The 72089-nt window shown below is 33.7% G+C and overlaps 1 long non-coding RNA gene across 3 annotated transcripts; it reads right to left on the bottom strand.

The window, feature by feature from the left end:
- Window positions 1–41302: 41302 nt before the first annotated feature.
- LOC138692844 (uncharacterized) lies at window positions 41303–70059 on the bottom strand. 3 transcript variants are annotated; one of them, XR_011330145.1, is made up of 9 exons: window positions 69939–70059; window positions 65495–65602; window positions 59158–59297; window positions 58831–58960; window positions 58525–58634; window positions 58189–58298; window positions 57855–57963; window positions 57548–57643; window positions 41303–49549 (listed from the first exon to the last, which is right to left on the bottom strand). It is a non-coding gene; the product is annotated as an uncharacterized lncRNA (long non-coding RNA). The 3 variants fall into 3 exon arrangements; XR_011330146.1 differs by lacking the exon at window positions 57855–57963; XR_011330147.1 differs by lacking the exon at window positions 58189–58298.
- Window positions 70060–72089: the final 2030 nt, after the last annotated feature.

Below are 72089 nucleotides of genomic sequence, written 5' to 3'. Positions count from 1 at the left end.
TTAAGAATTGGAAACTTAGAATTGTAGCAATGCCATGTTTTTTGGGGTGTTGTGACTTTGAATAATTACAGTTGACTACTTGACATTGAGAGTTGGGAGTGTAGTTATGCATAGTGATGTTGCAAATTGATTCTAGAACTTATGGATTTGTGAGAGTGACTTATTCAGTCCTTGAATGTGCTAATTGCAGGAGCGTGATGATGACTGAAGTTTTGAATAAATATTTTCCAAATTGATAGGGAGAATTGTTAGTATTGAAAAGAATAAGACCACAAGAAACTTGTGAATCTAATTGAGGACTCGATTGAGAAAGGTGGACAGCTGGAATTGGAATTAGGATCTTGAATGATTGCTAATGTGATGTTAGGATTTGTACAACTGTACAGTAACATACCTGTTTTATTTTTTTTTTAATTAATTTATTTATTTATATATATATATATTTTTTTTTTTGTGAAAGAATGTACATTATAATTTGCTATACAGTGATGGTTATATGGCAGTAATTACGTCTGAATTGTTGGATAAATTTTTCCAAAATTCGTAGCAAGAAGTATTACATTTTAGGAATATGTATGATAAGACATTCTTGCGTTAAATTTTAACGTACCTTGTTTACATGTTTCCACCTATTTATGGGTCATCTTCAGAACTGGTCATTGTTGGTCTAGGCGCCAAGAACAACAACGACCAGTTCTGAAGATGACCCATAAATAGGTCGAAACATGTAAACAAGATACGTTAAAATTTAATACAAGAAAGTCTTATCATATATATTCCGAAGTGATACAGTGTTAAAAGTTGTGTAATCAAGATGTATATTACATTTTAATACTTGCCTATCAGTTGTAGTTTTGAATAATGTTTGAGCAATTAATATTGATAATTGGGTGCATGGAATAGGGACTGTGCTGTTGCAGAATTATTGGTAAACGTATTATGTGTCTTTCACGTGTTAAATTTTATGTCATCTTTTTAACATGTGTCGGCCTGCTATTGGCCATGTTCAGAACTAGTTGTTGCTGGTCTTGGCGCCTTTTGTTTTGTTTCCTGTGGCGGTGTCTTTGTGTAGTGTAATATGGAGTCAAAGAGTGTATGTGTTCTGAAATTGAGTTGTGTGTTGAGATTTTCTTTTGGATGTTTTCCTGTGTGTCTCTATATTTCGTATAGTTGTAGTGCGTTTAGTTTCTGGCTTTTGGGTTGGATGTATATAATTTCCATGTCTGTGTTGATGTCTCTGTAGATGTGGTTAGCATTTGTGATGTGTTCTGCATAATATGAAATTTTACACGTGAAAGACTTAATACGTTTTCCGAAATGTTATAGTGTTAAAAGTTGCGTAATCAGGATGTATAATTAATTATTGGTATTTCCTGGAAGTCTTAGATTACTTTTGTCGTGCGCTTTACATGGAAGTTGGCAAGAAAAATTAAAATACGTAGAGCTTAATTACCGACCGATGTGTAAGAGAAATATTGACAAATAGGAAGAATTAGAATTATAGTACTGGTATTGCGATGGTTTTTGGGGTTTTGTTGTTTTGAGTAAATTGTTAAGATTTGATAGAGAGGCTTGGGCAGCTGCGACAAGGGCCCTAGGCTTGCAGAATGATTTTCTACATTAATGTCAGGGTTATACGTATAATGTTACAGTGGTTTTCATAATGGTTTTACATAATAACTTTAATTTTGTAATTAGAGGGCAGTAACTATTGGATAAATATTTTCCAAATTCATAGGGAAAATTGTTAGATTCTCATGGTTCTTGAGTTGTTGATTTTAATACTAACTGATGACTTGATTGTGAGAGCTGGACGGCTGAAATAGGGGGACTGGTATTGTATAATTATTGCTAAAGTGATGCTGGGGGCTTGTACAACTGTGACAGTGAATTTATTTTTAAACAATTTACATTATAATTTAGTTTACCTTGATGGTTTATGGGCAGTAATAACGTCTCAATTCTTGGATAAATGTTTCCAATATTCATAGCAAGGTTTATTACGTTGCCATGCTTATTTATAAGTTGTAATTTTGAATAATATTTGAATACTTTATACTGACAATTGGACAGCTGGAATAGAGTGTGTTCTGTTGATATAATGGCAGGAGTTATTGCAGTGTCAGAGTACGTTTTTCTTGTTGCTTACATGAAAATGAAAGAAAATTTATAAAATGTGGAATTCCATTATCCACAGAACTGTAAGGGAAAAGTTTATAATTTGGGGAAATTAGAATTGTAGCAATGCAGTGTGTTGTGGGCTGTTGATATTTTGAATTGTTATTGACGACTTGTTATAGATAGTTGGACAGGTGCAGTAGGGATTGTATTGTTGAATAATTATTGCGAAATTAATGGCAGAAGTTATGCAAGGCTTAGAGGACCTTTGTATTGTGATTTTACATATTAATTGCCTGAAAATAGTAGACAGAGAGCTGCATTATCGACTGAGCTTTTCATAAATATTTAGAAATTGGGAAATTTAGAATTATGGCACTGTCATATTACTTGGTGTTTTTTTTGTTAGAATAATTTTTGAGTACATGATCCTGCACTTAGACAACTGGAATAGATAGTCTACTGTTGAATGATTATGGCCAAATGCATGGCAGGAGTTGTGCAAGTCTCTGAGTAATTTAGTCTTTTGCTTTTACATCATAATTGAATGTAGGTTGCGCAGAATGTGCTTGCGTTACTGACTGAATTCTTGCACAAATGTTTAAAATTTGGGGGAATTGGAATTATAGAATTCCCATTTTACCTTGAGTGCTGTTTTGAATATTTGACAAATTAATTCCGATACTATATTAGGGATTCTAGTCTTGTGAAATGATTTTAATTTCGTGTTGGAATTTATAGAATTCTGGCAGTACTGTTGTTGATTGGTTTAAATCATAAATGACTTTAGATTTAGATACATTAATATGGGAGTATGGACGTGTGAATTGTTTGAAAAATATTTCTCAAAATCATAGGAAAATTTATTACAGTCACATGCTTCTCGTGGTAGTGGTGGTGTAGTCGTTTTGAATGGTATTTGTCGACTTGATTGGGAAAGTTGGACAACAGCAATAGGAACTCTGGTGTTGTTTGACAATAGCTAAATTGGTGCCAGGGTTTGTAGAAGTGTGGCAGGAGTTTTGTTTTGTGGTTTGTAACAATAATAGAGCTTACAGCTGTTATAATGATATAGGAATTACGGGGACTTGATTGCAGGATAATTATTTTCCAACTTTATAACAAGGTTTATTACATTCACATGCTTGTTTATGTGTTGCAGTGTTGAATAGTGTTTGAGAATGTTACACTGACACCTGAGTAGCTTCAATAGAGAATGTAGTGTTCTATAATACAGTAATACATTATGTAGACGGTAATACATTATGCAGACTATTTTGTGGTTTTACAAGTATAGTGAGTAAGCAGAGAAACATAGTGAATCTCCAGTGACTTATATAGGGTGTGCAGTGTGTTGTAGTGAAAGCGCAGTGAGCTTACGAGTAAATTCTGTGAGTTATAGTGGCAGAAAAAAAAAAAATAGATTTATAGTGAACGTGTGTGAGTTGTAATGATCGTCCTAGCGATTTGAGGTTAATATAGTTAGTATAATTCTACGGAATAATAAGGATGTATTTGATGTTCTCTTATTTGAAATGTTGTATCAGTGAAGAAGTATGTTGTGTCTGTGATATGAGTTGCGGCAGTGAAGTGTGTTGTGTCAGTGAAGTTCTATAGTTTACAGTAGCAGTGCAAAGTATTTGAACAGAGAAAAATTTTTTTGACATGTTAGTGAAATCAGGATAGTGTCAATAAAATGTATCTTAGTTCCAGTGCACTGAGTGAATTGATAGCGAAATGAGTGTAGTGCTGAAATATACTTATGCAAGTTTGAACATATATCATATACATACCAATGGTTTTAAGTTCTAACTTAGGGTTAAGATATAAATTAAATTTACTTTAATTAATTATGTTATATTAAGTGTTCATTTAATTTGGGATGCTCCTTGTTAATATTATTATATATTGCTATTATTATTATTTTATTAGTATTAATATCATGACTGTATTTTATTATGATTGTAATTATTGAGTGTAATTAGTTACCACTGCCACCGGATATTTACCCATTTGCAATGTGAATAAATACGTACAAACATAGTGATTGGATAATTCATGGCAGGTGTTATGGAAGTGTAAGAGTACTTTTGTTTTTGGTTTCACAATATAATAATTGACTTAATATTCTGGTCATGGAGCTGCAATAGCGAATGGGCTCTGCCATTGGTCAGAAATTGGAAAAAGATAACTTACTGGAATTGTGGCTCACGTGTGATTTTTGTGGTGTTGTTTTGAATAAGTGTTGAAAGCTGTATTGTAATATTGGGACAAGTGCAATAGGGATTGTAGTCTGGAATTAAGATTGCTTGAATAGTGGTAGGACTTGTATAGTTGTGACAGAGTCAATGTTGGTTTTTGGCCTTATATAATAAATAACTTTAGCCTTAGACTTATATGGCAGTAATGACAGGTGAACAGTTTGATAAATATTTTCCATATTCATAACAACATTATTTTCCTAAGGTTACTAAAATGTCTATTTGTTTGTCTGTCTGTCTGTCTGTCTGTCTGTCTGTCTTTCTATCTATGTGGCTATTTTACAGATCAATAGACTTGACACTAATAACTGAATGCAGTAATAGGAACATAACTCTTGGATTTGTATTTTGCAAATTCATACCAAAATTTATGAGATTTCCATTCTTCTTGTGGTGTTGTTGTTCTGAATAATAATTGACGATTTCTTTGTGATGCTTTGGTAGCTGTAATGGGGACTCTGGTCTTACATAATGACTGCTAAATGATTCTGGGAGTTATAGATGTCTGAGAGTACTTTTTTTTAAATGATTTGCAATATAAATGGCTTTCAGCTGAGGGTTATAGGGGAGTGATGATGTCTGAACTGTTGGATAAATATTTTGGAAATCGTTAGGAAGATTAATGACATTACAGTGCTTGTTGTAGTTACAGTAGGTAAATGGATTGATTGATTGATTGGTTGGTTGATTGATTGATTCATTGATTGATGGATGGATGGATGGATGGATGGATGGATGGATGGATGGATATATAATGTTTGACTACTTCATACTGGCACTTTGCCAGCTGGAGTAGAGACTCTATTGTTTCATAATTTCTGCCAAATTGATGGCAGGACTAATGCAAGGCTTAGAAAAGGACATTTTTGTTGTGATTTACATAATAATTGGCTGAAAGAAGTAGACATTGAGCTGTATTACCGACTAAGTTGTTTTATAAATGTTAAATAATTTGAAAAATTGGTATTGTAGCACTGCCTAGATTTTGTGGCGGTATTGTTTAGATTAATAGTTGACCACTTCATACAGAACTTGGACAGCTGCAATTGGGACCCTGGTGTTGCATTATGATTTTGTAAATACATGCCAGGTTTTATACTACTGTAAGAATGGTTTTTTTTTTTTACACAATAAATTAATTGATTCTGTCACATTTAGAGCAGTAATGGCGACTGATTTGTTGTAAAAATATTTTGGAAATTCGTAGCAATATTTGTTATATATCCATGTTAGTTGTGGTCTTGTGGTATTGAATGAAATTGTCAACTTCATTCTGATGCTTGGACTGCTACAATAGGGTCTGGTGTTCCATATTGATTGCTAAATTCTTTGTGGAACTTATTGTGTTCTCATGGTAGTTTTCTATAGCGGTTTTAAATTTTAAAAGTATTAAAGTGATGTTTATAGTGGCGTAATGACGACTGAATTGTTGGAATAGTAATTTCCAAATACATTTCAAGATTTATTACATTTCTATGCATTCCTTAAGTGTTGTAGTGAGTGAGAGCTGGACAGCTTGAATAATGTCTCCAATGTCGAGTAATCATTGCCAATTTCATGCAGGGCCTTATGCAAGTCTCGGAGTATGTTAGTCTTGTACTTTTCAATAATGATTAATTGACAAAAATTACAAGACAGAGCTGCATTACCGACTGAGCTGTGCAGAAATATTTGCACTTTGAAAATTTGGAATTGTAGGATTTTCGTGGTTTTTGGGATGTTGTTGTTTTGAATAATATTTGGCCAAATGATACAGATACTGTACAGATACTGTACTTGGACAGTTGGCATACGGACTCTAGTCTTGCTTAGTGATTTTCTGAATTCATGCCTAGACCTATACCAGTGTAAGGGTGCTTTTACATAATAAATGACTTTGATCTGTTACTTATAGGGCTGAAATGCTGGATAAATATTTTCCAATTTATTGCATTGCCATGCTTGTTGTGTTGTTGTTGTTGCTGCTGCTGCTGCTTTGAATAGCAATTTTCTACTTGATACTGGTAATTGAAGTGCTGCAATAGTACTCTGATCTTGCATAATGATTGCTAAATTTTTGGTCGCACTTACACAACTCTGATGGCATTTTTGTTTCACGGTTTTACTTTCAAAATGTCTTTATAGTGATGGTTATATGGCAGATATGTCAACTAAGCTCTAGGATAAAAAGTTTCGAAAATTCTAAAAAGATTGATTACATTCCCTGCATTCAAATGTTGTAGCGTTCAATAATGATTAACTACTTCATATTCATACCTGGACATTTGCAATAGAATATATACTTTGGAGAAAGTATTATATATATTTCACATGTTAAATTTTATGTTACCTTGTTAATATGTTTTGGCGTGCTATTGGCCATCATCAGAAGTGGTCGTTGCTGGTCTTGGTGCCTTTTTTTTTTTTGTTTCCTGTGGGGGTGTGTTTGTGTAATGTGATGTATAGTCAAAGTGTCTGTGTTATGAAAATGAGTTGTGTGTTGAGAATTTCATTTGGATGTGTTTTTGTGTGTTTGTATATTTCGTGTTGTTCTAGTGTGTTTAGTTTCTGTGTTTTTGGCTGGATGTGTAGAATTTCCATGTCTGTGTTGATGTCTCTGTATGTGTGGTTAGCATTTGTGATGTGTTCTGCATATGTGGAAGTGTTTTGTAATTTTACTATGGCTGTGATGTGTTCTTTGTAACGTGGTTGAAATGATCTGCCTATCTGTCCTATGTGGAAGTTGTTGCAGGTGTTACATTTGAGTTTGTATAAGTCTGTGTAATTGTATTTGTTTGTTTGTTTGTTTGTTTGTTTGTGTTGTATGTGTGTTGAGATGTTTAGAGTGCCGGTATTAGGAAACAAAACAAAAGGCGCCAAGACCAGCAACGACCAGTTCTGATGATGGCCGATAGCAGGCCGAAACATATTAACAAGGCAACATAAAATTTAACATGTGAAAGATATATAAAACGTTTTTATAAGTGATATAGTGTTAAAAGTTATGTAATCAAGATGTATAACGAATATCTACTGTTGAAAAATCATTGTCAATTTGATGTCAGACCTATGGCTGATGCTTTCACATAATAATAGACTTAAATTGCATGCATACTGCTGCATTACAGACTGATCTATTGTAGAAATTTTTACACATTAGAGAAAGTATAATTGTAACCCTCCCCTGCTTTATGGCTTGTTGTTATTTTGAATAATAGTTAGAAACTTGATACAGGTACTTGGGCTGCAGAAATAGGGATGGTGGTGTTGCATAATGATTTTCTAAATGCATGCCAGGACTTGCACAACTTTGTGATTGGTCTTTCTTTTTGTTAGTGCTTTGACATTGGTAGTGAATAACTTTACTCCATTATAGAATGGTAAATGTGACTGAAGTGTTGGGTGAATATCTTCCAAATTCGTAGCAAGATTTACTGCATTCCAATGCCTTTTGTTGTCTCGCTGTTTTCGAGTTGATGTTGATTCTTGGACAGCTGCAATAGCGTTCAGGTCTTGCATAATTATTGCTAGATTCAAGTTGGGACTTGTACATCTCTGACAATATTTTTGTTTGAAGAATTTACCATTATAATTTCATTTACACTGGTGGTTATGTGGCAGTAATGATGTGTCAAAATATGTTGGACAAATGTTTTGAAAATTAATAGCAAGAATTATGATATTCCTGTGCTTGCTTATGAGTTGTAGTGTTGAACAATATTTGATTAATTAATACCGATACTTGGACAGTTGGAATAGGGACTGCACTGTGGAATAATTATTGCTACTTCATGCCAGGATTTATGAAATTCTGTGAATAAGTTTGTGTTGCGCTTTACATGAAAATTGACAAGAATTAAAAGACGTAGAGCTTAATTACCTACTGAGATGTAAGAGAAATGTTGACAAATTGGAAAAATTAGAATTGTAGTACTGAGATGATTTGTGGGGTTTTGTTGTTTTGAATAAACTGCGAAGACTTGATAGAGAGGTTTGAACAGCTTCAATAGGGGGACTAGCCTTGCATTATGATTTTCAGAATTGATGTGAAGTTTTAAACTTGTACATGCTGCATGACTTTATCTTGACAATTAGAGGGCAGTAATACAGGATAACTGAGATAGCAAAATGTTTCTATTTATTTTCCCATGATTCTTTGTCGTGTTACATAATGATTGGTAAATTGGTGCTGGGACTTGTAGAACCGTGGCAGTTTTTTTTTTTTTTTTTTTTTTTTTTTTTTTTTTTTTTTTTTTTTTTTTTTTTTTTTTTTTTAAGAATTTGGTTTACACTGATGGTTATAGGGCAGTTAAATGATGTCTCAGCTATTGGATAATTTTTTAGTGAATTCATTGCAAGATTTATTGCAATTTTCGTGCTTGATAATGGATTGTAGTATCGAATAATGTTTGACTACTTGATACGGACTTTTGGACAGCTGGAATAGGCACTGTACTTTGGACAGCTGGAATAGGCACTGTACTGTAGAATGATAATTGTCATTTCATGACAGGACTTATTGCAGTTTCAGAGTATCTTTGTGTTGCACTTTACATGAGAATGGAAAAAAAATGAAAAGACGTATATGTGAATTACCGACAGAGCTGCAGCAGAAATGTTTACAAATTGGAAAATTTTGAATTGTAGGACGTCCATGCTGGTTGAGGTGGTGGTGGTGTTTTGAATAATGCTTGAAAACTTGATACCGATATTTGGACAGATGTAATAGAGATTGCAGTATTGCATAATAATTTGCTAAAATGATGCTATGTCTTATACAAGTTTGACAATGATTTGTTTAGTTGTTTTACATAAGAAGTGACTTTATTCTGATAGTTATAGGACAGTAAGGAGGACTGAAAATGTTACATAAATAATTTGCAGATTCATAACAACATTAATGATATTACCAACGCGTTGAGGTCTTTTTTTTTAACAGTAATTTATGATTTTACTCAAACACTTGAACAGCAGCAATAGAGATTCTAGTATTGGAAATAATTTTTTTAACTCATGTCAGGTCTTATACCTTGTTTTTTACATAATTAAAGACTTTACGCTGTTATCGGTACTTACATATCAGTAATGACGAGTGAACTGTGTGCATAAATATTTTCCATAATCGTAGCAACATTTACTGTATCTCCAAGCTTCTTGTGGGCTTATTTTGAATAAAGTTGTCAACTTGATTATGGATAATTGCAATGGGATTGCGATATTCCATAATGTTGGTACATTATTCTTGGGCTTTATTGTTATGTGACAGAAGTTTTATTTAATGATTTTAAGTTTTAAAAAGGTTTACAGAGATGGTTATAGTGCAGTAATGACGACTGAACTGGTGGAAAATTATTTTGCAAATGTATAACAAGACATATTACATTACCATACATTTCTTAAGTACTGTAGTGTTGAATAATGATGGATTACTTCATACTGACAGCTTCAATAGAGCCTCTACTGTTGAATAAACATTGCCGAATTAATGCCGTGCATTATGTAAGTCTTTGAGTATGTTTGTTTTGTACTTTAACATAATAATTGAAGAGTCCACTGCAAGAATGACAGATGTCATTTGGAATACATTTTGCAGGAGAAGCAATAGAAAGTTTGAAATGCTTAGTGCTCAAAGCTTAACTGTGATTTTCGATCATTATTGGACAATGACTATCAGTGTTAATGCCATACAACTCTGAATGTACATTCTATGTCTTAAGCTATGCATTGACAGTATTGGTTCATTTTCGACAAGAAAGTGACATCCATCATTCTTGCAGTGGGCTCTTCAAGTGATATAAATTAGAAGAAATAGAGCTGCATTACCGACTGAGCTTTTGCAGAAAAGTTTAGAATTGTAGCACTTTCATGCGTTTTTGTGGCGTTGTTGTTTTGAATAATATTTGGTGAAATTATACAGATACTTGGTCAGTTGCAATAGGGATTTTAGTTTTGCTTAGTGATTTTTTTAATTTGTGCCAAGACATATGATTTTGTAAAAGTGCTTTTGATAAGCGGTTTTACATAATAAATTAGTTTAGTCTGTCTCTTATAGGGCAGTAATGAGGACTGAACTGCGAGATAAATATTTTGAAATTCGTAGCTAGATTTTCTGCATTCCCGTGCTCGTTGTGGTGTTGTTGTTGTTGTTGTTGTTGTTTTTGTTTTGAAAAGTAATTGTTGACTTCATTCTGATATGTGGAGAGCTGCAATCGGGCTGTTGTCTGGCATAATGATTAATAAATTCTTGGTGGACTTGTACAACTGACAGTATATTTGTTAAGTGGTTTACTCTTTATAATGATAATTATAGGGCAGAAATGTCGACTGAGATTTTGGATAAAAATTTTTGATATTTATAAGAAGATTTGTTACACTTGCATGCATTTTTTCACTGCTGTAGTGTTCAACAATCATTGATTACTTCGTAGTGAGCACTAGGCACTGCAATAGGTATCCACTGTTGAATAATGATTGATAAAATTTGACGGTAGACCTACAGAAGTTTAGTAGTATGTTTATCGTGTAGTTTTAAATAATAATTGACTTAAATGACAAGCAAAAAGCTGTATTACCGACTGAGGTATTACAGAAATATTTAGACTTTGGAAAATTTATAATTGTAGCATTACCATGCTTTTTGGGGGTGTTGTTGTTGTTTTGAATATTTTTTTTCCTTTTTTTTTTTTTTTTTTTTTTTGGTGTTTACCCATAGTGAATGGCTTTACTGTGTTACTTATACTGCAGTAAATGTGACTAAACTGTTAGATGAATATTATGAAAGTTGGTAGGAAGCTTTACTACATTCTCTATGGTCATTGGTGTGTTGTTGTTTTGAATAGTAATTATCGAGTTGGTCCTGATTCTTGGGCAGCAGCAATAGCGTTCTGGTCTTGCATAATTTTTGGTACATTCAAGTTGGAACTTGTTCATCTCTGACAGTACTTTTGTTTAAAGAATGTTGTGTTAATTTAGTCTACATGAATGGATATAGGCAGTAATAACGTCTAAACTGTTGGATAAATATTTCCTTAATACCTGGCAATTTTTATTATATTCACTGCTTGATTGTGAGTTGTAGTATTGAATAATGTTTGAGTACATGTTAGTGGCAATAGTACAGCTGGAATAGGGTCTGTACTGTTGAATAATTATTTATATTTAATCCCAGGAGTTATGGCAGTGTCAGAGTATGTTTTTCTTGTGCTTTAGTTGAAAATAAAGAAAAATCATAAGACGTGGAACTGCATTACTCACTGAGCTATAAAAGAAAAGTTTAGGAATTGGAACCTTAGAATTGTAGAAATGCCATGTTTTTTTGTGGTGTTGTGACTTAATAATTACAGTTGACTACTTGAGATTGAGAGCTGGGAGTGTAGTTATGCATAATGATGTTGTAAATTGATTCCAGAAATGATAGAATTGTGACAGTGACTAATTATCTAGTCCTTGAATGTGCTAATTGCAGGGTCGTGATGACGACTGAAGTTTCGAATAAATATTTTTCAAATTCATAGGGAGAATTGTTAGTATTGAAAACAATAATACCACAAGAAACATGAGAATCTAATTGAGGACTTGATTGTGATAGGTGGACATCTGCAATAGGAATTGTGGTCTTGAATGATTGCTAATTTTATGTTAGAATTTGTACAAATGTGGCAGTATCATACTTGTTTTGTTTGTGAAAGAATGTACTTAATAATTTGCTTTACAGTGATGATTATATGGCAGTAATTACGTCTGAATTGTTGGATAAATGTTTCCAAAATTCGTAGCAAGAAGTATTACATTTGAATGCTTGCCTATGAGTTCTAGTTTTAAATAATGTTTGAGCAATTAATATTGATACTTGGGTACATAGTATAGGGACAGTACTGTTGAAGAATTATTGGTAAACGTATTATGTGTATTTCACGTGTTAAAATTTATATTAAATTTGTAGCATGTTTCGACCATCTTCAGTACTGGTTGTTGCTTGTCTTGGTGCCTTTTGTTTTGTTTCCTGTGGTGGTGTGTTTGTGTAATGTGGAGTCAAAGAGTATGTATGTACTGAAATTGAGTTGTGTGTTGAGAATTTCTTTTGGATGTGTTTCTGTGTGTCTGTATATTTCGTATTGTTGTAGTGTGTTTAGTTTCTGGCTGTTTGGTTGGATGTGTAGAATTTCCATGTTTGTGTTGATGTCTCTATATGTGTGGTTAGTATTTGTGATGTGTTCTGCATAATATAAAATTTAACACGTGAAAGACACATAATACGTTTTCCGAAGTGATATAATGTTGAAAGTTATGTAATGAGGATGTATAATTATTGGTATTTCCTGGTAGTCTTGGAGTACCTTTTTCTTGCGCTTTACATGGAAGTTGGCAACAAAAATTGAAATACGTTGAGCTTAATTACCAACTGATCTGTAAGAGAAATGTTGAGAATTAGGAAAAATTAGAATTGTAGTACTGTGATGATTTTTAGGGTTTTGTTGTTTTGAATAAATTGTTAAGATTTGATAGAGAGGCTTGGGCAGCTGCGATAGGGACTCTAGGCTTGCAGAATGATTTTGTAAATTAATGTCAGGATTATACCTGTAATGTTACATAGTATTTTTACATAATAACTTTAATTTTGTAGTTAGAGGGCAGTAACTATTGGATAAATATTTTCCAAATTCATAGGGAAAATTGTTAGATTCTCATGGTTCTTGAGTTGTTGATTTTAATACTAACTGATGACTTGATTGTGAGAGCTGGAGGGCTGCAATAGGGGGACTGGTGTTGTATAATCATTGCTAAAGTGATGCTGGGGTTTGTGCAACTGTGACAGTGCATTTTTTTTAAATAATTTACATTCTAATTTAGTTTACCCTGATGGATATAGGGCATTAATGATGTCTCAACTATTGGGTAAATGTTTCATAGCAAGGATTATTACATTGCTATGCTTATTTATGAGTTGCAATGTTGAATAATATTTGAGTACTTTGTACTGACAATTGGACAGCTGGAATAGAGTGTGTTCTGTTGATATAATACAAGGAGTTATTGCAGTGTCATAATACGTGTTTCTTGTGGCTTACATGAAAACGAAGGAGAGTTATAAAGCGTTGAATTCCATTACTCACAGAACTGTAAGAGAACAATTTACATTTTGGAGTAATTATAATTGTAGCAATTGAATGCTTTGTGGGGTGTTGTTATTTTGAATTATTGTTGACGACTTGTTATAGAAAGTTAGAGAGCTGCAGTAGGGATTGTATTGTTGAATAATTATTGCGAAATTAATGGCAGAACTTATGCAAGGATTAGAGGACCTTTGTGTTGTGATTTTACATAAGAATTGACTGAAAATTGTAGATAGCTGCATTACCGACTGAGCTCGAATAATTTTTTTATAAATTGAGAAGTTTAGAATCATAGCACTGTCATATTATTTGGAGTGTTGTTGTTTGATTAATTTTTGAATAAATGATACAGCATTTAGACAACTGGAATATTTACTGTACTGTTGAATAATTATGGCCAAATGCATGGCAGGAGTTGTGCAAGTCTCTGAGTAATTTAGTCTTTTGCTTTTACATCATAATTGACTTAAAGTAGCACAGAAGGAGCTGCATTAGTGACTGAGAATGAACAAAAATGAAAAGACGTATATGTGAATTACCGACAGAGGTGTACAGAAATGTTTACAAATTGGAAAATTTGAAATTCTAGGACACCCATGCTTTTTGAGGTGGTGGTGGTGTTGTTATGAATAATGCTTGAAAACTTGATACAGATATTTGGACAGATGTAATAGGGATTGCTGTCTTGCATAATGATTTGCTGAAGTAATGGTATGTCTTACACAAGTGTGACAATGATTTGTTTAGTTGTTTTACATAAGAAGTGACTTTAGTGTGATTAGTTATAAGGAATTAATGAGGACTGAAAATTTTACATAAATAATTTTCAGATTGATAACAACATTAATTATATAACCATACGCGTTGAGGTCTTTTTGTTTTTAGCAGTAATTGATGATTTTACTCAAACACTTGGACTGCTGCAATACTGGTATGGACTCTGGTGTTGCATAATGGTTGCTAAATTGATGCTGAGATCAGTACAAGTCTGACAGTAACTATTGTTTCAATTATTTTACATTCCTACCTACCTACCTACCTACCTACCTACATACATACCTACCTAACTACCTACCTAATAATTGGATTTAATGTGGCTGTCAAAGTGCAATAATGATGTGTGAAGTCTTGCTAAATATTCTAAAAATTCATAGCAAGTTTAATGAAATTGGAATGCTTGTTGCAGTGTTGAATAGATAGGATAATGTACTCGTAAGATATAAAATAATATAAGATAAAATACTCGTACAGTAAGATAAGATACTTATAAGATAAGATTTTCTTTTTATTTTATTGGGTTATTTTACGACTCTGTATCAACATCTTAGGTTATTTAGCGTCTGAATGAAATGAAGGTGATAATGCCGGTGAAATGAACTGGGGGTCCAGCACCGAAAGTTACCCAGCATTTGCTCGTATTGGGTTGAGGGAAAATCCCGGAAAAAAACTTCAACCAGGTAACTTGCCCCGACCGGGAATCGAACCCAGGCGACCTGGTTTCGTGGCCAGATGCAATGACTGTTACTCCACAGGCGTGGACAAAGATAAGATAAGATAAGATGCTGACCCATACTTTATATTGACATCTGGACAGTTGCAGTCGGGACTGTACTGTTGAAGAATTACTGCCAAATTCATGGCAGGACTTTTGTACTTTGATTTTACATAATGATTGACTTAAAGAAATATGCATAGATGTGCATTACCGACTGTGTTCTTGCATAAAAATATTAGCAAATTGAAAAATTGGAATTGTGGCACTGCCATAGTTCTTGGCGTGATATTGTTTAGAATAATAATTAAGGAGTTGTTACAGATTCGTGTTGGACTTTATTGATCTCTGATGGAACTTTTATTTAATGATTTTAAATTTTACAAGGCTTTACAATGATGGTTATAGAAACACAGGTAAAATATTGCTGGTTGTGATTTGATGGCGTGATTTTATTGTGTATATATCTTTTTGTGTCCGTGTGTGCTACTTAGCAAACATCAATCGCTGTTTGTTCTCTCTCTCTCTCTCTCTCTCTCTCTCTCTCTCAGAAAGAAGGTTGACTGGCTTTTGTCTCTTGTGAGGGAAAAAGCGAGTGTTGTGTGCCACGCTGACAGTGGGAATTCCCCAAGCTTGGGTGTGACGTGAACCGAAACCTCCGAGAGGTTATATATAAAAGGACGAATTTTCGACACAGAGTGAGTCAGTGCGTTCGATAAGGAGATGCGGCCGTGCTCTCCTTGTCCAGTGCTCACCTTCTTGCTAAGATGCAGAAAAGTAATTTTGCTCGGGGCTGTCTACACATGGCGACCACTCTGGGAACAGGGAGCCCAGCTGTGCCCCTGTGTCCTCTATTGCTTTTTACAGCCACTGAATCTTCCTCACTTCTTACGTATCCTAAACTTATTTTATTCTCGTGTTGCTACAGGCCTCATCACCACCTCCAACCCACCCACTTCTCTGCCCTGATTACTCTTATCTTGATAAAACACAACTATATCCTCATGTACACATGCACATGTACATGTAACACTCAATTTCACCTCATTTGTAACAGGACACGGTGAAATAAGATCCTATTTTCACCTCATATGTAATCACGAACGTGTTCCTGCAACCTAAATGAACAGACAATAGAAGATGTAATATATGACTGCCCTAAACTGAACTCGCAATGAGCAATATTGAGGAACAAAATTTCAAGAAAGAAAGGGTAATGGCCAGTTAATAAAATGGACATAACAAAATTGTACTGTAAAGAATTGATGCAATTTGTAAATTCAGTACATTTTGAATCATTGTAAAAATTGTAAGAAATATGTACAGTATGTTGTAATTAGAAGGTAGACTATATAAGTAATATAAATATAACTACAACTAGAACAATATTAAGAATAGAACTGGCATAGTGTAAGAAGTAATGTAGAATAGGATAAGTTATCATATTTATTATAATATATGAAATGTCTTATGGATATAGAGGAAGCTATGTTATATAAAATAATTGTAGGCATACATTTTTGTACTAATGAACCAGTCATGTAATTGTAATGGAACATGATGTAAAAAAAAAAAAAATTATTATAATATATGAAATCTCTTATGGATATAGAGGAAGCTATGATGTATGTGTGTGTGTGTGTGTGTGTGTGTGTGTGTGTGTGTCTGTATGTATGAATGTATTTATTTATTTATTTATTTATTTATTTATTTATTTATTTACACTGCAAGTGGGCAAATAATTGTACACATAAATTTTTGTACTAATGAACCAGTCATGTAGTATTACTTTAATTGTAATGGAACATAATGTAAATGAATGCTTAAAAAAAAAAAATAATAAAAATAAAAAATAAAAAAAAATTCCTCAGCCTCCCCCTCTACAATCGATATTTCGCGAGTTCGCTCTGTTTGATCTGTCGATGATAGAGGTGATCATATTCCCTGCTCCTTCCTCACTTCTTACATATCCAAAATTATTTTATTCTCATCTTGCTACAGGCCTCATCACAACTTACAACCCACCCACCCACCCACCCACCCACCCACCCACCCACCCACTTCTCTCCCTTGATCATCCTTATTTCTCACTTTCATGATTTGGACTCCCTGCTGTTATTCTGTGTTGTTTGATAAATCTCAACCTTCTCCTCAGCGTCCACGCCCTCTAGAGTTGGTAGATCGGGAGTTTCCTCTGTTTGATATGTCATGCTAGATGTGATCATTTTCCCCGCTCCTTCCTCATTTCTTACATATCCAAAATTATTTTATTCTCGTGTTGCTACAGGCCTCATCACGACCTCCAAACCACCCATTTCTCTCCCCTGATGACCCTTATCTGTCACCTTCATGACTTGGACTCTCTGCACTCATCCCGGCATGTTTGATAAAACACAACCATCTCCTCATGTACACATGTACATGTACATGTAACACCCAATTTCACCTCATTTGTAACAGGACACGGTGAACTAAGATCCTATTTTCACCGCTTCAAAAATATGTAATCACCAATGTGTTCTTGCAACCTAAATGGACAGACAATAGAACATATAATATATGACTGCGCTAAACTGAAGTCGCAATGGGTAATATTCAGGAACAAAATTTAAATAAAGAAAGGGTAATGGCCAGTTAATAAAATAGACATAATAAAATTGTACTGTAAAGAATTGATGCAATTTGTAAATTCAGTAGATTTTGAATCATTGTAAAAATTGTAAGAAATCTGTATGTTGTAATTAGAAGGTAGACTATATAAGTAATATAAATATAACTACAACTAGAACAATATTAAGAATAGAACTGGCATAGTATAAGAAGTAATGTAGAATAGGATAAGTTATCATATTTATTATAATATATGAAATGTCTTATGGATATAGAGGAAGCTATGTTATATAAAATAATTGTACGCATAAATTTGTGTACTAATGAACCAGTCACGTGGTATTGCTTTAATTGTAATGGAACATGATGTAAATGAATGCTTTTAATAAATAAAAAAAAAATATATTTATTATAATATATGAAATGTCTTATGGATATAGAGGAAGCTATGTTATATAAAATAATTGTATGCTTAAATTTTTGTACTAATGAACCAGTCATGTAGTATTACTTTAATTGTAATGGAACATGATGTAAAAAAAAAATTGTTATAATATATCAAATCTCTTATGGATATAGAGGAAGGTATGTATGTATGTATGTATGTAATGTAATGTAATGTAATGTATGTAATGTAATGTTATGTATGTATGTATGTATGTATGTATGTATGTATTTACACTGCAAGTGGGCAAATAACTGTACGCATAAATTTTTGTACTAATGAACGAGTCATGTAGTATTACTTTAATTGTATTGGAACATGATGTAAATAAATGCTTTAAAAAAAGAAAAAAAAAAACCATCTCCTTAGCCCCCCCCCCCTCTACAGTCGATATTTCGCGAGTTTGCTCTCTTTGATCTGTCGATGATAGAGGTGATAATTTTCCCCGCTCCTTCCTCACTTCTTACATAACCAAAAAATGTTATTCTCGTCTTGCTACAGGCCTCATCACGACCCCCAAACCACCCATTTTTCTCCCCGATGACCCTTATCTCTTACCTTCATGACTTGGACTCTCTGCACTTATCCCGGCATGTTTGATAAAACACAACCATCTCCTCATGTACACGTGTAACACCCAATTTCACCTCATTTGTAACAGGACACGGTGAACTAAGATACTATTTTCACCGCTTCAAAAATGTGTAATCAGCAATGTGTTCCTGCAATCTAAATGAACAGACAATAGAACATGTAATATATGACTGCCCTAAACTGAACTCGCAATGAGCAATATTCAGGAACAAAATTTTAAGAAAGAAAGGGTAATGGCCAGTAAATAAAATGGACATAATAAAATTGTACTGTAAAGAATTCATGCAATTTGTAAATTTAATAGATTTTCAATGAATGAATCAATCAATCAATCAATCAATCATTCTTGTTAATGTGTCCACCTGTTTGCTGACAACATAAAGTCTGCTATAGTCCACTGTAGTCTATTCAGTTGTTGTTTTTCACGAGAAATGAGGGGTATTTTGATCGGTGTTCATTATAGGAAGTAAATTTTGAATCATTGTAAAAATTGTAAGAAGTATGTATGTATGTATGTATGTATGTATGTATGTATGTATGTATGTATTTATTCACTCTGCAATGGGTATATACCCGGTGGCAGTGGTAACTAATTACACTCAATAACACTTCATTATTAGAAGGTAGCCTATATAAGTAATATAAATATAACTACAACTAGAACAATATTAAGAATAGAACTGGTATAAAGTAAGAAGTAATGTAGAATAGGAAAAGTTATCATATTTATTATAATTTATCAAATGGCTTATGGATATAGTGGAAGGTATGTTATATAAAATAATTGCAGCCATAAATTTTTGTACTAATCAACCAGTCATGTAGTATTACTTAAATTGTAATGGAACATGATGTAAATGAATGCTTTTAATAAAAAAAATATATATAGATATTTATTATAATATATGAAATCTCTTATGGATATAGAGGAAGCTGTGTTATATAAAATAATTGTACATATAAATTTTTGTAGTAATGAACCAGTCATGTAGTATTACTTTAATTGTAATGGAACATATGTAAAAAAGAAAAAAAAAAAGAAAAGAAAAGGAAAGGAAAAAAAGAAACACCATCTGCTCATCCCGCTCCCCCCCCCCCTCCCTCTACAATCGATATTTCGCGAGTTCGCTCTGTTTGATCCGCTAATGACAGAGGTCATCATTTTCCCTGCTCTTGAAGTCGGTAAATCGCATAGTACGCTGTGTTGATTCGCCGTTGCCAGGAGCTTGTTATCGAAGTCAGTAAGTCACACAGTGTACTGTGTTGATCCTTCGAAGTAGAGAACTAACCTTCTACCTGATTCAGGAGAGGAACGACCAAGGAGACTGGTGTTTGAAAATTCCATTGAGTTTTCTATGTTTCAGAAGCTCTTGAAGCAGGAAAAGTTTCAAAAGCTGTTGAAGCAAGAAAATACTGGTAAAAAATTGCTTGTTGTGATGCCAGTGAATTTGTAAGATCTAACACGACTTGGAAACCGTGATTGTTTTCTGCTGTTGACTTTTCTTTTCCTGTATTAAGCTGCATATTTACAGCGAATGATTTTGCAATGTTATGTAGGATCGAAATGTTTGGCTACACTATTACTCGGACATGTGTAATAGTGTGTTTGATGTTGAATAATGATTATGAAATTGATGGCAGGACTTTGAGAATATTTTGGAGGTTTCTTAGTGAGATTTAGTACATTGCCATGGTGTTGTAATATTGAATAATAGTTGACTGTGCTACAGTGACACTTGGGAAACTGCAATAGGGTCATACTGCTGCTGAAAAGTTGCTAGATTCGTTGTAGGAGTTGTAAAAATGTCAGAGTGGGTTTGTTTCGTGGGTTTTGGATAGTAAGTGAGTTTACGTAATATTCAGAGAGCTGCATTACCGACTGAGCTTAGAAATTTGGAGTGAAGTTTGAAGATACGTTTATTTTGGTGGAGAAATTTTTCTGGATGCAATGTTGGACCTCAGGTGTGAGGATTGTACTTAATGAAGTTGATAGTTGGTTGGAGTAAGCAGGTTGTAATTATTTGATCCGTTGCAGGTATCTGGTGTGTATTGTTTGATTTTTATTGTCATTGTACACGTGTTTGCTTGCTATGCTAGTATTAGCCTCTTGTACATGTGATGTGCAATTGTGAAAACGGTTTTCTGTTGTTCTGGAACTATTATTTCTATGATTGTTTTCCAATGGTTGAAAGTACATACTCTCTATATCTGTAATTGAAGTAATTTATTGGTTGAAGTGGTACTGTACATTTAGTGTATTGTTATTCTTTGGTAGTTGTCTTTTATGTCAGTCTTGATTATTTCGTTATTGTTGTTTATTGTCTTGTATTGATTTGAGTTGTTTGGTGGCATAGGTATGAATTTGAAATTGCCTCGTTAAACTTAGTCTGTTCTGCAGTTTATTGGTGTTTGTACTCCTGTTTTTGTAGTTTTGACTGAGCATTGCTTGTGTAGAGGTTCATTTCAGGCTATAATTGCTATATTGCAACCATTTTATCTTGAACCAGTTTAGGGTTCCATCATCCTCATACTTGTTGTTATTAGTTATCAGTGGAACGTAAAAGCTCTGAAAAATGAAAGAAATAAGTGAAATCCATTAGAACTCTCTTATAGAAATGGTTTTGTGTTTTGGCTGTACCATATATGTGGGGTAAAAATATCAATCTTGTCTACCTTCAGTGGCAGAATAGACACTATCACATTCATTTTTAGAATGATCAGAATCTATAAATCTTTAGTTAATCACGTTGATAGGTAACATCGTTATACAATTACGGTTTTGTCCGAATAGATAGTTGCTTTTTGTACTGCTGGATGAAGATTTGTTAAAGTTTCCGAAAGAGATGCTGCTATTTCTGAGGACCTTTTGATCCAATACATCCATTCGACATAGAATTTACAATCTCAGAGTTGCCCAAATTATATGTAGAGAAATGAAAAGTTTTCTGTATGTAATATAGTTTTCCAATATTCAATGTTGGTGTGTCAAGAATTTTTTACATATACATTGTGAAATAGGAAAATGAATTTTGAGATTTAGCTCTTCTGTTATTAGCTTCTTTATACTGAATTGCTTTGTGTTTTGTAGCCATAAGCAGATCCCTGTTACCCTGTATCATGTTTGTTTTCAAAAAAGGGTATAGAAATAACATTAATCCTTTCTCGACCTGTGAAAACTATAATTAAAATCAGTGCTGAATTTTTTTTATAGTAACTGGCCTTCTCAGAAATTATGCCAAGTTCTGCACACTATTCTTTATAGTCACAAAGTTATAATTCGTACAGATTTACTTTGAAAATGAAGATAGATTAAACACATAAAAAAAGGCATTCTGCCAAAGTAGTGGTCTGTGATTATGAGTATTGATTACTTGATAGATGACTTTTAGTTCCATGATTGCTGTTAGGAGTACAGGTTGCACAATAGACTTTATTGTGTTTTATTGATTTGTATTGTTTGGTGGCATAGGATCGTTTATTGAAGTAATATTTATCATTTAGTTGTCGTAAATGGTATAAATTTGGAATTGTGTTGTCGATGTTGCTCTTTTATGTAGTTAATTGTTGTATGTAGGTCTATTTTCACTTAGTATTGTTGGAAGAGGTTAATTTGAGATAGTACATTATAATAGGTGATTATCGAGTCTGTAGGTTTGCTCTTTGGTGTGAACACCAAGTGGTTTCGTTTATTTGAGTCTTCTGTTGACAGCAATAAGTTTTATTCATTTGGTGTTGCTGGTTTTGACCACATATCTGCATTTATTGGTATTGTTGCTGTCGTCCTGCGGTATTTGTTTGTTCATAAGGATTCCTTAGATGGCAATTGATAGTTGAAATAGATTGGTGATGCATATTCATTGTTGTATCATGGAACAGGAATAGGGCGCCATTGCATGCGGTATGTGATGTGACAGTTGTAGGTTGTGTATGTGTGGCATAGAAAAGCAGTAACGAAGTTTTGCAGTTTGCCAAAGACGTTGACCAGGTTCCTTATAGGATTTTTTTTATATTATTGGACTTGGACATTTTGACTTTTTCGACATGTAGTGACTTTACATTTGCATGATGTATCTACTAACATAGTTTGATTGTAGTTGTTGCTTGTGCAATATTTTGTATGACAGGAGATTTTGAGGCCTGGAATGTTGTGTTGTAGTTGTTCCATCATGTTTATTGCTCTTTCCTATGTTACCTGCCTTGTCCCAAGTCTAAGTCCTGCTGGTGTAGGTGGCACCGGAGAGCTTTGGTGGATTGTATGTGGACTAAGCAGAAGTCCATGTGGAAGTCATCAAAGTTGTGTGCTGTTTATAAATTTGTCAGTTATGTGATTTATCATTTGTTGCACATAAATATTTGCTAATACATGTTACAAAAGAAAATATATCAATGTTATCAATGTTATAATGAAGTCCAATATAGTTGACTGTGATAAGCATAACAATAAATTGCAATAATTAAAATGAGGAGTTATATGTAATGAGAATGTCATATTGTTGTAAGAAATGTGTTCAGTTAGACTGATTTGTATATGATTTTTGCTGACTATGTAATATGTAAAAAATAGAAGAGAGATATGAAATGCATAGAACTGATGTTACATATTTTGTGTTTGTTGCATGGCAATATAAATGCATAAAATTGATGAAATATAAAAAGTTTGTGCTTCTGTATATGTGAATTTTATGCAAATGTTGTTGATTTTGTAATTAATAGTTACAATGTTATAATAATGTATGTTTTTGTATGTAATAGCATTTTTTTTTTTTTGTTGGAATGTTGTGTGTGTGAGATTGTTTATCAGATGATTGTTGACTTGTATTATGTACGTGTGAGAAGAGTGTAGTGTGTGTGTGTTATTGTTTATCAGATGATTCTTGACTTGTATTATGTACGTGTGAGAAGAGTGCAGTGTGTGTGTGTGTGTGTGTGTGTGTGTGTGTGTGTGTGTGTTATTGTTTATCGGATGATTCTTGACGTATATTATGTACGTGTGAGAAGAGTGTAGTGTGTGTGTTATTGTTTATCGGATGATTCTTGACTTGTATTATGTACGTGTGAGAAGAGTGCAGTGAGTGTGTGTGTGTGTGTGGTCGTTTTGGATTTGTAATCGGTGTGTACATCTGTGAATGGCTCTTTGGCCCGTTCTCGTGACATGGCCTCCAGGATTCTTAGGTTTTAGATATTGTTATAACATTAGAATATCTGATGGTGCTGTATAGGCGAAAAGATGAGTAAGATGTAATAGGAAATATTAATGTGCAACAAATGGTAAATCATTTATCAGTGGGACTTTGATTCTATTCCTTGTGTTCTGCCGATGTAGGCTGCAGTGGAGAGCTGTGGTGGGTTGTATGCGAACTATCCGGAAGTTCGTATAGAATCCATCACAGTTCTCTGCTGTTGTCTACATCTTTCCTTGTGTTCTGCTGGTGTAGGGGGATGCATGGACTATCCGGAACCCATGCAACCTCCACCAGGGTTTTCCCTCCTGTCGTGTATGTTGGTGGATGTATATACAGAGTGTTTGATGAGAAATAGTAAATATTTTAGGGGTGATAGTATTGACTGTTGTGAGTAAAAAAAGTTGATGTAAACACGTGTCCTATTTTGACTGATTGTAATTTTTGTTTTGAAGGTGTAGTTATGAAGTTGTGCTTTAGTTTACATAATTGAATATTTGAACTGTGATTGTGATTAGTTGGGCAAAGTGTACTGTATCATTTAGGCATAGTGCACGTATTTAGGAATGGTGATAATGCTGATATGGTATATTTTGTGAAGGGGGTTTTGTAATGGAAACACTGTTCTCTGTTATGCAGTTTATTGCTGTTTGTACGTCTATTTTCAGTGTAGTATTGTTTGTAAAGGTTGATTACTTTGCTAGTTGCAGTATGTGTTTGAATTTTGTTGTTTTATTGAAGTTATCAGTATTCATTTGTTGATAGATGGCTTTTAGTTGCATTATTGCTGTTAGAAGTATAGGTTGCACAGTAGACGTTATTGTGTTTTATTGATTTAAGTTGTTTGGTGGCATAGGATCGTTTATTGAAGTAATATTTATCATTTACTTGTTGTAAATGGTATAAATTTGGAATTGTGTTGTCCATGTTGCTCTTTTACGCAGTTGATTGTTGTATGTAGGTCTGTTTTCAATTAGTATTGTTGGAAGAGGTTAATTTGAGATTATCGAGTCTGCAGGTTTGCTCTTTGGTGTGAACACCAAGTGGTTTTGTTTATTTGAGTGTTCTGTTGACAGAAATCTGTTTTATTCATTTGGTGTTGTTGGTTTTGACCACGTATCTGCATTTATTCGTATTGTTGTTGTTGTCGTGCGGTATTTGTTTATTCATAAGTATTTCTTAGATGGCAATTGATAATTGAAATAGATTGGTGATGCATATTCATTGTTGTATCATGGAACAGGAATAGGACGCCGTTGCATGTGGTATGTGATGTGACAGTTGTAGGTTGTGTATGTGTGGCATAGAAAAGCAGTAACGAAGTTTTGCAGTTTGCCAAAGACATTGAGCAGGTTCTTTATAGGATTTTTTTTTTTATATTATTGGACTTTGGACATTTTGACTTTTTTGACGTGAAGCGACTTTACATTTGCATGATGTATCTACTAACATAGTTTGATTGTAGCTGTTGCGTGTGCAATATTTTGTATGACAGGAGATTTTGAGGCCTGGACTGTTGTGTTGTACAAGACATTGTAGTTGTTCCATCATGTTTATTGCTCTTTCCTATGTTATCTACCTTGTCACAAGTTTAAGTCCTGCTGGTGTAGGTGGCACCGGAGAGCTTTGGTGGATTGTACATAGACTAAGCAGAAGTGAGTGTGGAAGTCATCAAAGTTGTGTGCTGTTTATAAATTTATTAGAAATTGTCAGTGATGTGATTTGTTGCACATAAATATTTGCTAATACATGTTAGAAAAGAAAATATATCAATGTTTTCGCCTATATGGCATTGAAATGTTATAACGATATATCTAAAACCTAAGTCCAATATAGTTGACTGTGATAAGCAAAACAGTGTGTGTGTGTTATTGTTTATTGGATGATTCTTGACTTGTATTATGTATGTGTGAGAAGAGTGCAGTGTGTGTGTGTGTGTGTGTGTGTGTGTGTGTGTGTGTGTGTGTGTGTGTGTGTGTGTGTGTGTGTTTGTTATTGTTTATTGGATGATTCTTGACTTGTATTATGTATGTGTGAGAAGAGTGTAGTGTGTGTGTGTGTGTGTGTGTGTGTGTGTGTGTGTGTTATTGTTTATCGGATTATTCTTGACTTGTATTATGAACGTGTGAGAAGAGTACAGTGTGTGTGTGTGTGTGTGTGTGTGTGTGTGTGTGTGTGTGTGTGTTATTGTTTATCGGATGATCCTTGACTTGTATTATGTATGTGTGAGAAGAGTGTAGTGTGTGTGTGTTATTGTTTATCGGATGATGATTCTTGACTTGTATTATGTATGTGTGAGAAAAAAAAGTGTAGTGTGTGTGTGTGTGTGTGTGTTATTGTTTATCGGATGATTCTTGACTTGTATTATATACATATGACGAGTGCAGTGTGTGTGTGTTATTGTTTATCGGATGATTCTTGACTTGTATTATATACGTGTGATGAGTACAGTGTGTGTGTGTTATTGTTTATCGGATGATTCTTGACTTGTATTATATATGTGTGAGAAGAGTACAGTGTGTGTGTGTGTTATTGTTTATCGGATGATTCTTGACTTGTATTATATACGTGTGAGAAGAGTGCAGTGTGTGTGTGTGTTATTGTTTATTGGATGATTCTTGACTTGTATTATGTACGTGTGACGAGTACAGTGTGTGTGTGTTATTGTTTATTGGATGATTCTTGACTTGTATTATATATGTGTGAGAAGAGTGCAGTGTGTGTGTGTTATTGTTTATTGGATGATTCTTGACTTGTATTATATACGTGTGAGAAGAGTGCAGTGTGTGTGTGTGTGAGATTGTTTATCAGATGATTCTTGACTTGTATTATGTACGTGTGAGAAGAGTGCAGTGTGTGTGTGTGTGTGTATGTTATTGTTTATTGGATGATTCTTGACTTGTATTATATACGTGTGAGAAGAGTGCAGTGTGTGTGTGTGTGAGATTGTTTATCAGATGATTCTTGACTTGTATTATGTACGTGTGAGAAGAGTACAGTGTGTGTGTGTGTGTGTGTGTGTGTGTTATTGTTTATTGGATGATTCTTGACTTGTATTATATACGTGTGAGAAGAGTACAGTGTGTGTGTGTTATTGTTTATCGGATGATTCTTGACTTGTATTATGTACGTGTGATGAGTACAGTGTGTGTGTGTGTGTTATTGTTTATTGGATGATTCTTGACTTGTATTATATATGTTGAGAAGAGTGCAGTGTGTGTGTGTTATTGTTTATTGGATGATTCTTGACTTGTATTATATATGTGTGAGAAGAGTACAGTGTGTGTGTGTTATTGTTTATCGGATGATTCTTGACTTGTATTATATACGTGTGAGAAGAGTGCAGTGTGTGTGTGTGTGTGTGTGTGTTATTGTTTATCGGATGATTCTTGACTTGTATTATATATGTGTGAGAAGAGTACAGTGTGTGTGTGTGTGTTATTGTTTATCGGATGATTCTTGACTTGTATTATATACGTGTGAGAAGAGTGCAGTGTGTGTGTTATTGTTTATCGGATGATTCTTGACTTGTATTATATATGTGTGAGAAGAGTACAGTGTGTGTGTGTGTGATTGTTTATCGGATGATTCTTGACTTGTATTATATATGTGTGAGAAGAGTACAGTGTGTGTGTGTTATTGTTTATCGGATGATTCTTGACTTGTATTATATATGTGTGAGAAGAGTACAGTGTGTGTGTGTTATTGTTTATCGGATGATTCTTGACTTGTATTATGTACGTGTGAGAAGAGTACAGTGTGTGTGTGTTATTGTTTATCGGATGATTCTTGACTTGTATTATATATGTGTGAGAAGAGTACAGTGTGTGTGTGTTATTGTTTATCGGATGATTCTTGACTTGTATTATGTACGTGTGAGAAGAGTACAGTGTGTGTGTGTTATTGTTTATCAGATGATTCTTGACTTGTATTATATATGTGTGAGAAGAGTACAGTGTGTGTGTGTTATTGTTTATCGGATGATTCTTGACTTGTATTATGTACGTGTGAGAAGAGTGCAGTGTGTGTGTGTGTGTGTTATTGTTTATCGGATGATTCTTGACTTGTATTATGTACGTGTGAGAAGAGTGCAGTGTGTGTGTTATGATGTGTACTTATTACATAATAACTCATGGTTTTAATTATTGTAATTTGTTGTTACGTTTATGGTAGTGAACTATATTGGACTTAGGTTTTAGATATTGTTATAACATTTGAATATGTGATGGTGCTTTATAGGCGAAAAGATGAGTAGGATGTATTAGCAAATACTAATGTGCAACAAATGGTAAATCATTTATCAGTGGGACTTTGATTCTATTCCTTGTGTTCTGCCGATGTAGGCTGCAGTGGAGAGCTGTGGTGGAATCTGCATGGACTATCCGGAAGTTCGTGTGGGCTCCATCACAGTTCTCTACTTGCCATGTTTTTTTTCCTGATGTAGGCAACAGTGGAGAGCTGTGGTGGTTTGTATGCGAGCTATCCAGAAGTTCGTATACAATCCATCACAGTTCTCTGCTGTTGTCTACATCTTTCCTTGTGTTCTGCTGGTGTAGGGGGTGCATGGACTATCCGGAACCCATGCAACCTCCACCAGGGTTTTCCCTCCTGTCGTGTAAGTTGGTGGATGTATATACAGAGTGTTTGAGGAGAAATAGTAAATATTTTAGGGGTGATAGTATTGCCTGTAGTGAGTAAAAAAGTTGATATGAACACGTGTCCTATTTTGACTGGGTACAGAGATAGAACTTAATTTATTGAATGTCATTTTTGTTTTGAAGGTGTAGTTATGAAGTTGTGCTTCAGTTTACATAATAGAATATTTGGACTTGATTGTGATTTGTTGGGCAAGTGTCCTGTATCATTTGGGCATAGTGCACGTATTTAGAAATGGTGATAATGCTGATATGGTATATTTTGTGAAGGGGGTTTTGTAAGGGAAACACTGTTCTCCGTTATGCAGTTTATTGCTGTTTGTACGTCTATTTTCACTGTAGTATTGTTTGTAAAAGCTGTTTATTTTGGTAGTTGCAGTATGTGTTTGAATCTTGGTCTTTAGTGAAGTTATCAGTATTCATTTGTTGAAAGATGGCTTTCAGTTCCATTGTTGCTGTTAGGAGTATAGGTTGCACAGTAGACTTTATTGTGTTTTATGTTGTTGTTATCTAATGCTGGGCTTTGGCAATGAAGCCATTAGCGTTCTTGCTCTCCAATATTTTTCTGTGGTGGATCCATCAGGTAGAACTTGACAGGTTATGAGATGATCTTGAGTCATTTCTTCTTCTTTGTTGCATAGAGGGCAATTTGGATTTGTGTAAATTCCTATTTTATTGAAGTGTTTGGCCAAATAATCGTGTTCTGTAAGCAGTCTGAATTTTGCTACTGCAGATTTACCTGGGATTTCTGGAATAATTTGTGTTTTTTTTTTTTATTAAAATGCTCCATTTTTTATCTTTGGCTTTGGTACATAGTGTTTGGTTTTGCTTGATTTTATATTTATTTTTAATTAGTCTTTTGATGGATGTAAAAGGTAGGCTTGTATTTGTATTCTGAATGAAATTGGATCCTTTTTAGGCAAGAAATTGAGCAGTGTTTTATTGGTTTGAACTGTTTGGTGGCATAGGATCGTTTATTGAAGTAATATTTATCATTTACTTGTTGTAAATGTTATGAATTTGGAATTGTCTTCTCGGCCTTGTTCTGTTATACAGTTTATTGGTGTTTGTATGCCAATTTTTGTATTTATCAGTTGTTATTTAGGCTATAATTCCTGATTTATTGAAAAGTTTTTTGTCTTACTTTTGGTCTTGAGTGTGCATTCACTTATTTTGTCGATTTGAGTCTTCCATTGACAGTAATGAGTTTTAGTCGTTTGGTATTTGTTTGTTTATAGGCATTCCTTTTAATATGTTTTGGATGCAATGGTGGACCAGAGATATTAGTTTTTGGTGCCAGGATTGTTGATAGTTGGTTGGATGAGGCAGTTTGTAATTATTTCATTACTTATGGATATGATTCTTATTGTCCTTGTACACTTGTACATGTGTAGCGCTAGTGTTAGCGCTTTGTACATGTGATGTGCAGTTTTGATGAGGGTTTTCTATTCTTGTTGAATTATTATTCCTATAATTGTCTTGATTTTTCTAAATGAAAGAATTTATTGGTTTAAATGATACATTTTGTGTATTGATTGTAATATTGTTTTGGTAGTTGCACTTTATCATTAGATTCTCGTCTGTTATTGAAGTTAGCAGTATTCATTACTTGATAGATGGGTTTTAGTCTCATTATTGGTGTTAGGAGTATAGGTTGCACAGTTGAGTTTATTGTCTTGTATTGATCGTTTGTTGTAAATTGTATTAATTTGGAACTGTCTTGATGGCGGCCTGACTCTGTTATGGAGTTTATTTTTGTAGGTTTCCCTAGGTATTGCTTGTAGAGGTTGATTTCAGGTACACTGTTGTGATTATTGAATTAGTTATCTGTTTGTACATTTGGTGTTGTGTGTGAATTGCATATTTTTTTACTTGAACACCAAGTATGTTTGTCTATTTGAGTCTTCTATTGACAATAATGTGTTTTATTCCTCCGGTATTGATGATTTTGGCCATATTTGTGCATTTATTGGTATTGTTGTCGTCTGTGGTATTTGTTTCTTCATAAGCATTTCTTACAAGGTGATTGATGATTTTGATATGTTTTGGGTGCAGTGGTGCACCTGAAAGATTCGTTTTTGGTGTGAGGATTGTAATTTGTTACCTTGATGGTTGGATTATTTCTATAATTGTTTTTCAATAGCTGAAAGTACCCTTAATTTGTGTAATTGGAAGGAGTAGTTGGTTAAAGTGATAGATTTAGTATATTACTTGCCATTGTTTTGCTAGTTGTAGTTTATTATTGACTTTTCGTCTATCATTGAAGTGATCAGTATCCATTAGTTGATATTGCTGTTATGAATACGGGTTGCAGAATTGAGTTATTGTCTTCTATTGATTTGAATTGTTTGGTGGCATAGGATAATTTGTTGATGTATATGGTATAAATTTAGAATTATCTTCTCGACAGTGCTCTGTTAATTTATGCAGTTTATACGTCTATTTTCACTTTGTATCTGAAATGAATACTTTGTTATTGGTGATTATTGTGTCTGTAGGTTTGCTGTTTGGTGTGAATTGGATATTTTTCAGTTGAATACCAAGTGTGGTTGTCTATTTGAGTCTTCTATTGAGAGTAATGTGCTTTATTCCTTTGGTGTTGTTGGTTTTGAGCATATTTCTGTGTTTATTGGTATCGTTGTCCTCTATGGCATTTCTTACAAGGTACAAGGTACATTCTGAGTGCTATGGTGCACCTGAAGTATTGGTTTTGATGTGAGGATAGTAATTTGTTACATTGATAACATTGGTTGAAGTATATCTAGGTATCTATAGTTTATTATTTGATTTTTAAAGTAATTGTACACGTGTACATTTGTTTGCTTGCTGTGTAATGCAAGTATTAGTCCCTTGTACATGGTTTGATGTTGTTCTATAATTGTTTTTGAATAGATGAAAGTAACCTTTGTTTCTCTAATTTCAAAAATCGATTGTATTAGTTGTGTTTTCTTTGCTAATTGCACTTAACTTGAATAAAACCCAAAATTAAAAGATATCAGTATTCATTACTTGATAGATTGGCTTTTAGTTGCATTATTGCGTTTGTTGTCTTCTATTGATATCAATTGTTTGGTGGCATAGGATTGTTTACTGATGTGATATTTATCATTTACTTGTTGTAAATGGTATAAATTTGCAATTGTTTTCTCGACAGTCGTCTGCTGTGCAGTTTATACGTCTATTTTCACTTAGTATTGTCTGTGGAGGTTGATTTAGGCTATAATTGTGGTGTGAATTTGATATTTTTCAGTCTTTTTTTTTTTTTTTTAGGTTTGAATAGTGTTAGGATTGTGCTTTGTTGAAGTGTAGTGACTTTGCATTTGCATGATGTATGTAGTTTTTGAAGAAAATAATAGTATGATTGTAGTTGCATGTGTTTGTAGATTACTGTTGGCCTGCTGCTTCCTACCTTACCTGCCTTATCCAGAGTTTAAGTCTTGCCGGTATAGGCAGCAGTGGAGAGCTTTGGTGGATTCTACATGGACTAAGCGGAAGTCCATGTGGAATTGATCAGAGTTCTCCACTGTTTTCTATATCAGTGGGACTTTGATTCTATTCCTTGTGTTCTGCCGATGTAGGCTGCAGTAGAGAGCTGTGGTGGATTCTGCATGGACTATCCGGAAGTCCATGTGGGATCCATCAGAGTTCTCTATTGTGGTCTACATCTGTGGGACTTAAGGGCCTAAGTACAGCTTACAGGATTAAAATTTTGGAAAGTTGAACATGTGTTTCCTTGATTACAGTATCTTGTACAATAATGAAAATGAGTATGTGTAAACACTGTCCTGCTATGTGAAAAAAATATTTTGACGATTGGAAAAAAGTTATTTATCACAAATGAAATAAAACAAATGCAACAATTAAAGAATGAAGCAATAAATGAATGAATGAATAAATAAATAAATAAATAAATAAATAAATAAATAAATAAATAAATAAATAAATAAATAAATAAATAAATAAATAAATAAATAAATAAATAAATAAATAAATAAATAATAAATAAATAAATAAATATTGAAATGAATGAATCTTTAAATAAATAAATAAATAAATAAATAAATAAATAAATAAATGAAGCAATATTGAAATAATTACAGAAAAACTGAAATAATTGAAGAAATATTGAAACAATTGCAGAAATATTAAAATAATTGCAGAAACATGAAGATAATGAAAGAAATATTTAAATAATAACAGACATGTTTAAATAATTGGAGAAATTTTTGAATAATTGAAGAAATTTGAAAATAATTGGAGAAATTTTAAAATATTTGGAGGAATTGTTTAATAATTGGAGACAATTTTAAATAATTGGAGAAAAATGTAAATAATTGCAGAAATATTAAAATAATAGGACAAATATTTAAAGAAGTGAAGAAATATTTAAATAATTGCAGGAATATTGAAATAATTGGAGAAATATTAAAATAAGAAGAGAAATTTTAAAATAATTGGAGAAAATTTTAAATAATTGGAGAAATTGTTAAATAATTGAAGAAATTTGTAAATAATTGAAGAAATATTTAAATAATTGGAGAAATATTAAAGTAATTGAAGAAAAATTGAAATAATTGGACAAATATTGAAATAATTAGAGAAATGTTTAACTAATGAAAGAAATATGAAAATAATTGCAGAAGTATTTAAATAATTGGAGAGACATTAAAATAAGTGAAGAAATATTTAGATAATTAAATAAATATTAAAGTAATTGCAGAAATATAGAAATAATTGCAGAAATATTTAAATAATTGAATAGATATTTAAATAAGTAAAGAAATATTGACATAATTAAAGGAATATTGAAATAATTGGAGAAATTTTTAAATAATTGAAGAAATGTTAAAATAATTGCAGAAATATTAAAATTATTGAAGAGATATTTAAATAAGTAAAGAAATATTAAAATAATTGAAGAAATGTTAAAATAATGAAAGGAATATTTAAATAATTGGAGAAATATTTAAATAATTGCAAAAATATTGAAATAATTAAAAAAATATTAAAATAATTGGATAAATATTTAAATAATTGCAAAAATATTGAAATAATTAAAAAAATATTAAAATAATTGGATAAATATTTAAATAATTGCAGAAATATGAAAATAATTGGATAAATATTTAAATAATTGCAAAAATATTGAAATAATGAAAGAAATATTTAAATGACTGCAGAAATATGAAAATAATTGGAGAAATATTGAAATAATTCCAAAAATATAAAAATAACTGGAGAAATTTGTAGATAATTGAAGAAATGTTTAAATAATTGCAGAAATATTTAAATAATTGAAGATATATTTAAATAAGTAAAGAAATATTGAAATTAATTAAAGGAATATTGAAATAATTGCAGAAATATTAAAAATAATTAGAGAAATATTTAAATAATTGCAAAAATATTTAAATAATTGAAGAAATATTAAAATAATTGGATAAATATTTAAATAATTGCAGAAATATTAAAGATAATTTGAGAAATATTTAAATAATTGCAGAAAGAAATATGAAAAACAATTTGAGAAATATTGATATAATTGCAGAAATATTAAAATTATAAAAGAAATATTTAAAAAATTGGAGAAATATTAAAATAATTGCAGAAATATTGAAATAATTAAAGAAATATTTAAAAAATTGGAGAAATATTAAAATAATTGCAGAAATATTGAAATAATGAAAGAAAATTTAAATAATTGGAGAAATATTTAAATAATTGCAGAAATATTTAAATAATTGGAGAAATATTTAAATAATTGCAGAAATATTTAAATAATTGGAGAAATATTTAAATAATTGGAGAAATATTTAAATAATTGGAGAAATATTAAAATAATTGCAGAAATATTTAAATAATTGCAGAAATATTTAAAAAATTGGAGAAAATTGTAAATAATTGAAGAAATGTTTAAATAATTGCAGTAATATTTAAATAATTGAAGATATATTTAAATAAGTAAAGAAATATTGAAACTAATTAAAGGAATATTTAAATAATTGCAGACATATTGAAATAATGAAAGAAATATTAAAATAACTGGAGAAATATTTAAATAATTGCAGAAATATTGAAATAATTAAAGAAATGTTTAAATAATGGAGAAATATTTAAATAATTGGAGAAATACAGAAATAATTGGAGAAATATTTAAATAATTGGAGAAATATTTAAATAATTGTAGAAATATCTAAATAATTCCAGACATATTTAAATAATTGGAGAAATATTTGAATAATTGCAGAAATATTTGAATAATTGCAGAAATATTTAAATAATTGGAGAAATGTTAAAATAATTGAAGAAATGTTAAAATAATTGGAGAAATATTGAAATAATTGAAGAGATATGTAAATAAGTAAAGAAATATAGAAGTAAATAAATAAAGGAATATTTAAATAATTGCAGAAGTATTAGAAATAATTTGAAAAATATTTAAATAATTGCAGAAATATGGAAAACAATTGTATAAATATTTAAATAATTGCAGAAATATTGAAATAATTGAAGAAAAATTAAAATAATTGGATAAATATTAAAATAATTGCAGAAATATTGAAATAATTCCAGAAATATAAAAATAATTGGAGAAATATTTAAGTAACTTAAGAAATATTTAAACAATGAAAGAAAAATTAAAATAATTTAAGGAATATTGAAATAAATAAAAATTTAAAAAAATTATTTTTTTTTTTTTCATTGAGCAGAATGACAGTGTTTTACACATAATTTTGATTATTGTGCAAGATGCAGGAATGGAGGAAAAAGGTGTTGAATATTTCGAAAATGTTACTGCTGTAAACTGTACCTGAGCCCTTAAAAAAAAAAATTTTTAAAGTCTTTCAGGTATAGGTGGCAGCGGAGAGCTCTGGTGGATTGTACTTGGACTAAGCGACAGTCCCTGTGCAATCCATCGGGGTTCTCAGCTGTTGTCTATACCTGTTGGACTTTAAACATTTTTTGTTCCGTTTTCCTGGTGTAGGGAACAGTGGAGAACCCTGGTGGGCTGTATGTGGACTATCCGGAAGTGCATGTACAGTCCACCAGGGTTTTCTGCTGTTGTCTACATCTTCCTTCCCATGTTTGCACGATGTAGGCAACAGTGGAGAGCTATGGTGGGTTGTATGCGGACTATCCGGAAGTTCGTGTACAGTCTATCAGTGTTCTCTGCTGTTGTCTATGTCTGTGCATGTATATACAGAGTGTTTGAGGAGGAATTGTAAATATTTTAGGGGGTGATAGTATGGACTGCTCTGAGTAGAAAAGTTGATGTAAACATGTGTCCAATTTTGATTGGGTACAGAGGTACAGCTGTTAGAATGTAATCCAAGAAGGTGTTAAGCAAAGGAAAATGATGACGTTCAATGCACTTTCTTTTCGTGTGCTGGTACTCCAGCTGCTATGGACTTATTTATCAATTATCATTTTTGTTTCGAAGATCAAGTTATGGAGTTGTGCTTTGGTTTACATAATTGAATTTTTCAACTGTGATTGTGATTTGTTGGTCAATTGTACTGTATTGTTTAGGCATACCGCATGTATTTACAAATGCTGATTATGCCGTATGGTATATTTTGCAAAATATATTCCATATCGGCATACTCATCATTTGTAAATATGTGTGGCATGCTTAAACGATACTTTAGAATTTGTCCAAGCAATCACAATCACAGTTGAAAATTTTCAATTATGTAAATTAAAGCATTACTTCATAACTTGGCCTTCGAAACAAAAATGATAATTGATAAATGAGTCCATAGCAGCACACGAAACGAAAGTGCATTGAACGTGATCATTTTCCTTTGCTTAACACCTTCTTGGGTTACATTCTAACAGCTTTATCTCTGTAGCCAATCAAAATTGGACACATGTTTACATCAACTTTTCTACTCAGAGCAGTCCATACTATCACCTTCTAAAATATTTACTATTTCTACTCAAATATTCCGTATATACAAAACATTTCCCTCGCCAAATTATTAGACGCACGTTTATTTTGTAACATAACATAAATATTATTTAAATAGCACAAACTAAACGCTTTGAAAGCAAGAAAAATATTTTTAAAATAATTATTTTCAAATGCTATTTGCAAAATAACTTGAATATTTTTGAAATAATATTTTTAAAAAGTTATTTTAAAAATAATAGTTCTGAAAAAATATTTTTAAAGCTTGATAAATATTTTAAAATAATATTTTTTAAAGAATATTTTTAAAATAATTGTTTAGAAATGATAGTTTTTGAAAAAACATAAGTATTTTTGAAATGATGCTTAAAAAAAATATTTTTAAAATAATTTTTGTCAAATAATATTTTTAAAGTTTAGATAAATATGAAAACAAAATATTTTTGAAATAATTTGTATGAAAAAAAAGTTTTTAAAGTTTGATAAATATTTTTAAAATAATATTTTTACAAAATATTTTTAAAATAATTTTTTTTCAAATAATATTTTTAAAAATATTATTTGAAATAAATTATTTTAAAAATATTTTGTAAAAATATTATTTAGAAATATTTTTCAAACTTTAAAAATGTTTTTTTCATACAAATTAATTGAAAAATATTTTTTTTTCATGTTTATCTACACTTTAAAAGTATTTTTGATAAAAATTATTTAAAAAATAACAAAAATATTTTTAAAATAATTTTTGTCAAATCATATTTTTAAAGTTTAGATAAATATGAAAACAAAATATTTTTGAAATAATTTGTATGAAAAAAAAGTTTTTAAAGTTTGATAAATATTTTTAAAATAATATTTTTACAAAATATTTTTAAAATAATTTTTTTTCAAATAATATTTTTAAAAATATTATTTGAAATAAATTATAAAAAAATATTTTGTAAAAATATTATTTAAAAATATTTTTAAAAACTTTAAAACTTGTTTTTCATACTAATTATTTTAAAAAAATATATATTTTTTTTCATGTTTCTCTCTAGACTTTAAAAATATTTTTTGATAAAAATTAATTTAAAAATATTTTTTGTTAAGTATCATTTCAAAAATACTTATGTTTTTTTCAAAAGCTATTGTTTGTAAACAATTATTTTAAAATATTCTTTAAAAAATATTATTTTAAAAATATTTTTCAAGTTTTAAAAATAATTTTTTCAGAACTATTATTTTTAAAATAGCTTTTTAAAAATATTATTTCAAAAATATTCAAGTTATTTTGAAAATAGCATTTGAAAATAATTATTTTAAAAATATTTTTCTTGCTTTCAAAGCGTTTAGTTTGTGCTATTTAAATAATATTTATGTTATGTTGCAAAATAAACGTGCGTCTAATAATTTGGCGAGGGAAATTTTTTTTTCATAAGTTTCTGGCGCTCGTGCTGTGCTGATGACGTCAGATATCTAGGTCTCGCTTGTATGGGTGGAGGTGGCGACCTCAAGCGGAGAGAACAGGAGTTCCTGTTCTCTCCGCTTGAGGTCGCCACCTCTGCCTATATAAGCGGGGCCTAGATATCTGACGTCATCAGTACAGCACGAGCTCTAGGACTTAGGTATAAATATAAAAGGGGGTATAAAAGCTCGACAACTCGCTTATATATTAAGTTTTTTGGCGGGAAAAAACTTTTTTTGAAACCAGGTAACAGGAAGTGAGCAAATTCAAATTTTTTAGTACAAAAAACAAGACATAGAGGGTGCAACATATACATGATTTATTCAAGAAAAAACAAAGAAGTTTGTATACAAAGATATACACAAATAATATATATATATATATACATACAAAAAAAAAATAGAAAAAAACACAAAGGGAGGGGGGAAAAAAACAGACAAAAAAATATATATATATTTACAAGAAATATACAACAAATAATACATCAAACAACTTAGGAAAAAATCTACACATATTATACATGACAAAACACGCAAAATAAAAAATATACACGTGGAAAAAACCAAGGAAATAAGACAGAAAACACAATTGCACAACATTTTTATTATGAAACCAACAATTTATACAACAAAATACACATGAAATAAAGAAAAGACAACATATATCCTTTATTTTGCGTGTCATTTTCGTGTATATTACCAAGCAAAACAAAGTTCTAATGCCAACTTGCGCTAATACGCACTCTACTCTGCCGGGTAATACACATTACCATATTCACTCGTGTAATAGACGCAATCATTTCTGGATTAAACGTCTACAATGCTAATCACACAATTATCTAACATAATCACAACTAATTTCGACGTCGCAAACGCTACTACTATTGAAAATGACGTTTCTACTACAAATTCAAGACCTGCCAATTTCTGCAAATTTAACAATTTTGAACCTCAAATTTCCATTGTAATACACTTATTACGGTTCATTATGAAGCAAAACAATAATTACAGACAGCAAACAACACGACGATAATCAACACTACGCACCGACAGCGTCTATTACGTGAGTAAATATGGTATCACAAAACAATACATACTAACTGCTATTGCAGCTGTCATTTCACAAAACACAACAATAAATCATAATATATACTTTCACGCTTTCCTCCTCAACAACGAATTTAAGCAAATACCATAAACACTTGAAAGCATTCATCCAAAGCTACAGAAATGAACCCTGTCTCTAGCAAACCAAATTGAAAATCCTTGAAAAATATAAACCAATCGACAAAACTCAAGAAAACGAATTAATCTAACAAAGCAGGGACAAAACACGTTCATTACGAAATATATGGACGAAAACAAATTAATCTTAAAAATATCAACAAAACCAATTAATCCCTAAAAGAAGGGCCACAAATACACGAGATATACACCCTGACCACACCAAGAAGGATGTTGATTTCAAAATATAACCTCAAATTATTCTCTGAAAGCAGAACACGAGACATACACCCCAAATCATAACAGAAACGACGTTCATTCAAAATTATATATAAAACCAATTAATCCCTAAAAGTACACGAGATATACACCCTGACCACAACTGGAACTATGTTGATTTCAAAATATAACCTCAAATTATTCTCTGAAAGCAGAACACAAGACATCACAACAGAAACAACATTCGTTCAAAAATATGTACGGTAAACTGAATAAAACCAATTAATCTAAAAAAAACTAGGGCCACAAATACACAAGATATACAACCTCACAACAGAAAAGACCAATCAAAAGTATAAACTCATCGACATAAAACGAATTTATCTCACAAAGTATACACAACACAAACGACGCCAATTGAAAAACAAACCCATCGAGAATAGTAAAGAGAAAACTGACTAAAACGATTATATCTAACAAAGTAGTGGCACAAATACACAAGATACCCACAACAGAAAACACGTTGATTCGAAAATATAAACCCATAGGGTTTAGAACAAATTAATCTTAAAAACAAGTGCCAGAAATACACCCTGACCACAACAGGAAAGACAATGAGTGAAAAATATAACCTCATCGATAAAAGCCAACAAAACAAACCGACTAAAATTAATCTCACAAAGTAGGGGCATAAATACACAACAAACACACAAGACTTTGACTAAAAAATATCAACCCATCAGTGAAAACAAACAGTAAACTCAGTAAAATGAATTGTCACACAGTAGGGCAAGAAATAGACACACAAAAGAAAATGACGTTGATTCATGGACAAAAGCAAAACCAACTAATCTCAAAAAGTACACTACAAAAACACAAACCCAAAGTAAAAACTGAGTAAAACGAATTAATCTCACAAAGTAGTAGGCATTGATTACAAAATATAAACCCACAGAAAACTGCGCAAAACTAATTAATCTAACAAAGTAGGGACACTAATACACCCTGACCACAACAGCAAACACGTTGATCGGAAAATACAACCTCATCTACAAATGTCCTCAAAAAAAAAAATACATTGAATTAAAAATATAAACTCATCAAGGAAAGCTAATGGAAACTTCAACAAACCAAATTAATCCCAAAAAGTAGGACTACAAATAAACAATATATTCACCCTGACCACAACACAAACAACAATGATTGAAAAATATCAACTCAGCGACAAAAGCAAACAGAAAACTGATTAAAATGAATTCATCTCAAAAAGTAGACCCACAAATACACAAGATATACATCCTGACAATACAAACGACACCAATTGTAAAATATAAACCAATCGCAAACAGAAAACTGGGTAAAACGAATTCATCTCAAAAAGCAGACCCACAAATACACAAGATATACATCCTGACAATACAAACGACACCGATTGTAAAATATAAACCAATCGCAAACAGAAAACTGGGTAAAACGAATTTATCTCAAAATGTAGGAATACAAATACAAAAATATCACATCTCCACAAAAGCCAACAGAAAGCTGAGTAAAACAAAGTAATCCAAAAAAAAAAAAAAAAAACAAAATAGTCACAAATACACACCCCAATCACAACACAAAAACGTTGATTCAGAAATACAAACCCATCAACAAAACCAAACAGAAAATTCAGAAAAACAAATTAATCTAACAAAGTAGGGACAGAAATACACCCTGGCCACAACAGAAACAACATCAATTCGAAGGTATAAACCAATGGCAAACAGAAGACTGGGTACAACTAATTTATTTTTAAACGTAGAAGCACAAATACACTAACCCATCCAAAGAAAGCCGACAGACAACTGAGGAAAACTAATTAATCTAACCATGCAGGCACTCAAATACTCTACACGTACACCCTGATCACAACTGACACAACATTCATTCAAAATATAAACTCATCGACAAAAACAAACAAAACCGACTAAAATCAATTAATCTAACAAAGTACAAACACAAATACACTACAGTGAGGCCACAAAGTCCCATTACCCCATATGTAAATTTAAGTGCTTTCTTTCTTTCTGTTTCAGATCATATGAACTAAACAATGGCTGATACGTATAATTTCATCACTGAGCAACGTGTTACTACGAGTTGTTAAGTCCATGCAAGAAACAAAAGAGCACAGAGCTGCGCACTCACTTCCTGTACCATTTTAACAGGATCCTCCTCCAAAACAAACAATTTTCAGATGGGAACACAATCTCTTCTTCACGGGTGATGTAAAGGACAAGAAAACAAGTGGCAGACTACTATAAAGAATTGCCATTCATTTTGTTTCTTTATAATAGGGGTAATACGATGTTGAGTCCTCACTCTAGATATACACCCTGATCACAACTCAAACGATGTCGACTGAAAAATATAAACCCACCAACAAAACTGACTAAAACGAATTCATCTAACAAAGTACAGACACTCTGACCTCAACAGAAAAGACACTCAATCAAAAATATAAACTCATCTACAAAGGACAACAGAAAACTGAATAAAACAAATTAATCTCAAAAAGTTGGAAAAGAAAGACACAATATATACACCTCAATCACGAAAGACATTCAGTGCAAAAGGAAACTCGACAAAAGCCAACAGAAAACTATTGAAGAAAACAATTCATCCAAAAAAAAAAAAAAAACGGAGGGGGGGGGGGGGGAGGGAAGCAAAAAACAAGATTTGCACCCCAATCACAACAGAAACCTACTGACGACAACAACGAATTAATCACAAAAATCAGCAGCAGCAGAGAACAATACCTAACAACCCAAGATGATGTACATCAAACAAGAACAACCGACTATACCTAAAACTCCTATCTTCATCAATGTCAATCATGAGAAATGACCAACAAAAATACATATCTGCCATACAGATAGTAAGCGCACACTACATATAATTGTACATACCTAATTGTTACAATTTATTGTTGTGTGTGTGTGTGTGTGTATATCTAGCTTAACACAATAACTAAATATGACATTTACTCACATTATAGACGCACTTTTCCCCATAATCTTTGCATCAAAAAAGATATCCCGGTCAATAATCACAGCTCATTTCCACATCAGACATTCCAGTAATATTCTGCAACTTTTCCAACTGTAACTCATTTCACTCTGCAATCTGCCATTCAACTTGCATTTTTGCTTTTTCAGATGTGACTCTGTTATAATTTATTTATACAATAATTTATAATATGTATTTCGATGTGAAATTGGTAAGCTATTTTCAATTTTGGACAATATTCTTATACAAGTATTACAATAGTATTATTCAATCTTTCTCAATTTATGTCATTTTTCCTTGCAACAGCAAAAATAAATAAATAAATTAACTTTCCAAACTCACCTATCCTAACTGATCACATTTTCCTTTCACAACTTTCACATGACAAGTGCATCCAATAATACAACATGTAGCAACTCAAAGTGAAATCCATACATTATCAACAAATTCCCTCTCCCTACATAATACTGCCACAAATTGGGCTACATACATTACCCACTCGCGTCTATAATGTGAGTATATACAGTAAAGTATGAACTCAGATACAGTGTAATATAGTGCGTTCACTTCCCCCTGCCGCCGGCCAGCAAGCGCAGCCTTGAGGTGTTTTTTTTTTTTTTTTAAAAGCTCTTTAGTAAAGCAAACTGATTGTTGAAACAGAACACAATTAAGTCAGCTGACTGAAAAATGATGGACAGCTCTTGAGTGAGTCTTAAGCACAGGTGACAGCATCTTGGTAGGCTATATTATTGCTGCTCCACATGCTTGCTGTTAATCACCCGGCTGCAGGGGGAAGCAAACACACTGTACAATATGAAACATAATCATTAGCAGTGTCATTTCTTTATAATCACTTTATGATATTTCCTACAACACAAACAAGCAATTTCGTGCATAAACTCATAATTCAATCTCATTTAACTCAAAAGAGGAGACTACAATGCCTTCTACATTAGCAGCAAAGACAAAGTGCCCTATTCCCCAAATTATGCATACATCATTGCCACACACAACATATACAGTGTCATCTTTTAGTCCCTCCACAGTACCACAGTTACAATGCCGGTCAAGCGCCCAAAAAGCAGTTGGTAACACTCTTAAGACTTGGCCAAGGTCAACGAAGTTTACACACTCTCGACATCCCCATTGTGACAAGGGTTGCAGATAACAGTCGTGCAGACTGTCTTCCAGACTTAACACGTGTCTTCTGATAGAGTTGAAATGTTTACGATAGAACATGTTTTTCTACTCGAGAAAGTGTTTAGACAAGGCGGCCAATACAGAGCGAAAGTTCAACAACAATTTTCAGAGCAGTTTCCAAACTCCAAATTACCACATCACAATCCTACCTAAAATTTCATAAATAAATTTTGTGACATCGGTTCTGTACAAGATGCTATGAGGAGTGGCAACCCCCTGCATTAACAGGAAATACACTTTTAGATATTCCTGACAAGAAGCTTAAAAGTCCAACAAAATCATCCACAGACAAACATTTCATATACTATGGCACATAAAGCAGTGAAACAAGAACTTCATTTGTTTCCTTTCAAAGTGACGGAAAACCTGTCAACTACGAGAAACATATTCATTATTGGGAACGGTTCCAGAGTATGATTCAGCACCATGGTGTTCAAATGTTGGATACGACAATTTTTACACATAAAGCCTCTCTCATGCATCGATGAATTTCTTAGGAGACATTTTTTGGAGAGAGGATAATTTCGCAATGACTATGGCCTCCAAGATTCCCTGATCTGACTCCACCCAATTATTTCTTTTGAGGTGCTGCTAAGTCGACAGTATATCAAGGCAACCCTAAAATTGGCAGTAAGAAATTATACAAATTCTGTGACTAAAGAAACTTTAATTAACTTCTTTAATAATAAAATAAAGTGTATGGATCTATGCCTTCATCAGAATCAAGGACATTTTCAGAATCTTATTTAAATGGTTAAGTTCATTTATTATTATTATTATTATTATTATTATTATTATTATTATTATTATTATTATTATTTGGTTCCTTCTCATTATTCACTAATACCATATTCCCTTTTCTCTCTCCCTTTACGGTTTCCTCTATATTCATTCCCACCAGTCTGTCACTGTCCCAATACCAAGAGACTTATGTACTCCTTTGTGATTGGTTCATTCCACTGAATGCTAACACGCCTACATATAACCAGGGTATCTAGTGGGTTCCCACTTATTCCACTACTGTGGAACAACTTCAAGATCACACTGTATTATGTAATGTTCAACAATGAAATATGTAAACTTTAATTCTCTATGAAACCCGTGCTTCGTTCAAAATATCGTAATTATGAAATAATTTTGTCAATTTACAACAATTAAGCAAAAATTCCAGTACATTTTTCACTCAACTTTCAACTTCCACTAAGACATTTCCACGATTACATTCACTTTCCAATACATGTCGCGCATATCATTAATTTAACAAATCACACTGCTAATAATCATTTACAATCACAAAGACACACCAACATTATACACTAAACAAAATTCACTGCCTCTGGAAAAGCACACAATTGCATCTAACTCCTCATATTTCTCATGTACACAATACAATGCATTTCATGTTTTCCACAAACCATTTCATTTTCCACTACACTATGCCAGCTGATATTTTCAACTACATGCAGTTACATTCACGAAAAAATCTCTAGAAAACCATCTCTATTGCATTATCACTAAAGAGCAGAAAAATATTATAAATTCCCCAAATATGAACTTCAAACTATATTCGCAAAGTTGCTACATGAAAAACAGTAGCAATTTCAGTTTCAAATATTTTTTACAAACAAGGAAAACGTGTGACGTACCATTATGTTCCAACAAATCTATTACTATATCATACAGGATAAGTCACCAAGTTTGACTCTCTTTCAGAATCAGTTCTACACTCATTTTGACCAAAATATTTCAAAACAACAGCAATTCAGTTATCATTAATACATAATCATACCAACGGCCAGAGTGTAAGAAAGAACAAAGCTACAAATCAGCACGGGCAAACCAAGGATAGTTAACAGACAAGAGGAAGGAGAGATTCAAAACTGCATCAACAAAGCACAACACATCAAATAAGTAACGCAGATACAAGGAAGATCACTACCACAAGAAAGTCAAGAGTTAGTTGATCAAAAAGGTTTACATGATACGAAAGAACAAGGCCAGCCAAAGTGAAGGACGACAATGCAAGGGATAATAGCAATAGAAAATGAAATGCAACTATAAATATATAGCAACAAACACAAAGATAAAATCAAGACCAGTACTATATAGTAACAGTGTACCAATGAATATTCATGAGTATAAGTCAAAGTGGAAGAAAGATCAGAAAGAAAATGTGAAAATTGTACATCAAATACTAAATCATAAATATTACATAATCAATAACTTCACTAGGGCAAATAGTTCTACTAGATAAAGCAGCATATAGCCTAGAGTGACAGGGAAACTAAAATGCACCTAGTAATGAATAGTGATAACTACAAATTTTACATCAACTTGTAAATGATGCATGCTTATGGACAAAACAGGACCATGGTAAAAAACTAGGATACAATTAATATATAACAATACAAAGAGATAGACACTACTATAGATGGCATTTAGAAAGACCAAATATTAACATCACTGCATAAATACCAAGTAATTAAACGAGTCTACATAGAGTATTAGAAAGAAATAGCAATAAAACGTAAATACAGAGTTATGGTGTCACCTAAATGCATATAAAGGTTAAGGCATATCATGATGGATACTCATGTTAAATCTCACCGCAATCAGCTGGCATATAGTAAGTAGAAAATGCATTTATCTCAATATGTATCTACTTTGTCTTTTCTAATAAACCTATAAGGTAAGAGCACCAGTAGTCGACATGTTAAGGAAACACGTACTGTTTTTTTTTTTTTTTTTTCAATCCTCTTGACTGTACTTTACTGTAAGAAACAATCTCAAAAACTGACGCCTCCAAATCCCTACTTTAATCTACATATGTGTTTCAAAAATACATTTATCAATAATAATCTCTTGGCATGCACCTATAGTTGACGCTTTTTTTTATAGCCTGAAAAAAAATGTGAGTGGGATACACAACAAAACACCTTATATAACTTATTAAGCTTTTATTATATTTGTATTATTACTTTACAACAACTTTAATTTCATATAAATACTTTAACACAAAGAAAGATCCAATTATTTCTCCTTTGTCTTCAGTCGCTTTTTCTAAACATATCTTATCTGTTCCCCCCTTATAGTCCACTCTGGAGTCTCCACATACCCAATTACTTGATTCAAATACATGCAAGAAATGCCATTTTCATCTGCTTCAAATTCTGTTTTACTTGCATTAACACTTTTCAAACCCATTATTTTTATTTCAACAATACAGAGGTAAGTAAATCTGGATGTATTTCTCTTTCCTCCAACAAATTCACAAATTATGAAATTTCCCCCCTTTAAGATTCTCTTGCTCATAATATGCCTCATCAGCACGTTTTTCTTAACAACCATCACAAGCATTTCCTCCTATATTCCCCATCTGGTAACTTTTCCCCTACCACGCATCATGAGTGTGTATACCTAACATGCTTCACCAGGACCAATTTCCTACAATGTTTTATCAAGCTCAAACTCCTGTCATTCATTTTCATAATATGCCTCATCAGCATGTTTTTCTTAACATGCATCGCAAGCATTTCCTCCTATATTCCCCATCTGATAACTTTTCCCCTACCACGCATCATAAGTGTGTATACCTAACATGCTTCACCAGGACCATTTTCCTACAATGTTTTATCAAGCTCAGACTCCTGTCATTCATTTTCATAATATGCCTCATCATCACGTTTTTCTTAACATGCATCACAAGCATTTCCTCCTATATTCCCCTTCCACTAACTTTTCCCCTACCATGCATCGTGAGTGTGTATACCTAACATGCTGATTCTGACATTTCTCTCTTCCATTCTTCTTCTCTTTCTCCAGTTTCTTGTTATTATCTTCCTTTTTTTTTTTTTTTTTTTTTTTTTTTTTTACGATATTCTAAAGCTTATGGTGAGGTAATTACAGCAGAAATTGTTTCTCTATTTTTTAGGCCTTTGCTTTCAACAGGGAAAGATCTAAATAAAGTCCTTTTCAACAGTCAAGGCACAAAACCCTTGCTTGTGGAAACCATTTCAGGTGCTTTGTCTTCTGACAGTGAAAAAGTTTCTAATAGTTCAACTGGCTATGGTTATGTGGGCATAGGTGGTTCTAGTTCAACTGGTAGTGGTGTTGTGGACATAAGTGGTTCTGGTTCAAATGGCTCTGGTATCATGGGGCATAGGTGGTTCTGGTATCATGGGCATAGGACTCCTGTTTGAGGTTGTAGCGCTAATACATTCATATCTACTGCTGTGTTTTGTTGTAGCTGTAGGCTCTTTACTTTCTTCCACAGAATCCTCTGTGGAGCAGGCTCCATTATTATCCTGGGAAGTTTTCAATTTGTCCATCAAACCAGACTACATTTTTTTCCAACAGACATGCTTTAACTGTTGATTGCTGGGAATACTGTTCAATTCTTTTGTCTAAAAAAAAAAAATGCTTCGTCTTCTTCAATATTCTCTTCTAAAGATGACGCATTCGGTACTTAAGGCTGACAGCTCCTGTCAACTATAGCTTCTAAGAGTTGCAGACGAAAAAAATAAGGATATTCATGCACTCTGTGGGAAGCATGTTTAAATGTAATATTAAGTTGAGAATCTCAAGTTGACATAGCTGTCAACCTTAAATAAAACACAAATTCATTTTAAAAATTGGTGTCAACTATAGGTGTCGTCGACTATAGGTGCTCTTACATCTACAAGGTGAACCGTAAGTAATGTCATTAATTTCAAGAGGTTATGCTTTCAGTTGTTTCAAACAAAAAAAAAAAAATTGAATACAATTTTGCTCCAGTCTGCTTCCTTTTCGAGAAAAAAATTATTTCATACGAAACATCTCATAGCATATTTTGGGAAGGCTATTCAATTAATTCCCAATATGCTCAGTCACTTTAAGAGACGAGTGTATTATGATAATAAATGAAATGCACAGAAATTTCATCCAAACCAATGGAAGCTTTCATTCTCCTGTGACAACACTGTAAAGCTGCCTGGATAGATGCAGCTCGCATATGCAAAAATTGCTTTTAAATATGACTCGCAAAATTTCATTTCTTCCATGTAAGTTTACCGAATACTACTTTAAACATTAAAGTGGGAGGTAACTATTTCTAACTGGCTCAAGAAAATGCTCGTAGTACAACAAAACGAGATTTTTTTATACAAAAACAAGCAAATGAAACTCATTTGTTATACACTTCTTTCATAATATTACTATTTCAATTTTGTTCCTTACTTCAATGTCAAATAACCAGACTGAATTTTTATATTTTCCGAAATGTTTTAAAATTTTATTTTCATAACGTCAAATATGCATCACTATTGTTCATCTCTAGAACATAGATATATTTCTTAATCTTATCCATTTAATTTCTTCTCTCAACATTTAATTAAAATAAAATTGTAGAGTTTATTGTAAATTGTTCAAGATTTTCTTTAACTCAACAAAAAGCAGCGTTCGTTCTCCATTATCTAACACAAAAATTTTACAATATTTCTCTATTTTTTTTCTTACGAATTTAAATGCAATGTATATGGTATGATGGCATTGACCTTCAACAACTCAGGTGGAGCGGTTTGTTCACAGCAACACAACTTAATGCGTTACCACCAACGTCTCATAATTCATGTATCTTAAAACACACGTCTCTCTGCAAAACTATTCAAAATAAAGCAAAATACTATCTCACTTTTTCGTTCCTCTTTACTCAAGGAATCACCCACAACAATTATTTGCATTACTTACAGTTCACCCTCTATATAATCTGTTCTAATGTACTATGGCATGCATTATAAATCCTTCCAACCTCAAGCTGAGGACATACCTCCTGAAATCCTTCACTTCTTTCCAAGTCCTCTTGAAATCCTTCACTCCTGATGTCCTCTTCAAATCCTTCACTCCTGATGTCTTGAAATCCTTTACTCCTGATGTCCTCTTGAAATCCTTCACTGCTCATGTCCTCTTGAAATCCTTCACTCCTTCTGATGTCCTCTTCAAATCCTTCACGCCTTAACAATCTTGCTCACTGGTCTCAGGAAAACCTGTGGTCATCCCCTGGCCAGCAGACAAAACATCTGGAGGAGAAATTCACTGTTATCCAAAAGTCACACCTTACTTCACAATTCCTTTTCCTATTTCCTCATTACGTGTACTATTAAGTTAGTCTAAACAGACATCCCAGTTTTGTTGGGACATTCCCGGTTTTCACACAATTCTCCCTGTGTCCCAACAAAAAACTTCATCAAACTTGCATTTCCCGGATTTCAGTAGAGATGCGAAATACAATATTTTCAACCTGAATCGACTAGAAGTATGCCAAAATCAGGCCCTGCGACTAATAACTGGTGCAGCAAAATCAACTCCAATCACGGCACTGCAAGCTCTAACCCAGAACCCTCCAATATATCTCACTCTAGAGGAGCAGGCACTAACACATCATGAAAAAATGCTACGGTTAACAACAACAACAAAATGGGGAAAAAAGACTGTTACAACCAACCAAGTTGAAAACACAAACAAGTTTCCTGTCCAAAGTCACGGAAATAAAAACAGAATTGAATCTCCCTAAATCTAAAGAAAATATTTTAAGCAGAGAAAACCCTCTAACCTTCGAACCAGTTACAAAATCTGAAACTTCCAAACCTGCACTAAAAGCACTGGCATTAGAAGCTGTGAACAATAGATACCCACCAGAAGAATGGTTACATATCTACACAGATGGGTCTACTATCGATAACAACTCAGGATCAGGAATTACGTGTGCGTTATTCTCATTTTATCAACCAGCAGGACATCGTACAACAAATTTTGATGCGGAAATAATGGCTATTCATATCTCACTCCAACACCTACTATACAGAATAGATAAATTTCAAAATGCTGTCATTCTCTCTGATTCTAAAGCAGCATTATATGCAATAAATTCATATAAAATGATGTCAATCCAAATTAAAGAATGTCACAAAATGATCCAACAACTTCAAAAACTACAGAAAAGAATTCAATTGCAATGGATACCTGCACATTGCGGAATTGCTGGAAATGAAACTGCTCACTTTCTTGCCAAAAAAGGATCCAATTTAATTCAGAATACAAATACAAGCCTACCTTTTACATCCATCAAAAGACTAATTAAAAATAAATATAAAACCAAGCACCATGTATCAAAGCCAAAGATAAAAAATGGAGCATTTTAATAAAAAACCCACAAATTATTAAACAAATCCCACATAAATCTGCAGTAGCAAAATTCAGACTGCTTACAGAACACGATTATTTGGCCAAACACTTGAATAAAATAGCAATTTACACAAATCCAAATTGCCCTCTATGCAACAAAGAAGAAGAAATGACTCAAGATCATCTCATAACCTGTCAAGTTCTACCTGATGGATCCACCACAGAGAAATATTGGAGAGCAAGAAAGCTAATGGCTTCATTGCCAAGGCCCGGCATTAGATAACAACAACAACAACAACAACAACAACATATTTTCTCAATTATTTCATTTCATCACTACCAGCAGCACAAGAATTTAAGATCATTACAAATATGTCTATGTTCACAAGGCAATTAGGTACAGTAGAACCCCGATTTTCTGTCACCCTATTAACCGATCAGCGGATTATCAGACTGATTTTCTCGTTCTATTTTCTATAAGCCCTTACCATTACACGATATGTCGTAGGAATGCTTCCGCACACTTCCAGCAACAGAAGCAGTTATTTGTAAATAGTCACTATCTGCTTTCAAAGAAATGACCTCAGTAACTTTCACACAATTGCAAACCCGTGCATCATTTCGTCTTTCTCCTACTGTTCGAGCAGCCATACTGTTTAACTTCTATGCAAAATGTCTTTAAAGAGTGTCGAAAAAAAATGTGTTCAGCTTAGTATCAAAAAACAAGTGCAAGTACAATCTATAGCTCATGTCGAATTACAATACGAGATTGGCGTTACAATTTACAACTGTGCACTATTTATTATACATGGTACAGTCATTAAGTTCTAAGACTTGACACCTAGAGGATAGGCTCCCACAAGACTCTGGATGTATCACAAGATGCTGCATAACACGGCATACATTTAAACAGAACCACATCCTCCCTCAAAATAGTCTCCGTTGGCCGTTATGCACGTTTGCCAACATTCATATAGCTGCTGGAAGCACCGTTGAAAGATGTTGGCAGGAAGGTCCCGTATGGCTTCTCTTGTGCAGTCATGACCTCTTCGGAAGAATAAAATCTACGCCCACATAGGGTTGCTTTCATGTGAGGAAAGAGAAAAAAATCGCATGGTGTGGAACAACTGTCACTTGTTCTCTTGCAAGTTCCTCTTGGACAAGGACAGAGCAATGTGCAGGGGTGTTGTCATGTAGCAACAATTCTTTGTACGCCAGAACTCAGGTCACTTATGGCAAATTGAATCTCATAAACGGCCAAGGATCTCTTTGTAGCGAGTTTTGTTCACAGTTGCACCTTCTGGGATGAATTCCATGTGAACAATTCCATTTGAATCAAAAAACAGCTCAAGCATCACCTTGCCTTTTGACCTGTCTTGTCGCGGTTTTTTCTGTCGTGGTGATAACGGCGTTTTCCAAGTGGCGGATTGTCGTTTCAGTTGCGGATCATAAAGGAAACACCAAGTTTCTCCAGTTATTATCCGGTTGAGAAACATCGGATCATCGTCAGCACTACTGATGAGGTCACCACAAATCGTCATGCGATCATCACGTTGGTCTTGCGACAGGATTCGTGGCACACTGTGCTGGGTAACACGAGACATGTTCAGGTCATCAGACAGAATTTTGTAGCAAGTACCACGGCTGACCCCTACTGTTGCTGCGATATCGTCTACCGATTGGGAGTGGTTAGCACACACCAACATTGCAATTTCTTGGATCTTGCACTCGGTTCAAATTGTTTGTGGCCGACCAGTACACACATCTTCCAAACTGTCTCTTCCTCGCAAAAAACGTCGGTGCCACCTAAACACAACACTGCAACTCACTGCGTCCTCACCGTAAACTTGCTGTATCATTTGAAACGTTTCGGCAGCAGTTTTGCCTAATTTCTGGCAGAACTTGATGTTTGCCCGTTGCTCAAACTGTGACATCTCGGGTTCCGACGTGCGCATTCAAATCACCGTCACAACAAAGACCGTAGCTCTGCTTATAGTGCATGCACTCGACTGTCTCTTGTTGGGTCGAGAGACTAACTGACAAGGTATCATATCATGGCTCCACCTATGCAGTATAGTGCACCACAACGCCACTATGCACTCAGTAGGGTAGACGTAGCATTTGTGGCCATTTTAGAATTTAAAATGTTATATTAAGTGTCTAATTTAGTTCTGGCAATGGGAATCATGCTAACATGTTCCAGTGTGTTGCTGTGCAACCATGATTCTGATTGGTTGCCATTCAGCTCCAATCTTTTGTTCTACAAAATGGTTAATTCATAAATGTATTCAAGTTGTGCTTCTTGCTTACGTATTTTCTTTAGAGTTGCAGGTAAGAATTACAATATAAAATCTGTACTAGTTTCTATAAAGTTATATGATATTGTTGTTGTGATCCATCTCAAAGCATAAAGCTATCTACTGATATTCAATATTTTATGAAAACATAATCGCAATCCTTGATACCAGGGATGGCCACAAATGGAACATGAATGTAGTATCAAGCACCATTTGTGGTCACAATAATGACCACAAATAGGGGTTACTTAAGCACCATTTCTGACCACTTTTGTAATTTATTATTCCAGTTAGGAAATTCTAATATTTTGGGTTTTCTTTATTTTATTTTTCTTTTATAGCACTTTTACTTAACATGAGTTCTAAGAAAAATCGTGAATATAAAAGTATCACGTGCTCTGCATGCAGTGAGAGAAGGAATGAAAGCTGCAACAGCTGCCACAACCTTTAATGTTCCCAGATCTACATTAAGGAACAAACTATCAGGACTTGCACCTCAATCATCTGGAAAAGTTGGACAAAGTTGTGCAAGGTCTGGATTTCCAATAAACAAAGAAAGATTGCTGGATTCTGTTGAAAAAATTGTACGAAGCTGTAAACTAAACACACCATTCATCAATTGCAGACCTGGACGTAAGTGGTTTGATGCATTTGTGAGAAGACATCCTGATCTAAGTATGAAACAAGCAGAGCAGATCAACAAGACTCAGGCATTAATCACAGAGGAAAAAATCCGGAATTGGTTTAGGGAAATTACTGATCTGCTTACTTCTGAAGAACAGGATCCCCAGAAAGTGTGGAATTGTGATGAAACTTCATTCTACCTTTCACCCGCAGGAGGCTTAGTTCTTGCACCCAAAGGTGAACATGTTTATGACACGTCAAAGACTAGTGATAAGGAGAACATTACAACACTTATCACAGTGAATTCATCTGGAGTATTGGCACCTCCTCTGACTTTGTATAAATATGAAAGAATGAATATGACAGTTGTGAAGCAAGCAAATTGAAAAAAAAAAAAAAAAAGGCAGAAACACAATGAAACTAAGAAGATGCGTGAAAATAAAGAAAATAAACAGAAAGTGTCCTAAAGATCAAAAACTAAAAATCAAAGGAAGGTGGAAGATGAAATAACCACATCCGAAAGTGACATTGCTATTTCATCTGAATCTGAACTTTGTGACGAATTCAGTGATGAAAATGTTCGTGCCAAAGAGGCTGAAGTAAATGATTGGGTACTTGTTGCATTTAGGCACAAGAAAAGTGTCCGAAGATTTGTGGGTTTAATACAGGAAAAACATATTGATGGATGGCTTGTGAAATTTGCTAGACGAGTTGGGGCAAATAAATTTAAATGGCTTGTAAATTATGACATATCAGTAGTTGACAATGAACAAATAGAAAGAGTGTCATGTCTTCCCAAATTCCATAGAAAAGATAACCGTGTAATATGCTTCATTTTCTCTGAAGGCTTTAAACGTTTGAATGTGGAAAGATTTTTCTGTTTATTTAGTAAGCTTAATATAGTATGTTATTTGTATTTCAGATTTGTCTGCTGCAAAACATATGCTCATTTGTAAACTCAAATTACAGTAATTTATCCCTTATCTTGTTAAATTTATGGAAATGAAAGATTGAGACAATGTAATGGCAAAAACAAAAATGGCCACATATGGTACAAGCGGGTGGCCAAAAATGGGGTTTACGTGGCCACAAATGGTGAAAATTGTAAACATGTATAAAAGTTTTTGTGTAAGTCTATGTATTTGTTTTTGAGTTATGCTAATAAAACAGTTCATAGTAAACATATTAGTTAACACATACCTCAAGAAAGTTGGGGACTATAGTGTCCCATTTATTCATTTTTGAAAATAAACTTAAAAATAATCCTAAAAGTGGCCACAGATGGTGTATCTACCCTATTAGAACTTAATGACTGTACCACGTAAAACAAAGATAAAGTGTATAAAGTACGAGAATGTAAATCTACAACACGACACCTCTACTCTTATCTTTCCTCTGACAACCATCACAAACATTTCCTTGTCACTTAAAACCCGTCAATGACAACCAAACTTAAATTAGTGACCTTCTGATCCACTAACTAACATGTTAAACATAAGAGCACATAGAAAATTTCGGAACTATAGACCTAAGCCTTAGGCCTATGCACTTAATTTATGAAACTATATTATAGTACGGATTATCCCATTTTTTCAATTAACCATTCAGTTCACCCCCTTCATTACCATGGATAATAGAGGTTCTAATGTATCGAAAGAGTACTTCACTAAACAGCAGTGCAATGAGGTGAAAATCAATTTTCTACCTGCGCGACCACAGTATTCCTTATTCTTATTTCACCTAACAGGACTGCACTCAGATGGAAACAATATCCACAATACCAGGAAAATTAATTTGTTAACCCCCCCCCCCCCTCTCTCTAATCTTAAAACGCTCTATCAATAATCATAAGTAAACTTCAAAACAATTTTCCTTTACAACTGTATCCACGCACATGGATTTCAATTGTACCATAACACTATTCCACATTAACTACACATATTCAAGCCAGCACCCGAATTCTAAAATCTCAGCAGCATTGAAAACAATATCCATGACTATACTGTTTTCACTGTAAGAAAAATCCTAATGTAAACACAAGCACATGGCTGTCATTCCCGTGACTGACTCACAGTCAAAACACTCACACAACGCAGGAAAATATACTTCATATTTGAAAACTATCATCTTGTATTATATGAAAATGAAAAATTAAATTCTAGTTGTTAAATACAATGAAACATATAACTTCACTCATATGTAAAAGAAAAGCTACTTTTATATTTTGTTATGAACACGGATGAATACATACAGTAATACCGAGGTACAGCTCGACCAAGTTAAGTCTGCAAGCCGAGAGGGGAAGTTGGAGGCAGTTCTGTAGTGAAAGGAGGTGGTAACGAGAGGAGACCAGTACAGTCTCATATGACAGCAAAGTTTTCCTACTGCACTTCAGTTCATAGAGCGGTAACAATTTAAGACACTTTGAAATAGACTGTACTTCTACTTCTGCTTGACAGTGAGGTTTGGAGTTCTGATTGGCAAGCATGAGCGTAGGAGAGAAAGTTGCATGAGGGGGGGAAGGCTGGGAGACAGCACAACTCTTGCCTTTATCTGAAGACAAGGACAAAAAATCCGTGCGCTCCACAGTGTATTTTAAACAATGTGCACATGTTGAAATCTGAGCATCAAGTGACCTATGTGGCAACAGTGTTTTGCCTCTACATTCCATCCCGATATCCCCACTCACAGACTTGACTTGGACAAGCTGTAGTCTGTTCTTGTAACAAGCTGGCGTCACTCGAGCTCATAGTTGTTCACGTAAGCACGTGGTACTGAAGTATAGCTTCTGCATCCTCTGTGTGTGTGGTTATTAAACTTAAGAGTATAAACCATCTCAAAAGCGGAGAAAAACAAATAGTCTTAAATGTATATAATAAGTTAAACGAGTTTTCATCACAGTAATTGTAAAGTAAATGTTTCCTAAGCAAATGAATGCGTAGTAATGAGGTTAGACCTACTTGACGAATAACGGGAAATGTTTAACATGAAACAGAATGTGCAACAGTAGGCGGGAACACGTATTGACAATCTATGGCACCAGCGGCCAATGAAGCCAATGTGGTATTGTTTACATTAGGATTTTTCTTACAGCAAAAAAATTATAGTCACCCGTGAACTTTTCTTTTACGATTTTTAATCAACTGTACCATTTCTAACATTCCTTAAATCTAATCCACAGCTGTGATCTGTGTGACACAAGGCAATACTTCTTTATCAATATAACCATACTTTCAGCATACACTTGCCAAACAACCCTAAATTGCTGTGATGCAAAATATCCCTCAAAGTTCCATCACACTGTAAATGTGTTTTTAATAACATTTTTACACAAATCAAGTATTTTTTCCAACAAATGGTAAATATATCCCCGTAACATGCCATGAAGACACTTGGGAGGCATGGAGATAGAGCACCATGTTTTCCATGACCTCGGCATTAGAATGAGGTGGTGTGGTCGGCATCACACTCTGACCGCCTTTTATCCCCGGGAAAGACCCGGTACTCAATTTTATAGAAGGCTGAGTGAACCTCGGGGCTGCTCTCAAAGTTTGCTAACAAGAAAAAACCCAGTCACCACCTTGGATCGAACCCCAGACCTCCCAGTCCGTAACCAGCTGCTCTACCAACTGAGCTACCTGGCCGCCCTCAAACAAATGACAAAGCAATAATTTATCGGCTGCTTTTTCTTCACATTCATATCTTGCCTCAATACTCAGTACTTTTACCACAAATGGCATTCAAACATTACACAGGAATTATTTCTTTTGCCTAAGCCATTATTCAAATACCAAAATGACATTTCACTTTTCCGTTACTTACAACCTAAAGATTCTGTTCTTCAAATTAATGTAGTCATACCCCTTTCACCCTGTACCCACTGTCTATAATACACAAAACAATAATCCAGATCCAAAGTTTATACCCAAAACTTTCAAAGCATTACATTTCAACATAGTAATTAATATTTACCAATTTATGCAAGTTTCCTGACTGGTATTTCATCCACAACTGCATCCCATCTCCTGTCCCAGAGCCGCCTCCAGTCCACAACTGCTCCAAAATACCCTACAGCAGGACAAATCACTATCACATTTCTTTATAAGTGGCAACCTACGAAACAGCAATATATTCAAACTGCACAGATAATACAAAATGCACATCTTCAGACACATAAATCCACTAAATTTAAATTCTTTACTATATTCTGCCACTGTATTATTACTACTGCTGATTTACTCTGTTTAAATATCGACATTAGTTAGTAATCCATCTTTACCAGTTTATCCACGTATACTGGCTGGTATTTGATCCACAGTTGTCTCCCATCTTCTGTCGCAGAGCTGCCTCGTTACCTCCTCCACAGTCTCAAACTGTCCCCAAAACACCTTGAAACAAGACACACGACAATCACATTCCTTTACAAGGAGCTTACATTCTCTGCAACCTATGAAATAGCAAGATATTGAAACTCCACCGATAATAGAACATGCAAATCTTCAGAAACCTAAATCCACTAAATTTAAATTCTTAACTATATTCTGCCACTGTATTATTACTACTGCTGATTTACTCTGTTTAAATATCGACATTAGTTAGTAATCCATCTTTACCAGTTTATGCACGTTTACTGGCTGGTATTTGATCCACAGTTGTCTCCCATCTTCTGTCCCAGAGGCGCCTCGTTACCTCCTCCACAGTCTCAAACTGCCCTCAAAACACCCTGAAACAAGACACACGACAATCACATTCCTTTACAAGTAGCTTACATTCTCTGCAGCCTATGAAATAGCAATATATTGCAACTGCACTGATATTAGAACATGCAAAAATCTTCAGAAACCTAAATCCACTAAATTTAAATTCTTTACTATATTCTGCCACTGTATTATTACTACTGCTCATTTACTCTGCTTAAATATCGACATTAGTTAGTAATCCATCTTTACCAGTTTATGCACGTTTACTGGCTGGTATTGGATCCACAGTTGTCTCCCATCTTCTGTCCCAGAGGCGCCTCGTTACCTCCTCCACAGTCTCAAACTGCCCCCAAAACACCCTGAAACAAGATACACGACAATCACATTCCTTCACAAGTAGCTTAAAATCTCGGAAACTACACTGATAAAAGAACGTGCAAATCTTCAGAAACCTAAATCCACTACATTTATATTCTCAACTATTTTCTCACTGTATTATAACTACTCCTAATTACCGTGTTTAAATATCGACACTAGTTAGTAATCCATGTTTACCAGCTTATGCACGTATCCTGACTAAGATTTCCTCCACAGTTGCCGCCTCCCATCTCCTGCCACATTGCCCCTCGATTGCCACCATCTTCTGTGTCAGTTCGTCCAGAGTCTGCATCTGCCCCAAAACACCCTGCAACAAGACACATCACAATCACATGTCTTCACAAGTGGCTTACATTTTCGGCAACCTATCAAACAGTAACATATGCAAACTGAATCAAAAGTAGCAGCATTTCTCGTCAGAAATCTAAATCCACAAAATTTCCATTCTGTCACTACATTATTACTGTGTTTAAATATCAACATTAGTTAGTAATCCATATTTACCGGTTTATGCATGAATCCTCACTGCAATTTGCTCCACAGTTGCCTCCCATCTCCTCTCACACTGCTGCTTCACTATAATCGCTTCATCTTCTGTCACTCCACAGAATCAAACACCTACTCCTAAACTGCCCCAAAACACCCTGAAACAAGACACAGGGCATTCACATTTCTTTACATTTCGTCTAAATCTTCAGCAACCTATGAAACACCAAGATATGGAAACTGCATTGTTACCACTAATTCCATAATCTAGAAAGTGAAAATAAAAACCGAGCAAAACTGTCCCCACTCATTTCCTTCATTAAAAATTCCATAATACAGAAGGTGGAAAGAAAACCTAGCAAAACTGCCCCCACTCATTTCCTTCATTAAAAATTCCATAATACAGAAGGTGGAAAGAAAACCTAGCAAAACTGCCCCCACTCATTTCCTTCATTAAAAATTCCATAATACAGAAGGTGGAAAGAAAACCTAGCAAAACTGCCCCCACTCATTTCCTTCATTAAAAATTCCATAATACAGAAAGTGGAAAGAAAACCTAGCAAAACTGCCCCCACTCATTTCCTTCATTAAAAATTCCATAATACAGAAAGTGGAAAGAAAACCTAGCAAAACTGTCCCCACTCATTTTCTTCATTAAAAATTCCATAATACAGAAAGTGGAAAGAAAACCTAGCAAAACTGTCCGCACTCATTTTCTTCATTAAAAATTCCATAATACAGAAAGTGGAAAGAAAACCTAGCAAAACTGTCCCCACTCATTTTCTTCATTAAAAATTCCATAATACAGAAAGTGGAAAGGAAAACCTAGCAAAACTGTCCGCACTCATTTTTTTCATTAAAAATTCCATAATACAGAAAGTGGAAAGAAAACCTAGCAAAACTGCCCCCACTCATTTCCTTCATTAAAAATTCCATAATACAGAAGGTGGAAAGAAAACCTAGCAAAACTGCCCCCACTCATTTCCTTCATTAAAAATTCCATAATACAGAAGGTGGAAAGAAAACCTAGCAAAACTGCCCCCACTCATTTCCTTCATTAAAAATTCCATAATACAGAAGGTGGAAAGAAAACCTAGCAAAACTGCCCCCACTCATTTCCTTCATTAAAAATTCCATAATACAGAAAGTGGAAAGAAAACCTAGCAAAACTGCCCCCACTCATTTCCTTCATTAAAAATTCCATAATACAGAAAGTGGAAAGAAAACCTAGCAAAACTGTCCCCACTCATTTTCTTCATTAAAAATTCCATAATACAGAAAGTGGAAAGAAAACCTAGCAAAACTGTCCGCACTCATTTTCTTCATTAAAAATTCCATAATACAGAAAGTGGAAAGAAAACCTAGCAAAACTGTCCCCACTCATTTTCTTCATTAAAAATTCCATAATACAGAAAGTGGAAAGGAAAACCTAGCAAAACTGTCCGCACTCATTTTTTTCATTAAAAATTCCATAATACAGAAAGTGGAAAGAAAACATAGCAAAACTGCCCCCACTCATTTCCTTCATTAAAAATTCCATAATACAGAAGGTGGAAAGAAAACCTAGCAAAACTGCCCCCACTCATTTCCTTCATTAAAAATTCCATAATACAGAAGGTGGAAAGAAAACCTAGCAAAACTGCCCCCACTCATTTCCTTCATTAAAAATTCCATAATACAGAAAGTGGAAAGAAAACCTAGCAAAACTGCCCCCACTCATTTCCTTCATTAAAAATTCCATAATACAGAAAGTGGAAAGAAAACCTAGCAAAACTGTCCCCACTCATTTCCTTCATTAAAAATTCCATAATACAGAAAGTGGAAAGAAAACCTAGCAAAACTGTCCCCACTCATTTTCTTCATTAAAAATTCCATAATACAGAAAGTGGAAAGAAAACCTAGCAAAACTGTCCCCACTCATTTTCTTCATTAAAAATTCCATAATACAGAAAGTGGAAAGAAAACCTAGCAAAACTGTCCCCACTCATTTTCTTCATTAAAAATTCCATAATACAGAAAGTGGAAAGGAAAACCTAGCAAAACTGTCCGCACTCATTTTCTTCATTAAAAATTCCATAATACAGAAAGTGGAAAGAAAACCTAGCAAAACTGCCCCCACTCATTTTCTTCATTAAAAATTCCATAATACAGAAAGTGGAAAGGAAAACCTAGCAAAACTGTCCCCACTCATTTTCTTCATTACAAATTTCATAATCCAGAAAATGCAAACGAAATGTAGCAAAACTGCCCCCACTCATTTTCTTCATTAAAAATTCCATAATATAGAAAGTGGAAAGAAAACCTAGCAAAACTGTCCCCACTCATTTTCTTCATTAAAAATTCCATAATACAGAAAGTGGAAAGAAAACCTAGCAAAACTATCCGCACTCATTTTCTTCATTAAAAATTCCATAATACAGAAAGTGGAAAGAAAACCTAGCAAAACTGTCCCCACTCATTTTCTTCATTAAAAATTCCATAATACAGAAAGTGGAAAGGAAAACCTAGCAAAACTGTCCCCACTCATTTTCTTCATTACAAATTTCATAATCCAGAAAGTGGAAACGAAACGTAGCAAAACTGCCCCCACTCATTTTCTTCATTAAAAATGCCATAATCTACAAAGTGAAAACAAAAACCAACCAAAACTAAACGAGCAGTCCGCGATAAAATTTCATATTTCGATAATATTATAGGATGTTTACCAAAGTAATCCTTGGATTAACGGCGTTTGTTGCATCACTCTACACCTTTTAGTTTGCGAAATATTAAAAGTCTTACTGCAAGCTCTGACGTCATAACCACTGATCACTTCATAAGACTGCGTTGTAGTTCCGTTTGACATACAGCATAGAACGAGTAAATATATATTCATACGTTACAGTCACTTATTATCAACACACCTACGACCTATCACATGCATATACTGTAATAATAATAATAATAATAATAATAATAATAATAATAATAATAATAATAATAATAATAACTTACCCATTTTGAATTTCGTACTCATAGTGATTACAACAACTTGGGTCTGGTAAGGGTTCAAACTGAAAAGGTTTCATATGTCGATCCATTATAACCTAATTCAACGCCTTCACTGAGTGAGTAAATGTATGTGAGACGTCAAATATTCGTTATGAATGGACTGCAAATACGTGTTTATCTCACGTCAACAACAAATTTAGTACATGGTTTATATTATTCTATAGCGTCATATCATAGTCGTTGAGTCACACGGTTTAGGCACGAAGCTATGTTTGGGGGAACCTCTAAAACATGTGGATCATCGAATTGCGGCAGCTGATAACCAGAACTACTTCCAAGACATTTTTCTGTATAGTATCATCTCTCCACGCATTTTTCTTCCAGCTGTATGTTTTGTCTTCCACCCATCGTTTAGTGGCTTTTAGAGTACTGGAGTCTGGAGCCAGTTACATCTCTTTTCACGTTGTAATTATGGTCCATTATCACAATCATAGTTCTTGTTACCATTCCACCATATGGAAAGTGTTTTCTCTTAGGAGTGTAAAGCAATCTCTCGTTATGGTATGATTCAAATTTGCTGGTGTAACAAAATTGATTAGTTTGATTTAGGTCTTTTAAAAGGGCAGGGTTACATACAACTTTTTTCAGAGCATTGTAATCGCTGGATCCAGGTTCGATCCATTCCCTCTCACTATTGTATGGGTGAATGTGTGCACATTTTTTATTATGTCTCTGTTTCTCCCCATTCGTGTATATTACAAACATGATTTAATACAGAAATGAATCTGTCTTCTAAGTCGTCACAATCACCTTCACATGTAGCACAAGACCACATAGGTGATTTATGATGCTCTCTTTCCACATTTGTGCGGCGGCTTTAAGCTTTTTGCCATGTGCCAAATGTCAAATTGATAGCCCATCCATTCATATTTGGTCCTTATCAATTTCCTAATTCCTCTATGGTGGTCCAATAGAAAGAGGGTGATGTTCATTTTTTTTTCTTTTAGGCAATCAAGAACTTTTTCTCATGCTGCTTTGCCTACAATTACACCTTTTTGCACAACTACAAAGTCTATAATCTTATCTGAATCGAGGTCCATTACACTGTAAGTCACATATTTTGCAATGTAACTAGGTGAGTCAAATTGGCCATCACCACGATTCGCACATTTTTATTTTTTAGGGAATTGATAAGTTGTTCATCAATCTGAAAATAAATACATCTGACTGTTGGTTCTACGAATTTTGAAATTATTTTATAAAATGTTGTCTTGCCGATGAAACGCAATATATATCTTATATCGCACAAGTATAACGCAGAACTCACTGCTATGCTTCACCTCTGTTAGGACTTCCACTCCCAATTACGGGCATTCTGGCACACTGCATTAACTTTCAGCAATGGTCCTATTGTTTCTACCAAATATTTGTAAAAGAGGAATGACAAATATTACAGAAGAAAAACAAAATTTGTAACGCTGACCAGAAAAAAAAAAAACTTTTTCACTTCCTATTTATTTTCTGTTTCATGTGCAGCGTCCTCGGAATCTGATGAATTAGAATTTCAAGTTTCTTCTTCTATTTTAAAATATGTCTCCAAGTCAGTTTCTGCTCCCCCACATCTGATTCACCACACACATTTCTTAGCGTCTCGCACCCTATCTCACACTGCACAGCTTTGTTTATATTAGGTTCCTGTGAATTTTCAGCCTCATCAAGAACTACACACACGTCAATATTTTCAGCTATAGCTGCAACACTGCAAGTTGCTATTGCTTCGACGACCTTCTTTCATTTATAAGCAGAGGAGCACGTAGATCAGAATTGTCTTGGGAGATTCTCCTTTCAAAAATAGGAAAGGGACACAAGTTTTCTTAATTTTCATACGAGTTCTATTGTCTTTCATTAAACGTCTTTTTAGTAAATACAATTCTTCAAAATCACTTTCACGGAAATGACTGGAACACACAACAGTAGTTTTCGATAGTGTAAAACCTTTTCTGTTGATTTTCTTCACCCATGTTTTAAATCTTTGCAGTAACTTTTCTCTGTTCGGAAATACATGAAATGATACCCCTTCTTCATGTTCTGTTTTTCTTGTTCCCTCTGAACACAAAAAATCACAACACCACGGCATTTTAAATTGTATTACGATACAATTTCTTCTGTTTAGTCTATTGTAGTTCAAAATCGTTCATATAATAGAAAATACGTCTACATAAAACCACAACATTGGTATGTGCTGGTTTTATAATTAAATGAAAAGCAAAACATGACTTCACACAATCAAAACTAAGTCCGAAATTCTGTTTACGTTTACTACGGCCAGAGAAGATTATTTATTTTAATACAAAGCGCTGCGCTACGCTGCACTCACCGATGTTCTCAGTCTACTACGCAATCACACAAGTTCAGTGGCTGTGACGTCATAAGTTTTTGTGCAGAGTCAGTAACTCAAGAACCATGCCTCGCATTGACAATTACATTCTACTTAGATTGAAAAACGTGCTTCATTAAAGCCAACTTAATTTTATCGCAGACTGCTCCTTTACAAATTTCATAATACACAAAGTGAAAAGAAAAACCAAGCAAAACTGCCCCCAATCATTTTCTTCATTAAAAATTCCATAATCCAAAAAGTAGAAACAAAAACCGAGCAAAACTGCCCCCACTCATTTCCTTCATTAAAAATGTCATAATCTAGAAAGTGAAAACAAAAACCAACCAAAACTACCCCCAATCATTTTCTTCATTAAAAATGCCATAATCTAGAAAGTGAAAAGAAAAACCGACCAAAACTGCCCCCACTCATTCTCTTCATAACAAATTCCATAATCGAGAAAGTAAAAAGAAAACCTCGCAAAACTGCACCCACTAATTTTCTTCCTTAAAAATTCCATAATCCACAAAGTGGAAAGAAAACCTATGGAAACTGCCAACACTCATTCTCTTCATAACAAATTCCATAATCTAGGAAAGTGCAAAGGAAACTGAAAACTGCCCACACTCAATTTCTTCTCCATAATCTAGCAAAGTGGAAAGACAACCTGAGCAAAACTGCTCACATTCATTTTCTTCATAACTAATTTCATTATGTAGTAAAGTGCAAAAAATTAATAAATAAGTCAACAAATAAAAAACTTTGCAAAACTGCCCACACTCATTTTCTTCATAAAGTAACTTAGCAAAGTGAAAAAAAAAGTCGAGCAAAACTGCCCGCACTCATTTTCTTCATAACAAATTCCATAATCTAGCAAAATGGAAAGAATACCAAGCAAACTCGTATAAATTTTAAATATACGGTATTTACCTAAAAATATTCATTTATATATATCTATTTCATTCCGATACTTTATTACCCTACCTTAAGTGGACAACCTTCCTGTCAGAGACCTTCAAATCTTCATACCAGTCCTCCTCATCAGTCTCGGGAAAAGCAGCAGCGCTCATCCTCCACAGGTCCGTGTACAATCTGTAAACAAATTGCAACATAATGTCATCTCAATCTTAACTGCAATATACATTCTCTATTTTGTAATTCCTCATTTTACTTCCTCCACATATTAACCCGACACTACTCACTATGAGAACTTCGCAAGTATCAAATTGAAATCACAATCGCACCAAAATCAAAATGATCCCAACATTGACCCCCTTTCTTAACTGTTATCCACCAGAAAAACCTTCTCAAACCGCTGCTAAATCATGAGTACACCTGGGATTTTAGGTAAAAACCTTTTCTCTTCCTTACAAAATACCTACATGAAAATAAATTAGTACATACACGACTTGTATACTTATAGTACTTAAAAATACCTACATTTATATTAGAATCTGGAAATAGTAAATAAAAGAATACACCCAGAAGTGCAGGACATTATCTTTAAACATTGGTCCATGCTAAGTCCTTAACCTCCCGCAGTTTTAACATCAAGACTTGGAAAGTTTTAAACTGTATTTCTTTCAAGTATTGCATCCATTCTACTGTTTGTCAAAAGTGCCAGTATGCCGAAAATATCAGCAGCCAAGTCATCATTAATTCTAAAGTGGATACAAGAATTTCCTACTTTCTCTACAGACAGCAGAATTGCCTATTGTGGCATATGTAACAAAGAGGTTACTAAATATATCAATGTTTCATGAATTTTCACCATCATATTACCAATACATTAGTAGTGAAATTACAGTGCTTGTACATTTACCACATGTATATATGGCCACTAGTATGAAGCTCTTAGTTTCATATTTCAACTTTATTAAGTTGAAATTGATACAAAAGTAATGGATGATGGGATGGAACTCTCGTGTATTCATTAATAATAATAATCCGTGGCGCTACAGCCCGTGAAGGGCCTAGACCGACCAGCCGGCTGCTGGCCTCACGCCCACATGTCGAAGCAGAGGTGGACGATCATCCAACCAGAATGGAGGTATCGTGTGGTTAGCACAATGATCCCCCCAGCCGTTATAGCTGGCATTCGCAACTGGATTTCGCTACCTATCGTAGCTCCCCAAGTGCATCACGATGCTGGGTGGGCACCGGTCCCATACACTGGCCGAAATTTCATGAGAAAATTTCTTCCCCCATGAAGACTCGAACCAGCGCGCATTCCGTAACGCGAGTCCTAGGCAGGATGCCTTAGACCGCGATGCCACGGCGCTGGACCGTGTATTTATTAATAGACATTAAAGTTCTATAGAAGCTCATAAAATTTTCTAAATAGTTTCATCACAGATACTTCATTAAACTAATTATAGTCTATTGTTTTAGGTAAGCTCTGAACAAAAGTAACAATTAAGTCAACACGTTAAAGAGGCAAATGCATAAAGAAAATCGTGTTTCAAACAGTCACTGTTACTTAAGGAACCACATATCAAAAGCAACAGGAAGAAATGAATTTCATGCCGAGCCCTTTTCACAGCAAACATACCCTTTCAACTGCCAATTCAGAAACTTTCTATAGAAATACTGTCATCCCAACATTCCATTGCTATCTATAGCTACTAAGAAAAAAAAACAACTTAGATAATATAATACAACGATACATTGAGCAGGGTAAAGGAAGCTAAAGGTGATTCACACTTTGGATTGCTCTTCATGAGACAACTGACAGACTTGATCGTTACATATATAGCTCATTTTATTGTCCGAAAATTAGATCATGATGCCCCATCTACACATTACTTAATCTGCAGCACCGACTTTATAAAACTCAACCAGGAGACAGTTGCCCAGTTTCTTAATAATGGCCTCAAACTACTTTTCCAAAATAACATGGTTGAGAATTAAGTACTGTTATTGCAAGTTATCTTCAACTTCCTGAGCGGGGACAGTTTGCACATGCTCCGCATCATAATCTCTTGTCAAGAAACATACAACTATTTCCTTCACTGCGTACCAATAGTGTTAACATGGAGCAGAAACCACAGGGTAGTAATTATGGTGAAATCACACCACTGCGGAGAAAAAGTAATGCTGTTATCCACAGCGGACAAAATGTTGCAAGGAAGAAAAATTTTTTTAATGTTTGCTGGAACCTCTTGATAAGGGATATGAGAGAGCGGCTAAATACTCTGGCAAAAGTATTAGTTTTGTGAAGATAATTAAGAAGAATATTGAATTACAACAAAATGAACCTCACACTACTCCAAGAAAGAATAGGTATGTAATGTTTACAAATTATTGCTATTAATAGTTATGTACATTAGTGTGTGTACTGTGAGCGACATGATGAATGACTGTTGTAACTTATTATTTTGTTATAGTTCTGCAAAACATATTATTTCATTCCAGAATTAGGACTTGTGTAAAGTTCAAGTGGACGACTTCCATCAACATGGCATTCGGGATACAATCAAAGAATTCTATCTTGTTCAGAAACTAGTACCTACGATTAAGAAGATAATTCCGAATGGATGATGCCATTGACGAAATAACAATTAATTTTGGACCAAGCGTTGAAGACGATGACGATGACGATGATGGCAGTAATGATATGAATATGGACTGTATATAATTGTAAATTAACGTAAATTCAAATAATAAGCCTGTAAAATACTGTTATAAGAATATGTACATATTAAGTCATGTAGGCCTATATAATGTATAGAAAAAGCTGTAGTAACTCCGCCATTGCCAGTCCCCAGCCCGGATGAGAGAGGAGGAGTGTACACACGATTATATTTAAATACTTACTCATTACAGATTAATTAAAACCTGCTACGAAACCATGTTCTCCTCTGAAAACCAGAGTGTCATCAGATGATGATGTCTGTAGTGAACCAAGTTCTTTTACAGTTGAGAGCAGTAAAGTGAAAGAACCAACGTTTTCTGAAAAGAGTCACATTACCCAAGGGAGGGGCATCCTTACCGTGCCGTTACTTCAAAAGACACAATTAGGGGATGTAAGGTTCAAGATAACTTGCAGTAACAGTACATAGCCTACTTGTAATACACACTGATGCAGTCTCCTACATGCTTGCTGCTATCAAGTTGCTATGGGTATTTTATTCTGCATTGCTCCATGTCACTTGTCTTGTCCATGCCCTGAATCATGTAGCTGAGAAGATAACTAACGGCTTCTTAATCTAAGCTGCTTTCCACAATTAAAAAAAAATTGTGAAGGCACCTGTAAGGATTCAGTTATATCGAAACTACCGGATGTAGCACTATCACCAGAACCCATCCTTACTCGCCGGGGAACTTGACTTCGAGCCATAGAATATTACAATCAACATTTATTTGAAGAAGATTCAAGACATACTTCTAATCCTAGACGAGGATGCTGCAAGTATTACTTCAGCTAAAGATGTAGCCTATTGATCGATCCATCAATTTCCCATGATATTGTGTACATCAATTCATATTATTCATTTCTTGATCGCATTATTACTACCCTTGAATATTCGGCAGAACTCATCTACAAGCAAATGAATTTAATTGATGAGGTGAAAGAAAAAATAAACTTGGGCCCTAGACCTCTTGAAGTTAAAATTAGTCAAAAAACTGGATTATCAACTCTTCGTACTGTGACTGCTGTATTGTATGGTAGGTACATCTGTGGAACATATCTCATACCACAATTTAAACATGTTCCGGTGACATCAGTTGACGTCGAACCCTCATTTTCTGCTTTCAAGCTAATGTTAACAGACAATCTAGAAAAAGTATTAGGGACGATAAATTTCAGAACACGGATTCCTCCCTTTCCCTCTTACTTCAAAATTCCAAACTTGTGCACTCAAAATAAATTATTGGCACTGAAATGTGATGACGTGCATTCGACAAACGCTGACAAATCTGCTGTTTTTAGTAATTCAAGATATAATTGTCGCTGAGGAATCCGTATACTGAAATTTTCCCTTTACTTCAAAATTCCAACCCTGTGCACACAAAATAAATTATTGGCACTGAAATGTGATGCGCATACGACAAACGCAGACAAATCTGCTCTTTTTAGTAATTCAAGATATTATAATTGTCGTTGAGGAATCCGTATACTGAAATTTTCCCACGAGTCACAACGAACAATATGGCGCACTAATAGACCTAGCCTATACATCATACACAGTAATTATACGATTCAATCCGTTTCTGCTTGCTCTAACGGCGAAATTACATTCTTCAATACCGCCGTACTTAAGGAAAATGTATAACCCATTACTCCACAAACCCTGATACAAATTACCTATTCTACGCATCTTCATTCATATGCCCAACTTCATTCTTGAAAAGCACTACACTCAATACGGTTTCTTAAGTAAATCTAATTATTTCGTAACTCTCATAGTCCTAAAAGTATTCTCACCTGGTTTCCTTAATTTCATAAGGCCTCCTTATCCATTTTGTATAAGAAAAAACACAACGAAATAAAATTATTCACCTCACGTAAGTCAGCCATATTCATTTTACATTTCTTGGCATATCGCCAGGATTGCCAACAGACATGTCAGCAAAAGTTACTAAACAGTAAAGCCAAAATCGTCAGATTCCTAATTATCAATAAAGAAACTGTGATTTCTTCGCTTCAGGATGTATAAAAAGTTAGTAAATCTCTATTTCAACAACATTTAAGAGAAAATAACTTGTTGGCAAAAAATAATTTTAAATCATTACGTCCAATGACAAAATTGGCAGTACTGTTGACCTCATCTCGGATTTTCCGAGACCCCGTCTCGCGAAGAAACGAAGGGTCCCGGGATCGATACCCGGCTCCGGAACAACTTTTCCTTGAAATTATTCAAACCTGCTTTACAGGGAGCTACTACCTGAAAGCCAGAATCTGGCATTATATATATTATAGTCCTCTTGGAACTAAAGTAAGGAAGAACTTAAACTTTTTTTTTATCTATTTTCTCCTCTCTTTTCCCTCTATATTCTCATTTCTTTTCTACCGGTACTCTATTACCCCTCTATTTCTTCTTCTATTTCTTTATCTATTTCCTTTCTATTTTTACATCTATTTTTCGTTATATTTTCTCCTCTAAGTTATCATGTACCGGTATATTCCCTATACTATCCCCTATATTTTCTACTCTATTTTTCCTTTATTATTCCCCTCTATTTTCAATTCTTTTATCCCTATGTTTTCCTCTCCATTTTCTCCTTTATTTTTCTCTCTATTTCGTCCTATTTTCTCCTCCAGGTACTTCCCCTGTATTTCTACTCTATTGTTTCTATATTCTCTATTTCCTCGACTATATTCTCCACTATGTTCCTCCCTATTTTGAATTTTCCCTCTATTATCCTTCTACTATTCCCTCTATTTTCTCCTCCACTATTCCGTCTACTTTTTCTCTATTAACCCTCTATTTTGTCTTCTAATATGCTCTCAATTTTCTCTCCATTATCCCTCTATTTTCTCGTCCTTTTTTCCTCTATTTTCCCTCTATCTCTTCTCTATGCATTATTATTCCCTCTATTTTCGCCTCTATTGTTCCTCTATTTTCTCTTCTAAAATCCTCTCTATTTTCTCCTCTATTATCCCCTCTATCTTCTCCCCTATTACCCCAATATTTTTCTCATTTATCTTCTCTATTATACCCTCTATTTTCTCCTGCATTTTGCCTACTCTGCATTTCATTTTCTCTTCTATGATCTCTCTAATTTCCTCTACTAATTTCCCTACATTTCTACTTTATTCTACCTCTATTTCCACTATTCTCACTTCTCTATTTTCCCTCTACATTCCATCTACTTTCTCCTCTATTATTACCTCTAGAAAGAGATAATAGGGAAATAAAAGACGAAATAATGCACAAGATAACAGATGGCAAAACGAACGGAAAATACAAAGAAAATAGGGGGAAACTACACGGGAGAAAATAGAGACAAAATGGAGGGAGAGAGAGAGAGAGAGATAGATAGATTACAAAAGAAAATAGAGGCGAAAAAGAAGGGAAATAAGGGAGAAAATACATGCGAAAATATATGAATAATAGAGGAAAAGTTACACCGATAATAGAGGGGGTAACAGAGGAGAAAATAGAGGAAAAACAGGGAAATAAAGACGAGAAAATATAGGAGAAAATTCAGATGAAAATAGAGGAAAAGCAGTAATTTGTAGGCAAAATAGAGGGGTAATAGATATAATATAGAGAAAATAGAGGGATAATAGAGAGGGGAAATAGAAAGGAAAATGAAGGGGTAAATACATTGAAAATAGAAGAGAAAATTGAGCTCTAACTACAGAAGAAAAATAGAGGATAATATAGAGGCAAAATACATAACAAACTAGAGAAGACAATAGAGGAGAAAATGAATGGAATAATAAAGGATAAACTAGAGAGAATAATACTGAAGAAAACAAAGTGAACAGAAGAGAAAATCTGGGGAAAAACAGAGAGGAAAATAGACTGCAAAATAGAGGAGAAACTAGAAGAGAAAACAGAGTAAAATTAGAGGAGAAAATACAGACGTCATTGTAGGGGGTCACGAAGGAAAAAATAGAGAAAATACA

The sequence above is a fragment of the Periplaneta americana genome, chromosome 17 (assembly GCF_040183065.1).
Source record: "Periplaneta americana isolate PAMFEO1 chromosome 17, P.americana_PAMFEO1_priV1, whole genome shotgun sequence".
Taxonomy (NCBI): domain Eukaryota; kingdom Metazoa; phylum Arthropoda; class Insecta; order Blattodea; family Blattidae; genus Periplaneta; species Periplaneta americana.
This window is presented reverse-complemented; position numbering and strand designations above follow the sequence as displayed.